The sequence below is a fragment of the Sarcophilus harrisii genome, chromosome 1, assembly GCF_902635505.1.
Source record: "Sarcophilus harrisii chromosome 1, mSarHar1.11, whole genome shotgun sequence".
Lineage (NCBI taxonomy): Eukaryota > Metazoa > Chordata > Mammalia > Dasyuromorphia > Dasyuridae > Sarcophilus > Sarcophilus harrisii.
In genome coordinates, this window is record NC_045426.1 from 342514289 (window position 1) to 342586377 (window position 72089).

The 72089-nt window shown below is 35.9% G+C and overlaps 1 non-coding gene and 1 pseudogene across 1 annotated transcript; one reads left to right on the plus strand and one right to left on the minus strand.

Moving 5' to 3' along the window:
* Positions 1 to 17469: 17469 nt before the first annotated feature.
* Positions 17470 to 17576, minus strand: LOC111719380. Its single transcript, XR_002769540.1, has one exon. It is a non-coding gene; the product is annotated as a U6 spliceosomal RNA (small nuclear RNA).
* Positions 17577 to 48264: 30688 nt separating this feature from the next.
* LOC100934069 lies at positions 48265 to 49799 on the plus strand (annotated as a pseudogene).
* Positions 49800 to 72089: the final 22290 nt, after the last annotated feature.

Sequence of the window (72089 nt, forward strand, 5' to 3'; positions counted from 1 at the left end):
ACTCTCTTTTGTGAACTTTTTGTTATAACTAAGTTGGCCTCTTTGTTGTTTTCTTTATGTGACATTCTATTTATCATCTCTGAACTGTGCAATGATTGTTACCTGGAATGAACTATCTTCTTACCTTTATTTCTTAAAAACTTTAGTTTCTTTCAAAGTTTAGCTCAAGGGCCTTCATGTTCAAGAAAACTTTCCTGATCTTTATCCACAGCACCACTCCCTTCCAATCCACAGAACCCTCCTCCATATTGCTTTCTATGTATATTTGCATATTCATAACTATGTATAACTGCTTACTCCCAGTAGAATGTAAACGTTCTCAAAGGAGGGATTGTTTTTCTATTTGTTTTTGTTTCCCCAGGCCAAGATTAGTGCCTGCAATATATTGGGATCTTTTCTCCCCTTTAAGTCTTGGTCCCCCTTAACTTGCTCAAGTTGGAATTTTGGTGGCTTCTCACAGACCCCATCTTATTGTTAATTAGGATGGAAGTTTTGACCTACTTCTTTTTCAACTTGAGCCAATTTTGTGTTCCTTAGCCAGCCTTTTGGTTTCCTCCTGACCAGGAGCTCAGATCATATTAGACATTTTGTAAATACCCAATCAATGTTAGTCCTACTTACTCCATCTCAGAACTTTATATCTCAAGAGAAGGAATCCACAGGTCTCAACCTTGACATTAGCAGAAATTGTAAGCATGTCTTACCATGCCTAGCTATAATAGGATCTTAATAAATGCTTGTTATATGACTGTTATATGACATGTTATATAACATATGTTAAATGACTTGTTATATGGTTAGCTGAATGAATAAACTGGTTTTTGCCCCATTATTTCTAGAATCTCAGAATCTCAGCATCTGAAAACTGAAAGGATCCTTCAACTCATCTAATACAGGAGTTCTTGACCTTTTTATATCCATCACCCCATTGAATTCTAGTCAAGTTCCTAGACCTCTTCATAGAATAATATTTTTAAATGCATAAAATAAAATACGCAGGATTCCAAAGGAAAGCAAGTATATTAAAAACAAGTTTTCAGGCCCCAGGTTATGACTAGTTAAGCATCTTCATCTCATGCACGACTCCTCTTTATGACATCTAGAATAAGCAGACATCCAGTTTTTCTTAGTCTTCCATTATTTTGGGGGACCTGCAGCTTTTATAACCTAAGACATGATAACTTCTTGTGATGGGGAACACATATTTTGCTAGAAAAGTATTTTTTATTGCAAAATCATTATTTGTGTCCTGTGGTAATCTATCTCCCCTAACAACAATAATAATTCTCTTTCTCCTACTCTGCACTGGTACTTGCCCCTAACCAAGGGGAAGGATCGATCAGAGTCCATCCTTGGGAAGATATTTAGATTTAGCTTCTGTTATCTTGGTTTACATCCCTTTCTACTTAGCCCACCTTTATCAGTCCCTTCTGGAAGAGTCCAATGCTGTAACTGGCTCAGTTCCCTCTTTTCTTTTTTCTTTTCTCACTCTCATCCAAACCATGTTCTTTCAGTCTCCTTGGAGTTCTATTCTTGACAAAATAACTCAAAATGAGATGTTAATTATAAATAATCAGTACTTCTGGCCTCTTTGTTCCTTGTACAATATACTCCATATCCTGATTCCATTCATTTTTCAATAACTGTCCCCTATGCCAGTCCCTTCTCAACTTCATAATCTTCCCCAACTCATGTTTTCCCTGGATTCCTTTGAATCCCAGTTCAAATCCCACCTTCTATAAGAATTCTTTTCAGATTCTCCTTAACATCAGTGCCTTCCCTCTATTGTTTATCTCCAATTTATCCTGTATTATAGCCTATTCATATCTAGTTGTCCGCAGGTTTTTGCTATAATTTAGATTGTGAACTCCTTAAAATCAGAAATTATCTTGCATATTTTTTATATCTCTAACACATCCCAGTGCCTGGAACATAGTAGGTATTTAATAAATGCTTATAGAATAAGATAAAAAATTAATGTTTTTCTCTTTCAAAAAGAATTGCAATTGGGGGTCTTAGAGACTATCTAGACCAACTTCTTTTAGTATACAGATAAAGAATGAACTCCATAGGGACAAAATATGATCATATAAGTTTATGAATGGCAAATTTGGGACTAGAATTCAGGTCTACTAAGTACAAATTTTCTTAATACTACCTTGGACACTTAAAAAAATCCAAATATAGTCCTGAACTGAAAAGGAAAAATTGAAACTATTAAATATACTTTTAAGTATCTTGAGTGGGCTGCACAAGGCCTAGGGTTGGGCAGGAGAGACAGAACTTAGCCTTAAGCCCTAGTCAAACACTACATGGGGCAGGAGTGGCACTCATCAATCCTAAAGACAAGGCCAGGCCTATATTTGGGAAATAGCTCCCTTTGAAAGGGACACTTTCTTGTGATTCCCAGGGATGCCTAGAATCCCCACAAATTGATGCCTGGGCACTAGCTGGGACTGGGGCAGCAGCAGGGGTGATTTTTGTGCTTCATTGCTATATGGATTGCTCTTTTAAAGTCCCAGTTATTTGAGAGGCTGAATATTAAAAGCATCATTTGCCTCCTTATTTCCATGGCTGATTTCCAAGTGGAATGCTCCCAGGAGTCTGCAAACGTTTTATGAACCTACCTCTTTCCTGAGTGCTATTGACTGACTTTATTGGCAGCTGCATATTAATGATTCAAATAAAGACTTCTATCCCAAACTCATTCTTTGGAAAGTGATGAGGAAGGGGGGCACACACATACTGTGAAAGGTTGGGCTGTACTAATACAAGTAATTCCTATGAGTAGTTCTGGAACAAGGAATTGGGACAAATAGGTTTTCTATAGTTCTAGAAATGGTAGAGCAGAAGGACAGGAAGAAATTTTAAAATCATTTAGTCCAGCAGTCCTTTTTGCATTTTATTTTTAATCTGTGGAATAAAACAATCATTTCTATAATATAGTACAATAAAACGATGTTTATTATGTATAACTTGTTATTCTTTTCAAATATACAATAATATTATCATGTAAACTTCTTTGTCACTTTTTTCTCTTCTACTTCCCCTCAGAGAATTAGGCATCAATTAGATACAAATAGATACACACATATACATATATGTATATCTATATGTAAAGTTATTCTGTATTATTTTCATTTATTAATTCCTTCTCTGAATGTAGATAACATCATTCTTCATATGTCTTTTATGATTAATTTGTGTATCTATAATAGACAAAATGACATTCACTCAAAGTCATTCTCAAAACAATCTTGTTGTTACTGTATACAATGTTCTCTTAGTTTGGCTTGTTTTTTTCTTCATTATTTCATTCAAGTCTATCCTTGTTTTTCTAAAATTATTGAGTTCATCATTTCTTATAGCATAATAGTATTTCATCACAATCATATACTAGAACTTGTTCTACCATTCCCTATTACTTGCCACCACAAAGACAGCTTCAATAAATATTTTAGAACATAAAGGTTTTTTTTTCCTTTTCCCCTTATCATCTATGGAAATACACCAAGTAGTCAAAGGTTATGGTAGTTTAATAACTCTTATTTTTGCTCTCCAAAATGGTTGGATTAGTTTACAATTCTACTAACAATGAATTGGTATTTCAATTTTTCCCCATCTTTTCCAACACTCCCAACATCTACTTTCCCCTTCAATCATTTTAGCTAAAATTAACCTGAGATCTAGTCCTTGAATATATTTGAAAGGGTCTGTAACCTTGGATTAAAAAAATACAGTTTTCTTCTCACTAATCCCTAATAGAAACCTTAAATAAATATTTAAATATTTCAATCTTACAATATTCTGGTTAATGAATCAGTGATAGCTCAGTGAGTAGGGTACAATTTACATGTGGCTAGTATAAGACAAGTGTGTTTTGAGGAGGAAGTAGTGCTCCCTGTTTTTTTGGGAATTCTATGTAGTAGTTCATAATCATCTCCCAGAGTTCTTTCCCTGGGTGTAATTGGTTCAATTCATTACTGCTCTTTTGGAACTGATTTGATTCATCACATCGCCAAAGAGGGCTATCTTCATCAGAATTGATCATCATATAGTACTGTTTTTGAAGTATACAATGATCTCCTGGTCCTGCTCATTTCACTCAGCATCAATTCATGTAAGTCTCTCCAGGCCTTTCTGGAATCATCCTGCTGGTCATTTCTTACAGAACAATAATATTCCATAATATTCATATACCACAATTTATTCAGCCATTCTCCAATTGATGGTCATCCAGTCTGTCTCCAGTTTCTGGCCACTACAAAGAGGGCTGCCACAAACATTCTTGGATGTACAGGTCCCTTTATTACCTATCCAAGGGATCCATAACACAGAAAAGTTAAGCACCTTAACAGTCTAAACTTAGAATATATGGGGTGAAGGTACCAAGTACTTATAGGCAATGAATGGTCTTAGGGAGAAACCTGACATTTTCTGTTAGACAGTGGGGAATGTAAAAGAATCTTAGAAAAGACTCTCTTTTCAGACCCTAGGAAAAAAATTTAACTATGAAATGAGTCAGTTTGAGCAAGGGAAGTTTGGGAGGTAGTGTGGTAGAAAGGAAAGACCAGTCAGAATCAAAGTGGGGAGGGCTAGATTCTACACATGGTTCTGCTACAAACTTGTTCTATGACATTAACTATAACGTGTTCTCAATATACATGTTTCTGTGTACTAGTGCATCGTTGCCTACTATGATCAGGATTGTCCTGAGCAGAGCCCTCCAACCTTATGCTTTGAAGCCATCAGTCAGAGGAGACATGCCAGGAAATGCTCAGAAGAGATTTGGATGCTCATCCAAACACATAATCCCCTCTATTGACTAATGGACCCATGACAGCTCAGGGGACAGAAGAGATTAATGTGTAGCCAGAAGAGACAAGTGTCTATACAATGTGCTTTGAGAAGCAGGTGCTGGGCTCCCTGCCCAGAGACATCCTCTTAACCTCTTGTGCTTGTTATCCGGGTGTGAGCTTTGTAGAAATAGTCAGTCACCACAAGTCACAACAGAAAGAGTATTAGAACAAGATTCCAAAACCCTAGGATTTACTCCTTATAATGTAAATGTATTGGTTCAAAAGTCAGAAAATATGAGTGTAAGCCTGTCTTTACTGCTTATTACCCATGTGAAATTAGTCAAGTCATTTATTCTTGGGATAAATTTTTTGGTCAAATCAAAGAATTAGACTGAATGATCATGCTATGTTCCTATAACTAGCTGTTATTAGGTGTGTAGTCTCTGGAAAATCATATCATTTCTGAGAATCTCAGTATCCTTAGCTGAAGAACAGTTATTATATATATATATATATATATATATATATATATATATATATATATATATACTATCCACTTTACAGGGATATTGAGGCAATAACTTTATAAACTGTAAAGCTTTGTGGAAATGGAAGCTGTTTTTGTTAATGTTGGCAGCTGGTGGCACAGAGTATATATAGAAGCTGAGACCTAGAATTAGGGAGACGAGTTCAAATTCAATATCAGATAATTAATAGCTATGTGATCCTGGGTAAGTCCCTTTAGCTCTATCTGCCTCAGTTTCCTCTTTTATAAAACAGACAATAATAGTATTTACAATAATAGTATTTACCTCCAGAGCTTCTCTGTTGTGAGGATCAAATAAGATAATATCTGTAAAGAGCTTTATAAACATTTAAGTGCTTGATAAATGCTAGCTATTATGATCATATCTGTCTTTCAGAGACTGCTATGATAATGGAGATGCTCCTTAGAGAGGGAAGTATTTTTCAAGTCTGTTACTGCTTATTAAGCAAATGAGGCAGCATAAGGTAATGGATGGAGAGCTGGCTTCAGAGCCAGGAAGTCCTAGATTCATCTCCTTCCTTTAACAGATACTAGTTATACCATACTAGGCAGGTCATTTAATCTGTCATTGCATTAAGCAATTCTGCAGAATAAGCACAATCTAAACTTAGAGGGGATATTTCCTCATTGGGGGCATCTACGTGGTACAATGGATAGAGCACTCAGCCTGTAATCACAGATATCTGAGTTCAAATCTGAACTCAAGACATTTACTATTTGTGGCCAGACAAGTCATTTAATCCTGATTATCTCAGTTTTCTAATCTGTAAAATGGTCTGGGGAAGCTGAAAAATAGGAAATCACTTAAAGGTCTGTAATCTCTGTCTTAGGAAGATTCTGGTAACTATGTGAGGGATATTCCGAGGAAAAGAGAAAGTAGAAAATGGAAAAAAATTGGAGGCTATTACAATAATCTTAGAGTTGATAAGGACTTGATAAAGAACAGTGATCAAATGAGTGGACAGAAGGAAATTGATGTGAGAGATATTGTAGAGGTAGAAATGATAAGACTTGGCATCTGACATTGTATATGGATAAAATACTGGAAGAGTTAAGAATAATTCCATGGTTTTAAAACAGATAACTGGGAAGATACTGATGCCTCCAACAGGTATAAGAAAATTTGGAGGGGGATCCAATTTCTCGTTTGGACTTGTATTTGAAATCACCACAAAACATTCAGGACATGGTCAATGAGCAATTGATGATATGGGAGTGTAGGTCAGATGAAGGGTTAGGCCTGGACATCTAACTATTAAAGCTTAAAGGTACACTAAGACTTTTGGGATACCTTATATAGATTTGGTAGTCTGCATAGAGATGAAAATTAGACCTTTGTATATTGATGAGATCATCAAAGGAGAGTGTGTGGCAAAACAATAGGTATCCAAGTAGAAGCTGAGTAATCACTTTATGAGGTTTGGAGGAGTGAGTGTTCTTAATCAATTATAACTTAGATTACATGACTTTTAAGTCTCTTTAAAATCAAAGATTTCATAGAATCCTAAACATTTAAAGGAGGAAGGATCAGTCGAGCCTATTGTCTTTGTTTTTCCTTCTTCAAGCTGACCTTTATTACCTTGGTGTCTTTTGGTTACATCTTTGCCATGAGGTTGGCCAGACCTATCTGGAGAGGACACTGGAGCTGTCAGTGCCAAGGTATTTTACAGTACATGACAGGAATAGGGAATGAAAGGCCTATCAGTGAGCATAAGCAATACCCTCATTTCCAACTACTGGCTCTAAAAATATCCTGCACGCAATAGTCTAAGGAAGCCTCACCGGGCTTCCTATTAATTGCAATGTAAGTAATTACAGTGTCACTGAGATAAAGGTCTCTGACAGAGGAATAAGCAGTGAAAGCTGATGAATTCTTAGGAATCAAAGCACCTATTTATTATTCTTCACTTTTTCTTTCTTGTACCAATCATCTTATTAATGTAATGTATTGCTGGAGTCACTAGGATGCAAAAAACAATAACCTGGTGTATATTCCATAATAATAACTACATTAAATCAAAGTGACCTAATGAAAAGTAAGAGATGCTGTAGGAAGCTCTGGGACCATTACAGTCTATGGAGATTAGTGTGGTCCTGGAGGAAACATGTATTTAGTTATCATGTATTAATTAGTCAACAAATGATTAAGTATTTATTAAATGCCTATTATTTGCCAGGTGCTGTACTAGGCACTGGCGATTCAAAGACAAAGAATGAAATAATCTCTACTCAATGTGGGTTGGGTAGAAGGTAACAAAGACAAATATATGTACATACATCATAAATGTAAAGTGAGTAAATACAAAATGTATTATAGACAAAATCAATATCCATCCCAGCCATGGTGAATCTTTTACTAGGGTAATAATAACTGTGACCCTTCCATGTCCTGGAGCAGACTCCTAAGGCTCTACCAATAGAATGCTGTGCTTTAAATAGTGGAAATGGTTTGAATGAGACTAGCCATGCTTTCTCTCTTTCTTGTTATGTTTCATTGGGTATAGCAAAGATGATCAAACCAGAGAGACAATATTCTTTCCATAACTACATTTAATTCACCATGCAAAATAAAACAAGATAAAACAAAAAATATAATCTTTATAGCACATCTTAAGCAAATAGGACTTGGCAGCTCCCAAAGACCATGAAAAGAAAGTTTTCACTATCTTCAAGTGATTTATTGGATAATTATTCATCAGTGGATATGACACTAAAGAAAATGCATTGATTTCTTTTTGCCACCCTAAGGACTTAGGACTTTTCCATCTGACTTGCAGCTGAACCTTCCTGTATAAGGTATCTTCTCCTATCAGACTGTGAACTCCTTGAAAGCAGGGACTTTTCTTACTTTTCTACTTGTTCCTCCACAGTGCTTTACACATCGCAAGCACTGAAGCTATTTTCCTTTCCTTCTTCATTTATTCATTCCTTAGTCACACAGGGAAATTTTAATCTGTTTTAGAAACTTGGTTTCTGAAAGAGCCTCCAGTTGCCTTTAAAAAACAGATATTCTTCATTAAGTATAACGTTCAGCTCTTGAGTTCTTCAAGATTCAGTCTTCTAATGCAGAAGAGTCCAGGACCTTCCCACTATCTCCACTGTTAATTATCATCTTGACAGGATGTATGAGTTGAGCTAAGAGAATTCAGGTACTCCTTTCTTGCCTCCCCACAACCAACAATGGGCAGTTCTAGCTCCCAAAGATAAATGACACATTTTCTTCAAAGTATAAGCATGATCCAAACAGAAGGAACAGGTTAACTTACAGGATGTGTTTGGGGAAGGGTCAAATATTCTATTGGAACTTAGAAATGCTAAACACAAGAAACAGATCTGAAAGGAATTCCCTCCTCGTTACCTTTGAGCTGCCTTACTCTAGCTTGACAGGATTATATTTAGATGTTGGCAGGTTATTTCTGGGATATAGCTATGAACACATTTTAGTATCTTTCAAATCTCTCCACATATGCCCTGGAAACAGTCCATGAATGCTGATGGATAGCTACTACCTGTATATGAATCCTTAAAACATGTTAGTCTTAATTGGAGTTAGATGGCAAAGATGTTATGAAAAAAAATGTGAGCACTCCTGTGACTTCTCTGTCAAATCCTTCCTCTTACACCTGTGACTTTTGGATATTTGTGACAAAATCTTTATAATGTCTATGGGAGGCAAACCCTAATTAATCTATAGACTACAGCATCCTTAATGTAGAGCTGGAAGAGATCTTAGAGACTTTTTAGTACAGTCTTTTCTTTTTACAAAGAAGTCAATTGAAGCTGAGAGATTACCTTAGGTCATTTGGGTGGTGTGCCAGAAGTGGGATTATAATAAAGGTCCTCTAACTTCAGAGCCAGTTTCTATTCATCATACCAATGGTTTATCAATCAGGAAAACTGGGAAGCCAATTGAGTGGTATTGCATCAACAGATTTTATTATTAATGATGATGATGATGATAGTACTCATATGAACTTTTAAAGTTTACAAAGCATTTCCCATGTATTACCTCATTTGATTTTCACAACAGTTTTGGGAGAGAGTAGCTATTGTTTTCTTCATCTTATACTTGAAGATATTGAGTTTGAGAGAGGGGAAGTGACTTGTTGAAGTACATGTACAGGTAGAAAGTATTTGAAGCTGGTGGGTCTCTTTTTATTCTAATTCATTCTCTATACAATCATCAAAGTGATTTTCCTAAAGTGTGGGTCCGATCATGTCATTTTCCCCTACTCAATAAATTCCATTACTTCCTTTCTTTTCCTGAAACAAATGCAAAACTCTTTGCTTGGCATTCAAAGTCCTTTATAACATAGTATCCCCACCACCACCTTTTATCTTACTTCTAACTCTCTAAGATGTGCTCTTTGAGCCAGCAACACTAGCCTCATGACTGTTCTATGAACAAGACACCCCATTTCTCAACTCTGGGTATTTTCTGGTATGTCCCCAAACCTGGAATTCTCTCATTCCTCTGTTTTGACTACTGACATTCCTGGCTTCCTAATCTTTTATAATTCCATGCTTTCTTTCTTCAATTAATTACTTTAATCAATTAATTAATATGCAAACTATATATTTTGCATGTTGTCTCCCCATTAGATTGTAAGCTCCTTGAGGACAGGGACTGTCTTTGTCTTCTTTTTGTATTCCCAGTACTTAGCAGAGTGTTTAGGTACATAGTAGGAACTTAATAAATGTTTAATGAATGATTTGAAGTTTAACTGTCTAGTCTAATGATTTGAATAATTGTCCTACTCTATTCTCTATGTAACTGACTATGTAGTACTTCACTGTGGTATAGAGGTAGTATTGTTTCCTTTCCTTTTTTTCTTTTTTCTCAATCACATGTAAAAACAAGTTTTACCATTTATTGTTTTCATTTGTTTTAAATTCCAAATTCTATCCATTTCTTCCTCTCATGCCACATCCCTGAGATGATAAGCAATCTGATATGGATTATATTTGTGCAATCATGTAAAACATTTCCACATTAGTCATTTTGTGGAAAAACAATCAATAAAAGAAGAGAAAGAGACAGAGACACAGAGAGAAAGTGAGAGAGAGACAAAGAAAAAGACAGAGAGAGAGGGAGAGAAAAAGAGGGAGGAGGGAGAAAGACATAGAGACAGAGGGAGAGACAGAGAGACAAATAGACAAAGACAGAGACGGAGACAAAAACAGACAGGGAGAGAAAGATAAAGAGAGATAGAGAGACAAAGAGATATAGAAACAAAGAAGAAGCACAGAGAGAAAGACAGAGATAGAGAGACAAAGAGAGACAGAGAGATACCAGAGACACAGAAGAAAACAGAGAGAGACACAGAGGGAAAGAGAGAGAGACACACACAGAGAGACAGAGAGATAGAGAGAATTTCTTTGGTCTGTATTCAGACCAAAGTTCTTTCTCTGGAGACAGATGATAATTTTCATTATAAGTCGTTGGAACTGCCGGATGACTTGGAACTATTGATGAGAATAGCTAAGTTATTCACATTTCTTCATTATATCATATCATATCATATACCCCTGGTTCTTCTTACCTTACTCTGTCTTGGTTCATGTAAATTTTTCCAGTTTTTCCTTAAAGCATTCTGCTTATTAATTTTTATAGCACAATAATATTCTATTATCATATACAACAACTTGTTCAGCTATTACCCAATTTATCTCTCTTCAGTTTCTAATTCTTAGCCACCACAAAAAGAATAATTCTGCTTTCTTGAGGGTTGTGTCATCAGAAGAAGAACTATCAGGTTCTATCAAAGGGACATGGTTTTGAGTACCAGCCTATCAGTGGATTGTCATTTAGTCATCCAAGGCATAAACTAAGGTTGATCACCAAGTGATGGAATAGAAAACATGAAGGTTATACATGAAGATATAAGAAGATTAAAACCTCTATCAATGGGGGAACACCCACATCAATGCTTTTCTACCAAGTGCTCTTATTTCTACCAAGCAAGACAAGTTTAATTTCTCTTCAACACATAACCAATCAAATATTTTAACATAGCACTGATATCCCTTCTATGTCTTATTCTCTTAGTTCCTTATTATCTTATATGGAGCAGGATGGAATAGAAATAAATCTTATTAGATATATACTATGTGTCAAACATTATTCTCAGTATACAAATAGAAACTGAGACAATCTCTGTTGTCAAAAAATTCACATTTCAATTGAAAAAGATCATACATATAGAAAACTACAAATGCACAGTGGATGGAAAAGCACAGTAGTCGTTAAAATGAATGGGCAGGGCCGAAGACAACCCTCCTGGGGTGTGTTGGATGCACTATTGTCAAAGAGAGATCAAGGTGGGATGTGGGTCTGTGGGATGTGGGATGTGGAATATAGCAGTTGTGGGATTAAGAGAATATTGCCATTCTGATCCAGAAACCCTGCCTGACAGACTCCAGCCTGGCTATGTTCTCAGTTAAGTGTGGTGTCCAGAATTGAATGTCCAGAATGTACATTAGACATGATCTGACAAAGGAAGAGTTTAAACTCTTTCTGACCTCTCTTGTTCTGAACATTTAATTCCTAAACGTGACCTAAAATGTCATTAGATTTTTGGTTTCTATGTCATACTGTCATCTTATGTTGATCTTGCAGTTTATAAAAACAACAACAACAACAACAACAATTTTTTTTCACAGTACCTATTGTTTGACCACAACTCCTCCTATATTTATGGAGCTGATTTTTGTAACTCCACAAGTAGAATTTTAGAGTTATTCCTATTAAATGTTACTTTATTTGATTAAGCCCATTTTTCTTGACTATTGATATTTATTTGGATTTGATTTCTGCATAGATCTAAGTAAGCATTCCACTAATGTTTTTATTTGAATGCTGACAAGAATCAAGCCAAGGACAGGTTCCTTGAGCACTTCACTAGAAACTTCCTTCCAGACTGACATTAATCCATTAGTGATTTTCTTTAATATGATCAACCATTTTTGAATACACTTAGCTGTATTACATCTCCAGGGGTATACTGGAGACAGTTTAAACTGACCCCCTCCCAGAGGTAATTGTTGAATTTTCAATTTTAACATTAATACTTTGGAAATTTGCAAATTTTACAAATCAGGGACTGACATTATTTTGTTTATTTCTACATTGAAGAAAGTGATAGGAAAATGTGAATAAAGCAATTTAATTTGCAAGTATATCAGGTTTTTAATGTGTGTGAAAACTGGATATTAAACATTTACCAGCACATTTTTGATCATCTCTATACATCTTGGATCTTTATACTGCCAAGAATAGCTAAGTCATTCACAGTTGATTACTGTACAATATTGTTATTATTATGTACAATTGTCCCCATGTTTTGCTCACTGCACTTTGCATCAATTCATGTTTTCTGAAAGCATCTTTCTCATCTCTGCCAATTATTTTAATAGCAATAGGTGTTAAAATATTCTTTTCTCTTTTAAAAACTGTGCCTGTTTCTTCTTTCCTGCTGAAGCACACATTATCCCCAATATTTTGAGACCTAATAATTGTTTTAAACTTATCTAAAATTAATCTAACCCCTTGTTAGACCCTTATTACTAGAAGGATGACTCTGCCATTTTGGGAAGAGAATAATTTCTTCTATTTTTAAAGATTCCTTGAAAACTGGAAGTTTCATGACTTGCCTTAGTGATTCTTAGATTGAGATTTTTTTCCTAAATTACTGTGGGTACAGCGTTGAACAAATTTTTCTCTTGGCTTAGACTTAGGAAAGAACAGATGGTTATCATTTCCCACAGAAGTCATTAAATACTTAATAAATCTTTTCTCCAATTTTTTTTCATTTTGGGGATTAATGCCTAAGTCTTTGCTTTAACTTGTTTCCTTGTTTCTAGTGAAAAAGCTTATTTCTTGCTCATTTTAAATTCCTTTTATACTGCTGGTCTCTTCACCATCTCAAGAATTCATGCTTTTGACTTAAGAATTAAGAACTGCAGCAGGATTCAACAAATGGAATGCTTGTACTTCAAGGATTTACTGTTATAGGAGAGATGTGTCTGTTGTTTACATTTCTTTTAAGAGAAGTGGAGGGGAGGGTCAGAAAGAATGAAGAACACTGAAGTTCAAAAAGGTATGGACTATCTCCAGTTCATGTACAGGAATGAGGAAGTCAGTGCTGGTATCATCTAGATTTAAAAGATGTCCTTTTCCAAAGGACTAATAATGAAGTATACTATCTGCCTCCAAAAAAGAAGTGATGTTGTTTGAATACAAACTGAAGCATACTATTTTTCACTCTGTTTCTTCCCTTTTTTCTTTTAGTCTTCTTGTACAAAATGACTAATATGGAAATATTTTACATGATTGCATATGTATAACCTATATCTGTTTAACTTCTCAGAGAGGGAGTAGGGCTGGAAGGGACAGTGGGAAAAATAGAATTTAGAACTTAAAACTTAAAAGAAACCACATGTTAAAAATTATTTTCAATATGGAACTTGGGGGGAGGGAAATGAAATATATTTTTAGAAGTGGCATTACTGAAAATCCAAGAATAGTTTTCTGGTTCACCACTGGTACTGAGAACAGCTCCAGGCCTACTGCAAATGAGTATCTTTACACTAGGTCATTTATAGTGAGAGTTAGTTTCCATCTAGCATATAGAAGAGTAGAAGATCTGATTCCTGAATTGCTAGGGCTAGTTGAGGAGAAGGAAATGCTATTCTTTAGCTTGGTATCTAGTAAAGCAACATATTTGTGTACTTTTGTTTGGTCTACATTTCTCATAAATTGAAATTTTTAAACATAAAAACCTCTGAGACAAGGGAAGAACATTGCTTCATTGTCTAGGTTTTTCAAGGAGATGGTTTCTGAACATGGGCTTAGCTTTGTATCTCTTCTCTTATGAACAAACCCAAAAGGATAGATTCTGAGGGTAATGTGTGCTCCTTCCCAAGTGTCCAATGTGTTGTAGCAAAACACTTACTGCTGTTCTTATATGGTACAATGGACTGTGTATTCTTGATTGCACCTTAGATTTCAACAATGCCTTTGTTATGGGTCTACTACTTCCTCAGATACCCACACGCTCTTGTGAGCATGCAACTCCCCTTATTTTCAATTTTGTGTTTTCTATTCTGATAACTGATCCTCATGAACTGAGATTACATTATGGACTTTTCTGTCCTATCTGACTTTCTATACTCCAAATTTCTATTATAAAAAGCTTGATTGGTGCTATTGAGAATTCTCTGCAGCTCTTTACCATTTCATCTCTGGACCAAACCCAGGACAGAACTAGGGATAATAATATAAAATGCCTTGTTATAATGCACACTTAATTTGTAAATGTATACCAAGGCAAACTAAGAAACAGAACAGGGAGTTTAATTGGATTTAAAGTCTGTAAATCTGGGCTTGAATCCTGACTCTTACACTTATTGGCTATGAGATTTTGTCTCTGGAGTCCAGTATCTTCACCTACAAAATGAGGGCGTTAGTACTTGACACACCTTCCTTGTAGTATTATTATAAGCACTTTGTAAGCCTTAAAATATTAGAAAAACAAGTTGTTGGGAGCTTGAGGTGAGAAAATGTGAACAGGAAGCTTAAATTTCTTAAAAAGGAGACATAATATAGTGAAATAATATCAAATTTGAAGTTAAGTGACCTGTGGATTTGAATTCAAATTCTACTCGTTGGTTGTCACAGGATCATGGACACTTTTCTAATGAGCCTGTTTCTTTTTTTTTTTTTTTTAATGAATAGGGTTATCCAAAAACTTGCACTACTTGCCTCATAGAAAGTTGTAAAGAAAATGTAAATGTACTTTGCATATTGTAAAGTATTACAAAAATGTAAGGTAGTATTTGTATTCTTTGTATATAATCTCTTTCTGAAGTATCTTTCAGGGTTTCTGTCAACTTTTTTCATAATAAATCAATCAGCAAGTATTTGTAATTTATTTAATTATTTATCTATTATTATATATTATGTGTCAAATGCTTGCTAAGGGCTGGGCTTAAAAAGATGAAAGATGAAACAATTCTTACTCTCAAGGAACTTACATGCTATTGAGAGAGACATGTAAATATATAAGCATATAGACATATAATACACACCAAATCAATAAAAGCTAATTTGGGGAAAAGCAATATTACCTGGGGGATCAGGAAAAGTCTAATGTAGAAGATAGTGCTTGAGTTGGGTTTTAAAGGAAATAAGAGACTCTAAGAGATAGAAATGATGGTTAGAGTACATTCCAGACATGGAGACATCCAATCAATGCAAAAGCATCAGAATGGGAAACAGAGAGTGTCATATGTGATGAATAACCTATTTGGCAGGACCATAGAATGCAAGAAGTGGTGTAATGAATAAAGTCCCTAGAAAAGTAGATTGGGACAAAGTTGTAAATAGCTCTAAATTCCCAATGGAGAAGTTAACATTTAATCCTGGAGGCAATGTGGAGCCACTGAAGTTTGACATGATCAGGTTTTCAATATAAGAAAATTACTTTGACAGTTGTTTGGAGAATGGATTGGAGAGAGAAAGATATAAGACTGGAATATGGAAGCTACTATAATAATCTAGATGAGAGATGATGAAGATCTGAACTAAAGTGGTGACTGTATGAAGAGAGAGAAGGGGACTTTGTCTTTTCATTCCCAGTGATTAACAGTGTTTGATGTGTAGCAAGCACTTAATAAATGCTTATTGGTTGATTGATTGAGACAGATGAAAGTGTTGTTATGGAGGGTGAAATGACAAGATGAAAGGATGAAGAGTAAACAGTTAAGGTGAGTTCAGTGCTGAAGATATGAACCTAGATGACTAGAAATTGGTTATAACCTCCACAGAGAAAAAAAAAAAACATTTGTTAGAGGAGTGAGTTCTGTTTTGGACAGGTTAAGTTTGAGATGGAAATGGAACACTAAGTTCAAATTATATTTTGGCAGGAATGAATTCTGTGAGCTAGCTCCTTGATGTGTAAAGTGTGATTTGCCCTGAAATTACCTTGTTGAAAGCTTCCAGAGAGAGCCCTCTCCTTTAAGCATCCCAGCATTTGGTAAACAAGTTCATGAATTTATGGACTTGGATCATATCTCCTTACATCTATCACACTGAAGACCTGCAAAGAAAAAAAGTAAGAACTATGACTTAGGTATGATACAAGGTGAAGATTATAGTCCTGGGAAACAAAAGACCCAAGACAGTGCCATTTCTGACACTCTGTGGTGGACTCTGGCAAGGTCTTTTTATTTCTAAGGTTTACTTTTTCCATCTGTAAAATAGAGAATTAACAGAAGGAAGTTATGATGTAGGATGGACTATACTCGCTAGTTCCTAGCATTTTAGATTTGGCTATGGATTGGAAATCAAAAAACCTGGATTGAAATCTTGGCTTTGAGTCTTACTAATTGATCTTGATAATTTACCTCTCTAGGCTTCAGTTTCCTTGCTTGCAAAATGAAGATAATACTTTTTTGCATTTAAAAATAGTATTTTATTTTTCCAAATATGTGCAGAGAGTTTGTAACATTGACCTTTTCAATATCTTGTGTTCTAAATTTTTCTCCCTCTTTCCCTACTTCTCCCTCCCCAAGACAGCAAGAAATTCAATATAAGTTAAACACATGCAATTATTCTAATCATATTTCCATATTTGTCATCCTGAGCAAGAAAAATCATATCAAAAAGGAAAAAAACACTAGAATGAAAAAAGGAAACAAACAACAACAAAAAGTGAAAAATTACTATTATATTGTAATCCACATTCAGTCTCCATAGTTCTCTGGATCTTGATGGCACTTTCTATTACTAATTTAGATAATACTCTTTGTACTAGAAAGATGATGTGAGCATAGTGGGGGTAGTTCTGTTCTTGAAGTCAAGAAGACTTGGACCTCCTTTAACACATACATGTCTTTGGGCAAATCACTTAATTGCTCAGCACCCTAAATACTCCTTAAGCTTATACATTGAAAGGAAATTGTATATTTGCATTGATAGAGAAAGTTTCTACCTGGAGAAGTCCCTCCATGAAACTACAGGCTTTTATTTAAAAAGCAAGAAAAATAAGTTTGTACAAATTACTTCACAAGGTTGTCATGGGAAAAGCACGTTATAGACCTTTAAATGCTATGGAAATGTGAACTACCCTTTATTCCTTCACAGATTTGCATGCCATCCTTGTGAAAGGACCATGCTAATCTTTTCTGTATCATTCCAATTTTAGTATATGTGTTGCCAAAGCGAGCCCCTACCCTTTACTCCCTAAGACTATTCTAGTGATAGTTGAGGCTTTCTAGGTTCTTACCTGGGAACCTAAGAGTATACTTCATTGGTGGAAGGAGGGGGAAACTTGAATAGATTTGTGGAAGTTTGAACTAGTGAGATTATTGTTCCCTAGGATGCTTGCAGCTTCAGTAGGAGCTGGCTAGTTTACTGGGCAAATTATCTCTGGAACTTACTTGGCTGCTCTGAGTAGATAAATGTCAGCTTGGGCGTGATTTGCATTAAAATCTGCTACCAATCTGCCATCTTCCCAAAGGGACAATGACAGCCTGAATCCAGGCCCAATTTCTGTTAGCCCTACTAATAAATGACTGCTTCCTTTTGTACTCCAAACCTCCTATTTCAGCTCCAGTGCACAGACAGCCCTGTGATCTAGAAGTAATTGCTAACTCCACCAATCACCAGAAACTGAGCAGTGTGGAAATCTCAGTGTCCTGGGGTAAGTATGGGAGAGCCACTTTTGTTCTGGATCCAGAACTATTAGGATTTTTTTGCACAGCCCTTGATTATCTTTTCTTCTAACATTATGTATCTCCTACCTGTCACCTCCTTCTGTAAATCCAGTGATAAGGGAAAAGTAAATGGTCCAGGGAAGATGTCTGCAAGAAATTCCCACACCCCTCCAAATCTTAATTCCTAATAGTTATGATGTTCACTTTTAATTTCTTTCTTTCTTTTTTTTTTTGATTTGCATATTAAATGTTTTTATTTCACAAAATAAGTTGCTTATTCAGTCTTTTCTTCATTTCACATACTTTCTTGAATGTTGTAACCTGGAGTGCATATAGTACTGTGTGCTATATGCAACTGAATAAATTATTGGTATTTATATAACTTTTTTGTATATTTTTTTCTTTATTAAAGCTTTTTATTTTTCAAAATATATGTGTGGACAATTCTTCAACATTAGCCCTTGCAAAACCTTGTATTCCAATTTTTCCCTCCTTTCCCCAATCCCTCCCCTAGATGGCAAGTAGTTCAATATATGTTAAACATGGTAGAAATATATGTTAAATTCAATATATGCTTATATATTTATACAATTATCTTACTGCACAAGAATAATCAAATCAACCAGAAAAAAAAGAAAAGCAAAATAAAATGCAAGCAAAAAACAACAAAAAGAATAAAAAAGCTACATTGTGAACCACAGTCTTCCTTTGTGTATAAATGGTTCTCTTCATCACTAAACAATTGGAACTGGTTTGAAACATCTCATTGTTTTTTTTAGTTTTTTATTTACATGATATATATGCATGGATAATTTTTCAGCATTGACAATTGCAAAACCTTTTGTTCCAACTTTTTCCCTTCTTTTCCCTACCCATTCTCCCAGATGGCAGGTTGACCAACACATGTTAAATAGGTTAAAATATAGTTAAATACAATATATGTGTACATGTCCAAACAGTTATTTTGCTGTACAAAAAGAATCGGACTTTGAAATAGTGTACAATTAGCCTGTGAAGGAAATCAAAAATGCAGGCAGATAAAAATAGAGGGACTGGGAATTCTACGTAGTGGTTCATAGTCATCTCCTAGAGTTCTTTCACTGAGTGTAGCTGGTTCAGTTCATTTATTGGAACTTTTATTTATTTATTTATTTTATTTTATTTATTTATTTATTTATTTATTGGAACATTTATTTATTTCAGTTCTTTATTGGAACTGATTTGGTTCATCTCATTGTTGAAGAGTACCACGTCTATTAGAATTGATCATCATATAGTATTGTTATTGACATATATAATGATTTTCTGGTCCTGCTCATTTCACTCAGCATCAGTTCATGTAAGTCTCTCCAGGACTTTCTGAAATCATCCTGTTAGTCATTTCCTACAGAACAATAATATTCCATAATATTAATATATCACAATTTATTCAGCCATTCTCCAATTGATGGGCATCCACTTAATTTCCAGTTTCTGGCCACTACAAACAGGGCTGCCACAAACATTCTTGCACATACAGGTCCCTTTCCCTTCTTTAAAATCTCTTTGGGATATAAGCCCAGTAGTAGCACTGCTGGATCAAAGGGTATGCACAGTTTGATAGCCTTTTGAGCATAGCTCCAAATTGCTCTCCAGAATGGCTGGATGTATTCACAGTTCCACCAACAATGTATCAGTGTCCCAGTTTTCCCACATCCCCTCCAACATTTCACATTATATTTCCCTGTCATTCTAGCCAATCTGACAGGTGTGTAGTGGTACCTCAGAGTTGCCTTAATTTGCATTTCTATGATTAATAATGACTTGGAGCATCTTTTCATATGGTTAGAAATAGTTTCAATTTCTTCATCTGAGAATTGTCTGTTCGTATCCTTTGACCATTTATCAATTGGAGAATGGCTTGATTTCTTATAAATTAGAGTCAATTCTCTATATATTTTTGAAATGAGGCCTTTATCGGCCTTTGACTGTAAAAATGTTTTCCCAGTTTATTGCTTCCCTTCTAATCTCGTCTGCATTAGTTTTGTGTGTACAAAAACTTTTCAATTTGATATAATCAAATTTTTCTATTTCCTGATCAATAATGATCTTTAGTTCTTCTTTGGTCATAAATTCCTTCTTCTTCCACAGGTCTGAGAGGTAAACTATCCTATGCTCTTCCAATTTATTTATAATCTCATTCTTTATGCCTAGGTCACGAACCCATTTTGACCTTATTTTGGTGTACAGTTTTAAGTGGGGGTCAATGCCTAGTTTTTGTCATATTAATTTCCAATTTCCCCAGCAATTTTTGTCAAACAGTGAGTTATTATCCCAAAAGCTGGAGTCTTTGGGTTTTTCAAACACTAGATTATTAAAGTTGTTGATGGTTTTGTCCTTTGAACCTAACCTATTCCACTGACCAACTAGTCTATTTCTTAGCCAATACCAAATGGTTTTGGTAACCACTGCTTTATAATATAATTTTAGATCTGGTACAGCTAGGCCACCTTCATTTAATGTTTAATTTCAAACAAGGGGGAAGAAGAATCCTCCTTTCTCTACCTCCAAAGAATCATAGACTTTGAACTAAAAGGGGAAATCTAGCTCAACTTTTTCATTTTACAGATGAAAAGCCAAGCTCTACACACCTTAGGTGACCTGTTAGAGGTCATACAGTGAGAGAGCTAAGGTGTGATGCTAGGTAACCTCTTGACACTAAATAAAGCATTTATAGTTCTTTAAAAGCATGGAATGTAGAGAAAGATAGGACTTTAGATATCATATAGTCATAGAATTTCAGGATTGAAAGGATTTTCAAGTGGTCAGCTAATTCAATCCACATCTCTAACAGAATCTCTTATATAATATAACCAAGAATAGGTCACATGTTTGGGGGCAAAGGAAGGGTTACACACTTCTAGAATTATGGAATATCAGACTTAGAAGAGGCGTTAACATTATCACCTCTTGTGACTATTGTCAGTATCTTTCCTCTGGAATTCAGAAAGATGAGGGCATTAAAAGCTTGAGAAAAAGTAGAATGAAGCAGGATACAGAGAGGGAGCTGATGGATTTTTTATGAAAAATATTAAGGAGGGGGTGACCCTGATCTTATTGCTATCTGCTCAAGAATCTTAGTATTTCATTTTATAGGTAGGAAGAAGGAATCTCCTCTCCAACACTGTGCCAACATGATGTCCACTGCTCTGGATTTATCCAGGGGCACATCACTGAGTATAAGTTCAGACTGATATTAAACTGGGACAAAGCTCATCTTTCTTTTTTTTTTTTTCAGCAATCTGGGTTTAAGTGCTGTCTTCTAGAGATAATGACCTAGTCTTGTTGTCTAAACCCTTGATGACACTGATATTGGTTATTTCAGAGTTGGGGAATTTATTGAGTGGTGTGTGGGAGGAAGAAGTCAAACCTATAATAAATCACTGGGTGTAATACTTAGAGAGAGAATCAAAACATTGTCTTGAACTAAACATTGTCTTGACTATGACAAGTACCTGTTCTGTGTATGTCTATGCAAATACAGATATATGATCTCAGATAAAATAATAATCTTTTATTTTTTCAAGTCATTTTATATCCATTACCATATATAAGTGTTATAGGGGAAGAAACTATTTCCCAGAAGCTAATCCAAGGTTTTACAGTAACTGAGGAGTATAGCCAGGTTGAAGCCATGTCTCCCAATTCCTAGTATGGTACTTGCCAATTATCTGTGTTTGTAAGACAAAATTTCCTCTGTCCTGGTCAGAGCAGGGCTCAGGGGATAGAAGAAGAGTAGTTTTCAAAGGCACCACAATGTAGTGAGTATAATAAGGTGCACAATTACATCTTTTACTTTCCCACAATGCCTTTGTTTGAGGTGCCTCCCTGTGCCAGGCATGACCTCCCTATCCTACTTTGCAGGTTGGGCTCTTAATAATAGACTTTTAGAGTGAGAAAGTATTTAGAGATCATCAAGTTCAGGCACCTCATTTTACAGAGGAAGAAACAGAGATCCAGAAGTGAAGTGACATACCCAGAGCAAGTAAAGATATAGAATCTGCTCAGTCTGGGATAAGAACTCAAGTTTCCTGAATCATAGTAGTCATTCCATTTCACCTTTTTGTTTCTATTTTCAAGGCATAGGGATAGGGAATTCTGGGAATGGGAGGAAAATTCTAACAACAGAGGTAAGCGACTTGTCTATAACCTAGAATCTTAAAGAGTTTTCTAGCACAGGTTATCAAATTTACAGTCTAAAAATGTTCTAATGGCAGGACCAGATTAAAAAGTAATTGAGAAATGTTTAATAAAATAAATAAATATAATACAACATAAATAATATTAATTTATGATTTTCTAAGTCATCATGTAGAAGGAGGGAATCTCTTTTTTCTTTTCTTTTTTGAATATTATTATATTTTTCCAATTACATGTAAAAACAATTTTTAGCTTTCATTTAAAAATGAATTCCTAATTTTTCTTTTCCCTAAAAAGGTAAGAATTTTGAGAGAAAAATGCTTTTAAGAGCATCTGTAAGTAAAGATATGATATCCTATGTGGATAGAGGGAAAAACGAAAGGGGATCTTCTAACTGACTAATTCTAGACCAGTTTTACTCAGAGAGGTTGCTTGTTCTTCATTCTTGAAGAGGACCATAACATCAGGGAGATGATGCCATGATATGCATGTAAAAGTCTTTGGGTTTTCTGGCTAGATTTCTTTCTTAAGGATCAGGCCTTAACACAAAACCAATCTGATTCTAATTGGCCACCAATAGGTCCTAGACCAAGCCCCATTTGGATATTGTTTGGATCCTTATTGACTTGGAATGAATGTAAATAGCAATCATATCTGCTTTGGCATTCATTCATTCATTCATTTAGATGTTTTGGATTAGGTGAAAGAGGAGATTCTTTGCCTCAATTGCTACCTTGCTTTAATCATTGAATGGATGTGACCTCAGTAAGATTGAAACCTGTCTCCCATTGTATCCAGGACCCTCTCCAGTTGTCATGAAGTATATCTGGCCACTGAACCCAGATGGCTCTGGAAGGGAAAGTGAGGCAAGTGACCTTGCATAGTCCTCCCTCACTGAAATCCAATTCAATTGCATGTCATAGCATCACATCCCTGATGTCATGGTCTTCTTCAAAAATGAAGGAGAAACAACAACAAGACTTTTAAATAGGTTATATATGTATAGTCATGTAAAACATTTTTCCACATTAGTGATGTTGTGAAAGAGGGATACCCTTTTTAAAAAAAAAATTAATATTTTCCCCAGTTACATCTATTTTCTTTTTTGTCTATCTTTGCTTTATTAATATTTAATATTTCCCCCAGTTACATTCAAATCAATTTTTTACATTTGTTTTTAAATTTTTGAATTCTACTTTCTCTCCCTTATCTCCACCCACAATTAAGAAATTACCTGTGAAGTTATGCAAAACATTTCCATAAAATCAAGTGTGGGAAAAAAAAACATAATTTCCCATCTTAATGAAAATAAAAGCCCTCAAGAAAAATTAAGTTAAGGGTATGAAGAGTGGGGGAGGGATAGAAGGAAAGGGAGAGAGAGAGAGAGAGAGGGAGAGAGAGAGAGAGAGAGAAAGAGAGAGAATGCTTCAGTATGTATTCAGATACAGTCAGTTCCTTCTCTGGGTATGGATACATCATAAGTCCTTCAGAGTAGTCCTGGATGATTGTACTGCTGAGAATAGCAAAGTCATTCACATCTGATCATCCCAAAACATTGCTATTACTTTGTATACAGTACATTTCATTTTGAGTTCATGGAGAACTTTCTAGGTTTTCTGAGAGCATCCTGCTCATTATTTCCCATAGAACAATAATATTTTTTCATAATCACATACCACAATCTATTCACCGATCTCGCAATTGATGGACATCCCCTCAATTTTAAAGTAAGAGGGATCCCTTTATAGTTGAGTTTGAAGGCTAATTTTAGCTTTCTATCAATTATACTGTACTATTCTCTTTTAAAGCTTGACTCAACTGCTCTCCCTTCCCTTGACCCCTCCTTCAGGATAATAGCTGTAAGTGGTGAGTAACGGAGAGATGTGGAGAAATAATTTTTATCACTTGGTAATTCACTAGATATCAGGGTGAGGGATAAGTAAGAACAAAAAGTCAAGTGTGATGCTAAGTTTGTGAAAATGGGTAATTAGAGAAAAGGTGGTATATTCACAGAAATGGGAAAACCAAAAGAAAAGATGAGTTAAGGGGGAAAGATGATGGGATCTGTTAAATTTGATGTATTATAGAGCACCTAGAATGAGATAGTTAGAAATATAGATGGTGCTCAGAAGAGAAATGAGGGCTGAATTTATGGATTTGGCAGCCATCTTTACAGAGATGATTATTATACCCATGGGAGTTTGTGAAATCTTTAAAAGCTAGTGTAAAGAGAGAAGAGGGCCAACTCTTATCTATGGTTTCATCAAGAGGTAGTAAGCTACAGTTAAAAAGAGGGCTAGATTTGTAATTCTGAAAATACATAGACAAAAATATAACATTCTTTTTAAAGAGCTTACATTCTACTAGAGGAATTGTACCATGTACATGTGTAAATATATAGTATAAATACAGAATAAACCCAAGATAGTTTTTGATGAGAGGGAACAAGTAGCTAAAATGAACAGTAAAAGTTTGCTCAAACTGGGTGTTAGTATGCTTGGGTGGGGAGAGAGACAGAAGTGGGGGAAGAGGGAGGGAAAAAAGGACAGGGAGGGAAGAAGGCAGAAAGGGAGAGAAAGGGAGGAAGGAAGGAGGAGGGAGAGGAGCGAGGGAAAGAGGGAGAAGAGATAGAGTCAGAAATACAGAAACAGAGAAACAGAGAGATAGGATAGAAAGACAGAGAGACAGAAATGGAGATGGACAGACAGAGAGAGATAGAAAGACAGAGATGGAGATAGAAAGATAGGAGACAGAGAGAAATAGAAAGAGACAGAGAGACATAGAGACAGAGACAGAGATGGTGACCAAGATAGAGACACAGAGACAGAGAGAAAGAGAGAGAGACAGACCAAGACAGAGAGACAGAGGGAAAAGGATGGAAGGATTTGGAGGGGAGAAAAGAGGAGGGGATAGAGGAAAGAAGAAAAGAGAAGATAGGAAAAGAGGGAAAGGGAGGAAATACATCACATGGGTCATTGCTGGTGTCAATTATCTTTTCTGCTGCAGCATTTCTTTCCCTGCTTGAGGGCCCTCCTTTTGTTAATAGTTCATGACCATAGGCAAGAGACTTCATTTCTTTGAACCTCAGTTTCCTTTTCTGACAAATGACATTCAGTCAACAAGAATTTATTAAGAGTTCACTTTGTGGTGTGCGCCGTGGTGATCTCAGTTTATTTATCTTTCACATAATCATTCAATCAACAAAGCATTTATTAAGCTCTTTCAGGTCTTGTACTAACCTCAGTATCTGAACCTGTCAAAATGGGGATAAAAAATTACTAAACAAGAATTTGCTAAATATTTACTCGGTTCCAGGAACTGTGCTGAGCATATAAAGAAAGGCAAAAATACCTTCTTTTCTCTTGAAGAGCTCACATTTGAGTGGAGAGATAGTATTCACCAAAATTGTGTATACAAAATATATACAAGATAAAAGGAAAGTAATTACAGAATCAAAGCCTAGTCATGGGCATGAATGAGAAATAACACCTATATCTCCCATATCTCTCCCCACCAAAAAAAAAAAAAAAATCAAAGGAAGACCTCTAGTGGCTTAGACTGATTTCCCATGGATAATTTGTGAGAAAACATAGATGGAAATTGCACAATGTAAGGTAATAACTGCCTTACCTCCCTCACAGAGTTGATGCCACAAAAGTCCTTGGTGGAATTGTAAAATGCTTCAGATGTATGAGTTGTTAACATTTCTGTAATTATGCTAATACCTTGTCACCAGCCTGCTTGCAAGTCAGAGCATCCAGCAGAGTGGTTTTCAGACTTGTGCGGGGGTATAAGTCAAAGACATTTTTTAAAGGTGAGGAGGTCCCAGAGGATTGCATCCTTCTTACAGGGGAATGATTTGCACCTCTAGATGTTAGAGCAGGATCTCAGACCCATTATTGTGCTAAGAATGAAACTGTAATATGCTGGTAAGAGCCCTGAATTTGTAGTCAGCGTACTTGGGACTAAGTTCTGTGACTCTGGATAAGTGACTTCTTTGTGTGATTACATTTTCAACAATGATAGAGTAGCTAGGTGGTACAGTAAATAGAGTCAGGAAAACCTGACTTCAAATTTGGCCTCAGGAACTAGCTATGTGATCATGAGCAAGTCACTTACTCCTGTTTACCTCAGTTTCCTCATCTGTAAAATGAGCTGAAAATAAAATGGCAAACCACTCCAGTATCTTTGTCAAGAAAACCCCAAATGGAATCATGAAGAGTTGGATACAACTGAAAAATAATGGAAAAACAACATTTCTTCAATGGAGACAGAAGAGGATTGGATTATATCATCTTCAAGATCCCTTCTTGATTCAAGGTTTAATATGTAATCTCTTCATCTGAAGGTCCTTATAATGGAATCAACTCTTATCAAAGTGACACTTCTTTTCTTCCATTTCCACAACTAGGTCTGTCCTTTGGAGATGGAGAGATTAATAGAGAATTATTACCTCTTGGCTACCTTTTCATTAATCTGTACACTGGTGAAAGACACAGAGAAACAAACACATTTGTGTTAAGGAAAATTCCCCAAAAGACTGGGTGATGTAGCTGCTAAACATCATTCTGTGAATAACCACATCTATCTAAGATCAGAGGAGCATAGTTTGAGAGCCAGAAAGTTTCTTCAGTTTGCCCAATCTCCTCATTTTGAAAATAAATAAACCAAGGCTCAAAGAGTCATGATTTGACCTAGATTATTCATGTAATGAGGGGTAAATCTAAATTTTCAATCTAGATTTAGGACTACATTGCTACAGAAGTCCTTTCCAGCTTTCAAAATCTGTGATTTGGTGATTCCTCCAATTAAAAACCCAATAGTCTTTTCACTCTCCAACAGCAACAAACTTAAAAATAAATTCATTATCCTCAGGTTAATTTTCAATAGATAATAGTCTCCTTTTTGTTCTTTAGTACTCCAGTTAATGTCACTTCCACAAAGATATTAATTTAAAATTGCTTAGAATGAATTTTATCAGGTTCTTGGGTTAGCATGAAGAAATTATCAAGGAGAAAAAGGACAGCTTGATCCTTATATATCGGGTTCTCAATTAAAACACTTCTACTTTTTAATTATAAATGATCGTGGACCTATTGTCAGTATCTTAACTAAATGTCCATATTTTTCTTCAGGGAGCTGTCTGTGCCCTCCAAGAACTGTGATCATCTCTTCCCTCTGAATTCCCTAGCAATTTGTATTCTGAATGTTCACTTATTTTTTCTCCATTTCTTTCTTATCTTCTCTCTTATGCTATGAGCTCTCTGAGAGCAGAGTCCTGACCTTATTCAATTTGTATCCCTGGCACCCAAAACAGAGCCATATATATCATGGGTTTCAACAAATGTTTGTAAAATTGAATGAAATCCAAGTTTAAAAAATAATATGGATCCTGGAAGGTGCTGGAGTTAGGGGAATTTGGCAGAGTGGAAGGGAAGTGGTTATTTTAAAATTCATTTTCACCCCCTTGACTTTTCCTGTTGGTGCCACATTGCATTTTTCAGTGATCATAAGTTCTTTTAATTAAATTCTGCCTGGCAGCTCCCAGGAGAGGAACTTGACAAGTCTGAAGAGTTCTGTTTGTTGGGCTAGTAAGATTGCATGCTAAGGAAGGCCCTACTTAACCCCAGGGTTTTTGTCCTGCATATGAGACTGAGCAGTAATCCAGAGAGGAAAATGAACTGTGCATAGAAACATGGCCTTCTCCTCTACCCAAAGGTTTTCATGATCTCTGCTTCTCATCCTTAACTGCCAATGCTTTCCCTCCTTCCCTAATTACTTTGGTATTTATCTACCTTGTTTTTATTTTTAATTTATATTCTTCATATTTTTCTATATATATATGTATATATGCATATTTAATAAATAACAAATATGTGTTTTTCCTTTACCCTGTTAGAATATAAACTATCTGAGATCAGAAATTATTCCATTCTTAGTATTTGAATTCCCAATGCCTAACATGGGGAATATATATGGTATATAGTGGACACTTAATAAATTCTTGATAACCTAGAGCTCCCAGTGGAAGCCAAAGATTTTCATAGTCATAACAATATCTATTTCAACAGCCCTTGGGGTATTTAAATTTGATCCTCACAACATCCCTTTGAAGTAGGTAGCACAAATGTCATTCCCATTTTGCAGATAAGGAAGGTGGAGTTCAGAGACATTAGGCAATATATCTTAGGCTCCCTAGGCTAGTAATTAACTGGTAAAAATAGGATTTGAACCTTTGATCTCCTGTTCAAAATCCAATTAACATGCTTTCCACAATGGCCTCTCTATAATCTGTCTACTAGTTCTTTCTCTTTCTCTCATGATCTACTAGTTCCTTTGATACTGCCTAAAATTGATCTAGCTCTTCCTGATTTTACTGTTGAGAGAGCATTAGGCCTTGGTGTCAGGAAGATCTGAATTTTAATTCCCTCTTTGACACTTATTAGCTGTGTGATCTTGAGTAAGCCATTTAACCCTTATCTGTAAAATGGTAATAATAATAGCAACACAAGGTTGTTGTGAGGATACAATGATGTAACTTTTGTAATGAATCAATCAATCATGTCTGGCTCATAGTAGGTACTATATAAATGTTAGCCATTATTATTAAAAGCATAACAAAACCTTTAGTATATCCTACCAACTGAGCTACTGTCCTATATCTTTCTGACCTTTCTCAGAAAAATTCATTTAAAAATCATCTTTGTTTAGTGCCTTTACTTCCTTTCGGGAACATTCACTTCTTAACCCCCTCTGACCTCATCACTGAACTACCCTCTCCAAAATTTATTGTTGTTATTCAGTAATATCTGAGTCCTCATGAATCTTTTTGAGGGTCTACCTTAAGACTTTGCCCCAACTCTGCCATGAAGTGCATCCATGGTCAAGCCATCTAACATAGATTAGCCTTGGATTCCTCATATTTAAAAGAGGGATAATTTTTATTACTTTCTCCTCAGGAATATTTTGAGGTTCAAATGAACAAAGTCTCTGGATTCTTTCTCTGGATCCTTGGACCCTGTTCTCTTTGATGACTCCCTCTATTTTGGGAGAGACTTCCACTATGTTTCATTTCACTCTTGCCTTTCTCCATCACTTCCATTAATCCTTCCATTTGAATGTAGGCTTCTGTGGAAGCATATTTCTTTTTTTTCAAATTTTATTTTTTTTATTTTAGCTTTTTATTTACAAGATATATGCATGGGTAATTTTTCAGCATTGACAATTGCAAGACCTTTTGCTCCAACTTTTACCCTCCTTTTCCCTACCCCTTCCCCCAGATGGTAGGTTGACCAATACATGTTAAATATGTTGAAGGATAAGTTAAATACAGTATATGTATATATGTCCAAACAGTTATTTTGCTGTACAAAAAGAATCAGACTTTGAAATAGTGTGCAATTAGCCTGTGAAGGAAATAAAAAATGCAGGTGGACAAAAATAGAGGGACTGAGAATTCTATGTAGTGGTTCATAGTCATCTCCCAGAGTTTTTTGCTGGGTGTAGCTGGTTCAGTTCATTACTGCTCTATTGGAACTGATTTGGTTCATCTCATTGTTGAAGAGGGCCACGTCCATCAGAATTGATCATCTTATACTATTGTTGTTGAAGTATATAATGATCTCTTGGTCCTGCTCATTTCACTCAGCATCAGTTCATGTAAGTCTCTCCAGACTTCTCTGAAATCATCCTGCTGGTCATTTCTTACACTACAATAATATTCCATAATATTCATATATGTGGAAGCATATTTCAATCTCTATCTGTGATTGTAAAAACTAAAACTGTTGAGAAAGACTATTTCTATTGTCTAAAACCTTTTAAAGATTTTTCCCCTGGGAAAATAGGAGGAACAAAGGCTAGGGCTTTCCTTTGAAATAGATTAATGTTTATAACAACTTTAACTCTTCTGTAGATATTATCATTGCCTTCCCATCCAATTGCTGTGACTAGTATCATGAGTCAGTTAGGGACAATGTATCCTCTTTAAAAATCAAAGTTAAGATATTGGCCTCAGATCAATAGTCACATGAAAAAATATTCTAAATTGTTATTGATTAGGGAAATGCAAATTAAAACAATTCTGAGATATCATTTCATACTATCATATTTGCTAATATGACAGAAAAGGAAAGTGACAAATGCTAGAGGGGATGTGGAAAAATAGAAACACTAATGCACTGTTGATGGAGTTGTAAATTGGTATAATCATTTAGGAGAATAATTTGTAACTATGCCTAAAGGGCTATAAAATTGTGCAAACCTTTTGACCCAACAATACCACTACCAACAATACCACTACTAGCTCAAAGAGATCAAAGAATAGAGAAAATAACCTATTTGTACAAAAATATTCACCACAGTTCTTTTTTGTGTGTTAACAAAGAATTGAAAATCAGGAGAATATCCATTAACAATAGAATGAAGGAACAAGTTGTAATACATGATTGTGATGGAACACTGAGGAATAGGATGATTTCAGAAAAACTTGGAAAGATTTACATGAGCTTTTGATAAGTGAAATGAGTAGAATGAGAGCATTGTTCATAGTAAAAGCAATATTATATGGTGACAAATTATGAAAGACTTAGCTTCTCTGGTCAAGATAATGCTAAGACAATTCCAAAGAACCCATGATGAAAAATGCTATATGTAAAAGGCTGAAACTCTTGAGTTGATGCACTGAGGATGGACAACTGAGCTCTTAAGGCTAACTACCAATTAGACAATACTCTATGGGCATATGCTTGGAAAATTGCCCTTCCCACTATTCTGTGCTGGCTCTATAATTGGTGTATACAGAGAATTGTAGGAGGAACTAGAGGGCGGAGTAAGAGTAACCAGAGTCACTTTTGGGCGGGAGACGAAGAGGAGAGATTGTGGAGATTCTACGTCCATCCAATTCGCTTCTACCCCTAAAGACCAAGAATAAAGACCAAGGACTTTTGCTTATCCTGACTCTGACTGTTTCTAAGGTATCCAGGGTGCTAACTCGGTCTTTACACTATCTACTTCCAGAGAGAGAACTGATGAACACTGAGTGCTAAATGAAGCATACACTTTCACCTTATTTTTCTTATTTGTGAGGATTTTTTTATAATATTTTTAATATGTAAATATATTTTGTATGACTTCATATGTATAATTAGTATCATATTGTTTGCCTTCTCCAGGAGTGTAGGAAAAGTTAAGGGAGCTCAGAATTTAAAAAAAAATTTAAAAATATCCTTGGTAAATATTTAATGAAGTAAATAAAAATATATTTAAAAATATGATTCTCAGGAAAGAACTGAGGAGGTGAGACTATACATAATAGTTCTCTTCTGGGTTAAATACCCAGACTTTGGGTTCAAAACCATCCATGATTATGGTCCATTCACTGAATCTACATTTGTCTGACTTGTTATAATTTCTCTTTTTATACTCAACCAACATTTATCCCATGATTCTGTATCCTAGAGAGAATGAGCACAATTTACTTAAAATAGCAGGTATTTCAGTATTAAGAAAGCATCAAATCATAAATAACACACAGTATATCATTGTTTAGTTGTGTCTGACTTCTTTGACCCCATTTGAGACTTTCTTGGCAAAGATACTGAAGTAGCTTGCCGTTCCCTTCTCATTTGCAAAGGAGGAAACTGATGCAATTAGGGTGAAATAACTTGTTCAGTATCACACATTAATAAGTGCCTGGGGCTAGATTTGAACTCAGAAGTTTCTGAGTCTTTAGGCCCAGTGCTCTGTGCACTATGGTGCCACTTAGAGGCCCATAGATATCATGAGCAATCACTGTGCTGGGTCCTATAGGTCTGTATTTCATCTCTTTTTTTCCAATTTTATTGGCCTATTACACAGTCCTTTGAATGAATGATTAGACAAGTATAAGTTTTTCTATAGGGGACTACTTATATTACAAAAGGAGACAGAGCTAATTCTTAGGGAAAGAGAGAGAGAAAAACAGAGAGAGAAAGAGGGAATGGAGAGAGAGACAGAGACAGAGAGAAAAGGAGACAGAGACAGAGAGAGACAGAGACAGAGAGAGAAAGAAGGGAAGGAGAGAGGAAAAGAGACAGAGAGGCACAGAGACAAAGAGATGGAAAGACAGAGACCCAGAGAGAGAAACAGAGAGAGACAGAGAGAGATAAGATGGTTGGATAGATGGATGGGAAGAACATTTATTAAGGGAGTACTTTGCTAAGTATTGTGAATAGAAATGCAAACAAATAAGACAGTTCCTATCCTAAACCAGTGTTGAAGAAAAAAATAATACTGATAATGTTTATTATTCTTTAGGAATTTTTCAGTTGAATTGTGTCTACTTCTTTGTGATCTTATTTAGAGTGTTTTTGGCAAAGATCTTGGGATGGTTAGTCATTTTTTTCTACACATGAGGAAACTGAGGCAAATAAAGTTAAGTGTAAATCTCTCTACAGATGATTACTTATATCATAAAAGGAGATTGTTTTTCTATACAAGAGAATTAGATTTGGATTCAGAAGATTTCATTTCCTGGCTTTGTCGTTCACTACTTTTGTGTTTTTGGACAAGCTGCTTAATCTTTTAGGGCAAACAGAAATTTGTCCAAGACAATTACTCAATAATATGCATTGTGGGAAACTGAGCCATGCTAGGAGTCTCCTTGGCGGGGGGCAGCCACTGGACATGTTGCTCAGACAAGTTTTTCAAATAGAGTTATAGTCCAGCCTTGTTCCCCCTGAAAATGGTGGATGTGGTACGAATTAATTAATAAAATCATTAAATTAAGTGCTTATTATCTATGCTAAGTTCTTTAAAATAGAAAAAAATAGAAAAATCTAAACACTTCTTACTCTCAAGGGACTCACTCTGATTGAAGAAGTAAAACATGTTAGCTACAGGATGAAAAGACTCCAAAGTCCTAGAGATTAAATTATGCGATAGATGGCAAAGCCCAGAGGTCCTTAGGCACATCTAACAGTATGGTATGTGGTGGGAGAGAAGGGTCTGGAAGGCATAGAAAAGCAAAGTAGTTGGTCAGACCTCGAAGACTTTTATGATCAATGGAAGGGTAGTTGATAAGACTGGTGCTCCTCCATTTCATTGGGAGGAATTGAATTAACTCTCATTTCCCAAAGCGTTGGGGTCAATATAGCAACAAGGATGAGTTCTAGATGATTTGGGAGATGTGGAATTAAAAATCATCCTGCCTATAATAAGAAAGACTGGGGCAGAGATCTGAACCAATAGCCCTTTATTAAAGAGTCCATGATTTCTTCTAATGAATTGGACTCTCCCCATCTGAGATGCCTCCTCCTTCTGGCATCCTATTTTTATAGGGCTAAATATCTTGTCATTCCAGAATAGCTATACCAAATATAGAACAATTTCACTGAGTAAGCAACATGTCAGCAGGGTCACAAATTGGGAGAAGCAAGGAATATTTCCACATAAGATGGGCAGGCTTCTCCTTAATTTGGGCAGGAGGAAATTGTATCATTATAGTCGTGACCTAAGTGGTCATAAGATAATCATCTGCTCCTATTGGACAAATAATTGGTCCAGAGATACAAAATTATTTTGGATAACTTTCCATATAATTGTCACCTCTGCCAAGCTGGGTTTGGTCATCATCACAAGGCAAAACAAGAGTAGAGGGCCTTTAGTTAACTTCCTATAATTAGTCAAATGAACTTAGAATCTGCAGCTTACAGCTCTGGGGTCTTATATACAGAACTCTGATATGATAAAAATTGATTAGAATAGAGTCAGGGTCCAAAATGAATTATTTCTTTCAGAGAAGGAGTAAAAGGGAGAAGGCAAGGTGGGGAAGTCCACCTCCCAAGGATGATTGCTATATGTCCAATAAGATATTAGAACCATAGGATTTAGATTTGGAATGTACTCTTCTAACTCATTTCAAAAATAGAAGCTATGCATTGTGGGAATGCATGGACCAAAATCACATAGCAAAACCTACACTGCAGTAGAAAGTATGAATTTATGGTCAGAGGATTTGAATTTGAATCCCAGTATGACTTCTAAATGACCATGCGATCATAGACAAATCCCTTAGTCTCTCTGGATCTCAGTTTCCTTATCTGTAAAAGAGAACAGATTGCACACTTTGGCTTCTAATTTCCCATACTACTCTAAATCTATGGTCATCAATCCTAGGACACTCCCACATTTACCTTTTCAAAAGAAGGGAATCAGCAAGAGAAGTATGGTGGTCTGACTTTCTGGTGGATTTTCCAGTTTGGGTTCTGCAAAGAACATCCTAGCTCTCATGATGTAGGTTGAATACCTAAAACTATAGGAACTAGTTTTTAAAAAATTGTTCACTGTTTATAAAATGATTACAATCCCTCTTCCACATTCCCTTCCTTAAAGAAGATTTCTTGTCATGAAGAAGCACTGTGGAGTCTGCCTGTGGTTGGGAACACAGGGTTCTTATATGAGCCTCCTAACACAGTTTACCAAAGGCCCTTTCAGCTCTAAATTTGTTATTCTGTGACCCTCTCACAGAAAATGCATCCCAGTTTTGGAGATTCTGTGATTTGAGGAGGGTCTTACTTCCCAATAACTCTCTCCCCAAAATGGCCCCTCCTCTACAGAAGTCCACAACAATGAAATCTCTTGGGAATAAATGATTATACATCCAGAGCTGTAAGCATACCCATGAATTTTATAGATGAAGAAACCTAAAGAAGTTGAATGACTTGGCCAAAGTCACATAATTTATGGTTCCATCAGAGGCAGAATTTGAATCCATGTCCTTTGACTTCTGAACTAGTACCAAGATGTTTTCAGATTAATATTCTACTGAATGGATACAGCAGAAACAGAGAAAAAAATTTTAAAAATCTTAAGAGGAAGAAAGCATCAGTGTGTGTGTGTGTGTGTGTGTGTGTGTGTGTGTGTGTATGTGTGTGTGTGTGTTAGAAAAGGGAGACTAAAATAGTTTTATTGTAGGAATTAGCTCATCACTGAAGGAAGGTCTAAGGTAGCTGAAGGAAAAAGTAGTGATTGTATTCTATGCAAGGTTATAAATAACTAAGTACTCTTTTACTTACAGAAAAAAATTTTTTTTTGGTTTGTTGGCTGAAGTGGGGTGGGATGGATACGGACAAACTAATTCAAGGGGAAAAAAGGGGAGTTGACATCTTAGAGGATAGTATAACCATGGGGACAGTCATGTTAGGATGAGGGACAATCAATCCACTATAAAGTTTTTTAAATGTATTTTTATTATTTTAAAAAATATATTTCGATTTTTCCCTAGTTACATTTCCCTTACCCCTACCCTCAGCCCATGAAATTTTACCACCAGCTTTAGACAGGGAGCATTGGGGCCAGGAGAGTGGTATCATAGCAATGGGATATAGGGTTAGGAGAGTGTTACCCTAAAACTGGGTGAGTGAGTAAGGTCATGCTTTTGTAGAACAATAGCAGAGAGTAGTGAGATGAAAGGTGTGAAAACATGCCCCACTCCTATGTCTACATATCAGTGCCTGGAACCAAAGCCCTAGTGATTCCAACTTAGTCACATCTCTGATCCCTGTCACAGGGGACCTGAAAACATGCTATAGCATATAGGATAGTGATGGGACACTGTTTGGAGAACAGCTGATGGACCAGTTTTCTTTTCACATTACACTGTTTCCAAAGTGGTGAGCAAACTTCTCATTTGTTATTCCTGGATTTCCAGACAGCTTCCATTTCTCCTAATTCCTCTTTTTGATGAAATCTTTTACTCTGAATTTTTTTTTTGCATGAAACAGTTTGCAATATGCTGCTGACTATTTACACCCACAATGCACTTCTTAATCTCTCTTTATGTAACTCACTATTTTCATGACTTGCAAAAATTTTTAGCCCATGATTTACAGTCATTCAGCATCACTATAAAAATATTAACGTACAAAAGATGGATTGTTGTTTAAGGGAGAATCTTGGAGTTTGTAAAAGTACTGCAATTCCTTTGGCCAAACTTGAGATGCAAGAAATTCAGGCAGTAGGTTTTAGTATTATTATTTCACTCAGGTTTTGTAATCATTTGCTAACAGTGAACACAGGGCTTTTATGCTATCTCTCTTCCCCAAGCAGCAGCAAAACAGCCTGATGCTCTATGAACCCTCTAGAGCTGGAAAGAATTTAATTACTGTTTGCATATTCTCTGCTACTTGTATTTGGCAATGATGCCAAGCCCACGTCTGTCTGATCATTCTGTCTTCATTTCATTTGCTTTTATCATTTCAAGTTGGTTAATGCATTCAGCTTTGAGAAACACTCTTCTTAGATTTTCCAGATGGGTTCCCACATCTAATGCTGGCTCTTTTTATCCCTGTCAGTTCCAAGTGGAGCCCTATCCCTCTCAACACATCTTCTTTTCTCCTCCAGAGATGAATATTTATTTGGAGAACAGCTCCTACCTTGAGACCTGAACTGAGCTAATGAACTCCCAAAAACCAATCATCTAAACTGAAGAAAAAAGTGTGAATTCAAATATTGGCTGGCCCCCATCCCTTATTCTAAGGGACCTCCTTTATGGTGGCTTAATTCATACAGTAGATTGAGTGCTAGGTCTGGGGTCAGGAAAACATAAGTTAAGATCCAGATTCAGATACTTACTGGCTATGTGACTATGGGCAAATCACTTAACCTCAGTTTCCTAAACTGTAAAATGAGAATAATAATATTAAGTACTTATCTCCTAGGATTTTTGTGAGGACTAAAAGTAAAATCTATAAAGTAGATAGCATAGCCCTTGGCACATTATAAGTGCTAGATAAATGCTGTTCATCATTATTATTCATGCTTATTCTTCAGGAGTCTTAGTACTATACTGCTTTCTGGATTTTTTTGCCTTTTCAATTATAAGATGTTTCAACTAAAATGGACCTCAGAACATAGACTATCAGATCTTGGAGAGATCTCAGGTATAGTGTGGTGCAATAATGAAAGTAATATTGGATTAGGAATTAAAGGATATCAATCCTGGCCCTGTCACTTACTGCTTATGTGACTTTCAGCAAATCAATTAACCTTAGTGGGCCTCAGTTTCCCCTAAAGCAAAATAAAGGGGTTAGACTACATGGCCTCTGAACTCCTTTCTTCTTGGAGGATGTGAATTCTTAAAGTCAGGGATTGTTTTGCTGTTTTGGTATCCTGATATTTAGCACATATTTAGCTCATCACAAGCACTTGCTAAATGTTTGTTGACTAATGGCTTGTTGATGAAATCTATGATCTTTACGGATGGTCAGAGCTGGAAGGGACCTCAAAAATAAGATGCCCTTAGAATGTATCTAGAACCAATCCCTGGTTTTACTGATGAAAGAACTGAAACCGAGCAAGGAGGAGTCTTGCTTAGTTACATAGTCAGAGAACCAAGGTCTCCCACCTTTCAGAGCAATTCTCTTTGCATTATGACAGGCAGTGTGAATTAGCTGCTCTGCTCAGCCTCTCCAAGTTGCCATGGTTAAGCAGTCTTCCAGGTGGCTAGTTAGAAGAGTCGTTGTTTTTTCCAGATGCTTGGGTTGTTCATTATCCCCTGTGACTGTCCTTCCTTCTTCCACCTTGTAATTCTCCTGCTGACTCGTTCTGTAGATGTTCTATGGATGGAACACTGAGGCCCCAGTTGAGTCTTGATAACCCAGAGTCATGTTTATGATAAGTACCTGAAAAGACTGGGAGACAGGTGTACCTGAAGGGAGAATGAATAGTTTCATGTCTCCAGACAGATGAGAAAGGGATGCTGTTGCTAGAGGTCATGGGAGGAAACTAATTCCTCTTTTCTATTTGGTTCCAACCCATCCCCCATTCACTGAACTTGTTGATCTTTCTGATATGTTGGTTGTAAGCCCCTAGGGGAGGTTGGGAACTCTGGTTCCCTATAGTCCTTTTATAACTGAGACTAAGAATCACTAATTAGCTGTTATTTTTCTTTAACTCATTCACCAATAAAACAAGAATTGATCTCGAAAGAATAGCTGTAGTACATTGTTCAATATTGTCTCAAGTATCTGCAACTCACTCTGTGACCTTTAGTGAATCATTTCATTCAGTAAAATGAAAGTATTGGACTAGAGTCGCTTAACTCTAAGATTACTGCTATTTTCTCCTGACCTAGATTTTCCCTTGGGAACATCAGAATTTGGCTTACTTTATTTTAAGGCAGAGTTTCTGAAGCATGGAGCCTACAAACTTGTTTTTTTTTTTTTTTTTTAGTATTTTAACAACCATATTTCAACAAAATCTGTTTCCTTTGTAATTCTATATATCTTCTTATTTTATAGAATTGAAAATATTATTTTGAGGAGGGGACTTTGACAATCCTCAGATTGCCAAAAGAATCCATGAAATAAGAAAAGTTAAGAACCCCTGATTTAGAGGAAATTTATTCCTGTGGAAACACACAGGCTGAAAAAAAAAACCATAAAATATAAGATACATTTTATTGAACTCAAAAGAAAATGCAACTGATTCTGACCTGAACTTTATAAATAGTCAAGACAACTGTTCTTCCCTCTCTGAGGAATGTCTGTCTTCCTTGAGGCTTTTTAATTCTCCCAGACTTATAGTTCCACTCTGGATATGACCCCCACAAGAGGAAAGACCATGGAGGTGCTATAGGAGCTGCATGATCTTTTACTGTATTTCACCAAAATAAGAAGGAGTTACTCAACAATTCCTTCCCCTTAAAAAGATGCTATCTTCCCTCAGGATTTATATTGCCTATATGATATAGTACCAGCAAAGGTGAGTTTTCTATGCATTCTGATTGTATTTTTCATCATCTTTCCATTTAGCCGGAGTGTGTCTAATTCATTCCCCCAGAGCCAAGTCATAATATCTGACCCTCAGGTTATAGGGTATCTTAAGGATCTCTCTACTCTGCTTCTGACTTGAGATCCCCACCAGCTATATTCCTCTTCCCTTCTCTTGTAATTATTGGCCACCTCTCAGCATCTATGTTTCATTTAACTGCTTAACACTAACTAGCTTTTACAAAGCAATATTTACTTGGAAGATATACAAGAATAAAATAAACATTTCTCCCTAATACCATGGGGCATATTCTCCTCTATAGAATCCCAGTTTCTGGGAGAAATAGGATCAAAATTAGCTCAGTTTCTTTTTATCATTGGTCCCACAAAGTTAACATTCAAAAACAGATTTGCTCCAGAAGAGATATCAACTAAATGTAACATTTTGTTCTTCAGAACATCAATGCTACAGACCTGAACTCTGGAAATGCCAGAATGCTGGACTGGAGGCTTTCTTAATATAATATATAGAAAATGAATGCAGAGTAACCAGAAGACTCAGTCCTCCTCTCTATTTCGCTCCAGGACCTTTATCCACTCTTGTGCAATGGTTACATACTCCTGGAGTTGCTTATGCTGCTGGCCATAGTGCTGACTGCTGAGGTTACTTTGAGAGCACTGATGAGCAGGTAACTTCAGATAACAAAATGGTGCTCATCTTTGAGGGGGACTGAGGGTGGCTTTTAGATTATAGGACCTGATTATAAGGGAATTTATAAAGGATAAAAAGAGTCTCCTGAGAAATATACTCTTGCAGTTCACATGAATGTAACTTACAAGTCCTGTTTCAGTAACAGTCCACCATGATTCCCATGATGGTCTTCATGTTCACTATTGATATAGAAGCTCCAAAGGGCCAAAACATAGAAATAGAAGCTAGATACTGTTTCAGCAGGTGGCAGTTAACTAGTCTTTTTTAGCTGGCATGTCCAGTTCTCTCCCTCACCTCTGTGTTGGCACTAAAAAATGGATTCATGATGAATGTGAAGGTTTTCTGGAGGCAGCCTTAGTCTCAGTTGAAATAAATAATTACTCCAAAATCGCAGCCAGCTGATGAAAGATCTGAACTTTTATTGTGTCCTACAATATAACCTGGTTAGCCCAGAGGCCTATCTCTGCTTGGTTCCAAGAGATCTTGCTGGGAAAATTGGAAACTAATATGGCAGAAACTAGGCATTGATCCATACTTAACACCGTACACCAAGATAAGGTCAAAATGGGTTCATGACCTAGGCATAAAGAATGAAATTATTAATAAATTAGAGGAACATAGGATAGTTTACCTCTCAGACCTGTGGAAGGGGAAGGTCTTTATGACCAAAGCAGAACTAGAGATCATTACTGATCACAAAATAGAAAATTTTGATTATACCAAACTGAAAAGTTTTTGTACAAACAAAACTAATGCAGACAAGATTAGAAGGGAAGCAATAAACTGGGAAAATATTTTTACAGTCAAAGGTTCTGATAAAGGCCTCATTTCCAAAATATATAGAGAATTAACTCTAATTTATAAAAAATCAAGCCATTCTCCAATTGAAAAATGGTCAAAGGATATGAACAGACAATTCTCAGATGAAGAAATTGAAACTATTTCTAGTCATATGAAAAGATGCTCCAAGTCATTATTAATCAGAGAAATGCAAATTAAGACAACTCTAAGATACCACTACACACCTGTCAGATTGGCTAAGATGACAGGAAAAAATAATGATGATTGTTGGAGGGGATGCGGGAAAACTGGGACATTGATGCATTGTTGGTGGAGTTGTGAACGAATCCAACCATTTTGGAGAGTAGTTTGGAACTATGCTCAAAAAGTTATCAAACTGTGCATACCCTTTGATCCAGCAGTGTTACTACTGGGATTATATCCCAAAGAGATTATAAAGAAGGGAAAGGGACCTGTATGTGCACGAATGTTTGTGGCAGCCCTTTTTGTAGTGGCTAAAAACTGGAAACTGAATGGATGTCCATCAGTTGGAGAATGGCTGAATAAATTGTGGTATATGAATATTATGGAATATTACTGTTCTGTAAGAAATGACCAACAGGATGATTTCAGAAAGGCCTGGAGGGACTTACACGAACTGATGCTGAATGAAATGAGCAGGACCAGGAGATCATTATATACTTCAACAACAATACTATATGATGACCAGTTCTGATGGACCAGGCCATCCTCAGCAACGAGATCAACCAAATCATTTCCAATGGAACAGTAATGAAGTGAACCAGCTATGCCCAGAAAAAGAACTCTGGGAGATGACTAAAAACCATTACATTGAATTCCCAATCCCTATATTTATGCCCACCTGCATTTTTGATTTCGTTCACAAGCTAATTGTACAATATTTCAGAGTCTGATTCTTTTTGTACAGCAAAATAATGTTTTGGTCATGTGTACTTATTGTGTATCTAATTTGTATTTTAATGTACTTAACATCTACTGGTCATCCTGCCATCTGGGAGAGGGGGTGAGGGGTAAGATGTGAAAAAATGGAACAAGAGGTTTGGCAATTGTTAATGCTGTTAAGTTACCCATGCATATATCCTGTAAATAAAAGGCTATTACATTTAAAAAAAAAAAAAAAAAAAAGAGATCTTGCAGCTTTGTCCTTGGCTCCTGCCTCTGCTTTCTTCAGCCTCCAGCTCAACTCCAACTCGTGGCTTCTCAATCTCCAACTGAGGCAAGTAGGCTTCTGTATCTCCCAATCTGGTTGCGCCTCCGAGAGTGCGCTTCTGCTGAACTGACCGACGTTCCCTTCTTCAATCTAGTTCAGCTGAACTCTTCCCTCAGTGTTTTCAGCTCAACTCCCCAAGAGAGCCTCTGTCTGTTTCTTATATAGGATCTCTTCTGAGAGAGAGGGATTATGGGTTATCTCCCAGAGTGCTCTCTGGCCCTAAGGGAGGTGTGAATTCGGATCTCATACTAAGCCCTGAACTCTCCCAAACATGTGAACTCCATTGAGCTCTCTAAAGGTATGAACACAAGCATTGTTTCCATAAGTACTAGCAACTTATCACCTTGTAAGGATTTGCTCTAAGGTGTGAACCAATAAGCATTGTATCAATTCTATTGAGTTAACACCAGGATTCTGACATCACCCTTGAGTTTTCAACTTTTTTCAAGTTGAGTTGACACTAGGATTCCAACAGATGAAGATTTAGTTTGCTCTTGGATGTTATTGCAATGTTTATACAGCCAACATTTTTTTTTATCATAAACAGTAGCATTTGTGGCCATTGTCTGGATAAAGAGGACTGAGAATAATTCTCATTACCTGGATTTCCTCCTCTTCCTCTCTTTCATTTTAGGTGCTTGTGAATTTTGTTTTGTATGAAAAATGACATTTTTATTGGTCTCTGATGATGAGTTGAAAATTGAAGCATTTATTTATGGTGTAAGGCTGATCAAGAATTATGTTGTGACATACATATTAGGTACTTGTACTTTTTAATCTTTGCAACTACAAGTAATGAATTTTCTACTATTAATTAAATTTTTTTTAATGTTCAGAGAAAAATGATTTTTTACTTTGGGCAAAATACTTGCAGCAATTCATTAATAAGGTGAAAGTTGTTTCACCTTTGTGTAACTATTGAATGCCACTTTTATTGCATATAAAAATACTTCAAAATTAAATTCAATAATGTAAATTAAAAATTGGATGTGTACCTAATGTAATAAAGATTCAGCAAATAAACAGTTCTTAAGAAAGAAAAGGCAGATGAAATGTTAATTAATGAAACCTATTTCTTGGGGTCTCAGGTCTCATTGGGTGCCATTGGTGAAGGAATCATCCTACAAGGAACTGAACAGTCAAAAGGCCTGAGGCAAGAAAGCTCTTGTAGAAGACCAGGAAGGGATTTATGAGTGCCTCCAGAGTCAATCAAAGAGCCTCCCATGCTGAAGTTACAAAATGTCTATAATGCTCCACAGTCTTTGCAAGGCCCTTCCTTATACATTCATCACTTTCCTAGAAACAGTCTTCCTATTTTCTCCAGAGGAAGAAATTACATCAACCCAGCAAACTGATGAGGTTCTGTGCATGCATCTGTATACATGGCAATAGATCTTTTACCATGAGTCTAGACGTGTCTTCCATTTTAAATTTATCTGTGTCTTCATCTGGTGCAGGCAGGTTTCTTCCTTTTAGGTTGGGTGAAGGTGATATTAGATAAGGACATACAGATCTCTTTCCTTGAAACCCATTCAGTTTCTGTATAACCACTCTTAATTTCTATTTTCAACTTCTCTCTTTAGCTTTGTGTGTGGTATCACTCTTCATTTGAGGCCCAGAGAGTTGAATTCACCAAGTATCTCAACTCACACAATCCCTTATTATTTCTCAAATTATGTAGGGCATCAACTCCCTATTAGTCATTTTGATACTATTCTCAGTCCAAAAAACATTCTCTTTGGCAGAAAAAGTAGGAAACAAATTATAACTTAGGAGATCCACTTTTTCTCTGTCATTGGTTATCAACCCATCTGCTGTGAACAAAATGCATTTCTTCTTTTTTTCCCTTACTAGAATTTCCAAAATCTTTTCCTTAGTTTTCCTAGATATTATCAAAACAAGCATCCAAACCATTGCAGAATTGTATTTCTATTTCATTATCCTTAGTTTCCATCTTTTATGTATGTCTTTTAAAAATCTAGAGTGGTTGGTGCATTATATAAATGCATTATATAAAAATTGTATATCTTTTCCACATCATCAGTGGAATTGTTATTTTGTGTTTTTGTGTTTTAGGAATTACATTCTTGAGAGCTTTCCATCTTCTTTGGGTAACATTCTTTGTAGAATTTAATCCTTGATTTCCTGCTGATTCTTTCTCAAAACACTTGAAAGATCTCCCATAATCCAAAGTACATGTCAGACAATGCTTAGTTTTTCTATTTGCATAATAATTTATTAGTTGAACCCAGGATATGCTGGCGAATGTTGAAGTGGCTTTCTGGAAAAGAAAAAAAAAGAAGTAAGCCTGACACACTTTTATATTTAATCTAAATTATTAATAATTTCTTAATTCCATATAATCAACAAAACAAGAGTGACTTGCAAAGAGGCAAATGTAATCTTGATATAAATAGCAAAAATGATAATGATAACAATATTAATTGATAGTTATATAGCATTTTAAGGTTTGCAAAGGACTTTTCAAATATTATCTCATTTGATCTTTCTAGCCCTGGGAAGTAGTTATTATTATTTCTATTTTACAAATGAGTAAATGGAGGCAAAGACTGTGATTATCTACACATCTGAGGGCTTCCTGAGCACTTCCTGACTCTAAACCTAGTGGTCTAGATATTATACCATTTCACCATCCCTAGGAAAAAAAATCCCTAAAAGTCAGAGCTATCTAAAAATAGAATTACATCTCCAGAAGTAGTTGGTTCTTATTCCCTAGAAATATTCAAGAAAAGGCTCCATACCAGGTATGGAGGCTGGGAGAAGTATTCTTGTTCAGGTTTGAGTTGGATTAGATGGCCTTTAAGGTTCCCTTTATTCTCTCTTATTTTTTTTTTTGATTCTCTGAGTTGTGTTTCAGAAGAGAGATGTATTCCTCCTTGACCATGTCTATTACTCATGTTTCTTTTGTTTTTAAAATGAAATTATCATTATCTAGTTTTCTTTGGATTGCCTGTTCACCATTTTGTTTCTTCTTAGTTATCATCCTCAACTTCTTCCTACAAGATCCTTAAACTCCCACTCTGATAGGTGAACTTTTAATTTGGGACTCAGGTCTCTATACTACTTCTAGTTTCTTCATGCCCTACCCCTTCTAGTGTTATTTAGGATTTATCATCCATTCAAATGTAAGCTTCTTGAAGACAAGGACTGTCTTGTTTATTTAGATTTTTATTCCCTTATATATCCCATGTATATATGTACGGACTTATTGTCCAGTTTCTTTTGGTTGTTTAGTCTTGTGCCAGATGGGAGCTAGTCATGAATACATGGCCAATATGTTGTATATCATTCTTGCCCTCTGAAAGTCTAAAACTTAATGCAATTACTGGATTTCTTCATCTTCAACTATACCCTGAAGTAGCTGTAGTAACTGACCCAGACCATGAGAGATCAATGTGATTATCATTTGGGAGTATCAGGAGCTCAAGAAGAATTTAATTAAATTTGGACTTCTTTTTTTTAATTCTGAGCTTTAAGATATTGGAAGTATCTTTTACCACTTTGTGTTCTCAACAGTTGTGTTTCTATTTGCCTTTTCATTGTTTATAGACTAATCATGCAGTAAACTGGGTTTTTTTGGTCCACTCATCTAAGAGTAGCTCATAATCATCTCCATCATCTACATTTACCGACTTTTGCTGCTTATCTCAGACCTTTCCTGGTCCTTCCACTACAGTGTTACTCCAAGTCTTGGTATGGATATAATCCTGGAATCTTGAAGACTATATTAGTGATTTATAACCTTCTTTATACACTCCATTATGTTATGGGACATTTCATCTTATCTCCATTTTTTTGCACAGTGGTACCCCCATTTGGAATTTGCTACCTCATAATTTCTGATTTGTAGAATTCCTAGCATCCTCAACTCAGGAGTTACCCCGTAAAAGACTTTTCCTGACTTGATTTGTTATTACCATATTCTCCCACTTAAAATAACTTTACATTATAATCATAGATTTAGAAAGTTAAAGGGCTTCTTATGACATTTACAATCCTATCATTTTACCAAGGAAGAAACCAGGCCCGAAAGAGTTGTGACTTGTCCAAGCTGAATCTGAACCCAGATCTTCTGTCTACCATGTTGCCTCTCTGTACTTATTGATTTGCATATATATATTGAATCTCCTCAAGTTTCAATATGTATTGGTATAGTCTGTTTCAATTTTGCCTTTCCTTTTTCCAGTACCTAGCTCACTATCTGGAATATAATAGGTGATTAATAATGTTTGGTGAATTGTACTGAAATACATTGAATTGAGTAAGATCCAGTCCATGTTTTCAAAGTACTCAGAATTCCTCTCAAACTTAGAAATTATATTAATTATAGTCCACATTTCTGTAGTCCTTTTAGCTTTGCAACATATTTCAATTCCCCTGACAATTTTGAAAAGTTGTTTTAATATTGTTATTCTCATTTTACAGAGAAGGAAACGGAGGCTCAGATATGTGACTATGACTACACAGCTATAATAAAATTGAGTCTGAAACTCAGGACTCCTAATTAGATACTAGGGTACTTCTGCTGTATGAAACTACTCTAGTCATGAAATGCCTTCAAAAGTAAGCAATTAACAATTTTAGGTTCCTAAATACTTTGTGGTTATTTCTGAGACCAGAATTCTGCACATCAAAGCTATAATTATAGGAAGCCAAAGTGAACATGTGCAATCCCATCCAGATAGCCATTATCTATTGGGCCCATGGAATCCAATAAACAAATTGTATTTTTCCTTCTTCCTTTGGTATGTTAAATCTTTTATTAAAAGCCAAAAATGATTGCCTGATTTCATCCTCCTTATTGCATTCTGGTGCCACTAATAGATGTATTCTTAGCAATTTTCTTGGAAAAATTTTACTCAATTACATGAGATACTGTAAGAATTGTTTATTCTCTTGTATCTATAATATATTAAACTTTAATTTCTCTTTACAGCTCTAGGCTTCTATCATCAATGGCTTACTTCATCTAGAGGTCTCATTCACATTTTAAACTCAATGGGTCTATAATAGAGTACATTTTCTTATTCCTAACCCTATTCTAGAACCTAATTTCCCTGACTTTCTGAGGACATTCTTGTAGAAAATCAGGTTTACAATCTAGGTCATTGTCAACAGTTTTCTCTCCCTAACTCCCTAAATCACTTGCCAAATCTTGTCCATGCTATATCTTGCATCAAACTTCTTCTTTTCACTTACCTGGGCATGGCCCTGATTCAGATCCTAATTCAGATTTTATTTAACAATAAAAAAATGTTAGTATTTATTTATATAATCATTTTGGGGTTTGCAAAGTACTTTACAAATATTTCATTTCATCCTCATAACAATTCTTGGAAGTAAATGCTATTGTAATCCCAATTTTACAGATGAAAAGATGAAGGTAATCAGCAGTGAAGTGACTTGGCTAGTCATACAGTTAATAAGTGTCTAAGGCAGGATTTGAACTCAGGCTTTCTGGACTCCAGTTTCTGGATATTATATACTGTACCATCTGTCTACCTTTCATCTGAACTATGTTAAGAGATTCTTATTTGGAATCTTTGCTTACAATGTTTACCTTCTTCAAGAAAGCCTTTAATTAGCTGTCAAAATATTCTTTCTAAGGCACAACTCTGATCACATCACTCTTCTGATTTACAAAAATATCAGTGCCTTACCATTGTCTCTGGAACAAAATGCAAATTTTTCAGCTTGGATTTAAGAGTTAATCTGTCCTCGACTATCATTTTGTCAATTTCATATCAACTTCTTTCACATGTGTTGTTCTGGCCAAATTAGGCTAATAGCTGTTCTTTGATTTTTCTTTTGTACTCTTCTGTATCCACAGATTTGCAGAGACTGTCCCCTATGTCTACAACTCATTCCTGTCTTTCAGAATTCTTCTCTTTCTTCAAAGTATGGCTCAGGCAACATTTCTCCCATACAACTCTCTCCTGAGTTCCTATCTCCAGTTGAAAGTGCTGTTTGTCCTCTTTAAAAATATTAGTACACTTTATCTGGCTCTCTCCTTTTCCCCATCATACTCTTGAGTTATAGTTATTTGTGTAATCATATACATACTAGTAATTTATAGGTTTCTTTGGAATTCAGGAACCTTGCCAATTTTTTTTTATCCTTAGAGACTAGCATAAAATTTGGAATATAGGAATTCAAATGAATGGGGAATATAGACAGTCTTGATTTCTCCATTGGAAGGACCCATTCATCCATGCATGTCATTCATCAAACATGAATTACATATCTATATTTGTAAAACCTGTGCTAGGGCTGGGAAAAAGAGTGAATGGTAACAAAGAAGAATATAATACTGATCTTATGCTTATGTAACTCACAAAAAAGATAAAACCTATATATATAGATAAATATAATAAAATTAAAATATGCTATATATCATAAAAAGGTCAGAGAACTCTATTCTCTCCATTCCCCCACAAGACAGGTTCCCTCCACTATTCCTTCCCTGCTTTTCCCTCTTCCTATTACCCTAACACAGGAGCAGGTTCATGTTCATCAGTATTGGATTTAGTGGATTCTATGAGACATCTTTGTCAAAGGGCCTTTTACTAGTATCCAACACCCTTTTAATTTTGTTGGCACTTCTCTTTCAGCATTATTAGAATATCTTTGTGTATCATCTACAAGCTATAAAGATTGACTTGCAGAAGATGATTTCAGAAAGCCTAAAGAGACTCACATGAAGTGAAGTTAAGTGAAGTGAGTATTACCAAGAGACAAGAAGATTATACAATGGTCAATTCTGAAGGACGTGGCTCTTCTCAACAATGAGGTGATTCAGGCCAATTCCAATAGACTTGTGATGGAGAGAGCCATTTGCATACAGAGAGAGGACTATAGGGACTGAATGTAGATCACAACAAAGTATTTTGACCTTTTTATTGTTGTTTTCTTGCTTTTATTCTCATTTTTTCCTTTTTGATTTGATTTTTCTTGTACATAGAAATATGTATAGAAGAATTGCACATGTTTAACACATATTGAATTACTTGCTATCTAGGGGAGGGGGATGAGGGAAGGAAGGGAGAAAAATTTGTGTGGTGAATATTGAAAATTATCTTTGCTTATATTTTGAAAATAAAAAGCTATTATTTAAATTTTTTTAAAATAAATAAGTGAACTGGGGAAAGAAGAATAACTTGCAGATCTGGATATTGATAGATGAAAGAATAATTTGCCTCAGTTTGAAAGATACATTTTTAGGAGGCTGCTCATACATAACTTTGGGATGTTTGAAAAAAAATGTGGCAGCAGAAAATTTGAATCCTTTTTGCTGAATTCCTGAATTTTTTCAGCTTTGTTTGACTTGACCCTTGTGGAAGTTATGCAGCATTCATTTCACAGCCAGTGTCTTGATTTCCGGTTTTCTCAAGTCTGTATTTGCTCTGTTTGTATCATTTTACTGTTCCATTCCAAGAGTTTAAGTGACACAAGTTCTGGGCCAGTTTTCTATCACAAATAAGACATTGATTTATACATTGGAGCTACAGCTTTTAACCTCTGGAACTTAGATTTGTGTGTAACCACAAGAGGTCTGATTGCTAGTATATGTTATATCAATAATATCAATAATGTATTAAAAGTTCATCAGGTTCTTTGCATACCCTCCTATTTGGCAAAGTTGTTTTCTCAGACACTTGAATCCATCTTCTCTTCTTTCAAACTGATTAATGAAGATAGAATTTGGAACGGGAACAACAGTAGACATTCATAGATAGCAAACAATGGCCTTTCTTGATCATCAGCTTATGTTTTGCACACATGAGGCAGCAATGAGAGCAGAAGGGTGGGAGGATTAATTGGAATCAGTTTTCCTTTATGTACATCAGAGATAGAATACAAATGCTTGAGATGTTCGACAGTCTGAACAAATAGTGGAAGTACTTGAGTCTTGAGTCTTTGAGATTTCTGAGGAGTAGTTGTCCAAATGAAGAAGGGATTTTCTACAGTGGATGCTTTGAAGGCCCTGAGAGCTTCAAATAATGACCTTAATGTAGCTACTAACTTCCTACTACAGCACTGATGAGTCTGAGGAATTCAGCTGATATACTTGCTTGCCATCTGAGGCAGAGGCAGCATCTGCCTCCTTCATGACATTAAAACGTCTTTATCAGACGAATGCAAGGCAATAAAGTCATGTCTACATAAACTAAGTTATTATGTTGGATAGTTGCTCCCATGCCCTTAAATCTCAAGATTGTTATGATTATAATATTTGAAAATAACTTTGCCATTCAAATAGTTAGCATAGTTTTTTTCTATATTCATTTTGAACAATTGGGTCTTTTCTTAGTTTTAAGAAACAACAGTAAAGAATTGTTACAGTTTATGTATGAAATATTGAGAATGTAAACATATGCAGCAGTTCAGTGCCATTTCAGAGGGTAAATGGAAGCTGTTATAAGTTGTACTATTTTTATTATAGTGCATTATCCTACATAATCTTTTGATTGCAATAATAATCTTAAAGGGGAAAATGTTATTTCAATAAGAACATATCAGATTTTTTAAAAAGTTTTTTTCATTGTATTTTTTCTCAAATTTGCTTTTAAACTTAAAGGGCTATTCATGCTACCACCTGGATACCAGAAGTATGATTTATATATTTATAATGAACTGTATTAACTAGGGACTAACTAGGGAAGAATAGAAGGACTGAGTCATATACTCTTCATTATTACCAATCCAGGGCAAATTATCTAGGCTTTTCTCCCCATGTCTTCCAGAAAAAGCTACTAATCAAAAGAGTCTAGAAGAGTCTCTGAAACAATATAAAAGCTCTGGAAAAAAAGATCTAGTGATAACTCTCCTTTGAAAATCCAAAGTAAATCCATAATGGGGAAGTGGTTCAGATAGCAAATGAACAAAAATAGAGCTATTTCAACAGTCTAATGGCATTCAGCCAGGTTCAGCAGGATCACAATGACTTGTTGGATCACCATGATGACCTAAATAGAATACTTTGTAGTTGACATGTGATGGATTTGTGAATAGGCTAACCATTATTTTCAGAAAGTAGATATGAGAAACTCTTGTCCAATTTGTTTTTTTCTTCAAATAGCTCTTTATTTTTCCAAATACATGCAAAGATAGTTTTCAACATTCACCTTGCAAAACCTTGTGTTCCAAATTTTTCTCCTTCCCTCTTCCTCTCCCCCTCATTCCCCTCCCCTAGATAGCAACATAGGTTAAATGTGCAATTCTTCTAAATATATTTCCACATTTGTCATGCTGCTCAAGAAAAATCATATCAAAAGGAAAAAAAAACACAAGAAAGAAAAAAAACTAAGCAAACAAACGACAACAACCAAAAAGTGAAAATACTATGTTTTGATCCACATTCAGTTTTCATAGTTCTCTTTTTGGATGCAGATGGTTCTTTCCATCACAAGTCATGGAATTGCCATGAATCGCCTCATTGTTGAAATATATTGTTGTCATATATGATCTTCTTGTTGCTGTGTATAATGATCTCCTGGTTCTGTTCACTCAGCATCAGTTCATGCAAGCCTTTCTAGACTTTTCTGAAGTCATCCTGCTCATCATTTTTTATAGAACAATAATATTCCATTACTTTCATATATCATAACTTATTCAGCCATTCCCCAACTGATGGACAACTTCCAGTTCTTGTCATTACAAAATTTCCCACTTTTTTTTTAGTATAATTCTTGGGCTAAGTATTGAAAACCTAGATTGATTGTCCCCTGCTGTATCAATAAATTATCTATTAATTACTCAGAAATTCTCACAGGATTTTCATTCTTCTCAGGAAAAAAAAAGGACCAATTAGTAAACTATCATTTATAATTCACATTGTACAAACCAACATCATTCTTGTCCACTGAGATTTTTGGGGATGTAGTGGTAAATGCTTGGGAAATCTTCCAATAAATCACTCACATTCTCAATTACTACCACTACACCCATCACCACCATCATCAATCATCCTCATTATCCCTAACATTAACATAAGGCCTACTATATGCCAGACATTGTCCTGAGTGCTTTACAATTATTATCTCACAACAAAACTGGGAAATAGATGCTATTATTATCTCCAAGTTGCAGATGAAAAAATTGTGACAAGCAGTTTCCCCTGACTTGCCTCTAGTCAAATAGCTAAGCTAGTTTCTGAGAAGGAATTGAATTTAAGGATTTCTGACTCCAGACTCAGTGTTTGATACACTACACTACCATCAATCACTAATTTTTTAGGTCTTGTAATTCAGTCCATTCTAAAGGCATTCTAAATGGAGAGTACTAAGAGATTAGGTGACTTGCCCAGGATAACACAATAATTAGTATTTGAATTCAGGTCTTCCTAAATTTGAGGGCAGCTATCCATCCTCTATCTCATACTGCCTTCTACAAATGCATATGAAGTATATAAAGTTCTATGAGAGAAGATGGGTAAGAGAGCATAATTTTTTTCAGATCAAATGAAGTTATTTATGTAGTTTACATATTTTATATTACAAGGACTTGTGCTAGACTCTTTGGGAGAGACAAAGAAAAATGAGACATTCAAGGAGTTTACAGTTAAATGATGGAGACAGTGCTCCAAACTAGGAATTGTTTTATATGGATTCCAAAATAAAAGGACCTGGAAAAATAGAACAAATGAACATGATACATGACAGTAAAGAGAGTGTTCTCAGTTATATTTTGGGGAAATCTATAATTTTTCTTTATTTAAAATAATTTTCCAAGAAATATCTATTTAATTTATCCTCCTCCAATACTTGTATTGATACTCTAGAGCAGAAGTGGGGGAATGTAAAGCAGTCTATATAGGGTCCACAAAATCATTTCCCAATGAAACCACAGGTGATGATAAACTGAAAGTTAGGTGCAACAACCTCCCTTGGCTTGAGTTCTATAGGTTGATAATTTTGTATGGTCTGCAAATAATGTTATAAATGTCCAAATGGACTTTGGAAGAAAAAAAAGGTTCCCTATCCCTGCTCTAGAGTTTGATCTTTTTTCAAAAATACTGATTTGAAATGCTTTTAAATTATTTTCTCTTTGATGTTCTCATATAAGGTATACCTTGTGGAAGATAAAAGACTTATCTTCTCTCCATCCTATCTATCTAAGAGGGTTATTATGGACATCTCCATCCTCATTTCTTCATCTTTTTTGTTGAAATATACTGTGTGAATCCTTGTTGAAAGAAATACTATATACATATGGGATGTATTTGCACTATGAATATATACATCATTCACATATAATACAATAAGATCTACATATATATACATGTGTATATATACATACATATACATGTGTGTATAATTATATGTATGTGTATATATAACATTATATGAACATATGGGTGTTTGCATTGCATTTGTGTGTATAAAGTACATGTATATAGTATATATATATGTATGTCATATAAAATAATGCCTGTTTGATGGTAATGATGGGGGTAGAACAGATTTCATCACAAAAGGCATAAACTTCGTGGGTTTTAAAGTCTTTATTAAGCTACTGGAGAGCTCCCCTAGTTGGGAACCATTTCTCTTTTAAAATCGGCTCAAACTATCTGTGAAATTCTTATGCCTTTGACTCTGCTTTTAAATCACTTATGTTTTGACTTTTTTTGGTCATTTCCCAGATTCAACACTTGGTAGGTAATTAACAGACATTATTTTTCCCCCTCTCTCTTTTAAAACTCAGATGAAAGAGAACACTTAATGCTATGGAGAAAAGAGAGGAGAGGGGAATTTAACAGATCAATTATCTCCACTCCTGAATCATTTAGCTAATGTTTCACCTCTCAGAAGAAAATGCCTCCTCACAAAGGAGTCATCACTAAATGATGCACACACACAATTTCAGGCTTTATGGGGGTGGTGGTGTTGGTGATGTGGGCTATTTTTGGGAATACTAGGCCCTGAATCATATTCTTAAAGGCCAGACCTGAGAACATTATCCAGACCTCTCCATGCCCTTCTACTCACAAGGAGAGACTTCTTCAAGGAAATAAGAATTGAAATTTAGATAAGGAGTGAGAAAAGGCAGAAAGGAAGAAAAGGGAAGGGAAGCCCTAGTCCTTCCTAGATCTGTTGAGAGTTAAGGAAGTTCAGAGAAAGGAATGTTTGGGCAGAGGGAATATTATGACTTAATATCAGATCACCAGGCTGGACACAGAAAGCCCAGGTTGGTAATTGGGGAAGAGAAGGAGAACTAGAATAAGCAGGCAGGTATCAAGGGCAGCAGCCCAGTAGAGCCATGTTCTGTAGCCAAGTAAAGGTCAGACACTGAAGGAGTAAAGGAACCTCCAGCTCAAATTCAGACTGATAGGACAGGATTGAGGCAGATTTCCAGCAAGGAAGAAAAGGATGGTAGACATTCTTACACCACTTCATTGCTCCTGAGGATGACTCTTCTTTCTGGGTAAGTAATAGGACCCATCTTTCTCTGTTAGAAAGCAGAGTGTTCTTTCTCATGGGAGACAGAATTTCAATCCAGTCAAGATCTAGGTGCTAGAATCTTCAATTAGGCCTCATTCAACTTACATGGCCTACTTCCATGGCAAAGAGAATTTGCATTGATCATAGAATCATAGAATTTAGAGTACATTTGGAAAAGGCATTTGGGGTGGGAGGGAGGCAGAGCCAAGATGGCAGAGGGGACACATGCTTAATTCTAAGCTCCTTTTCTACCCTTACTACTGATTACCAAATTCAACTTCTGAAATAGTACTTGACTGGTACAATCCATGAATATTGAGAATACAACAAATTACCAGCCAAAGATAATCTGTAAGATTGTCAGAAAAGGTTTGTCTTGATTGGGCGGGAGCAGGCAGGGAAGCAGAAAATGGGGGCTAGCATGCTGAGCTTACCGAGGGTGGGGGTGGTCTCTGTGGTGGAGAATTTGGAGGGAGGACTCTACCACAGGTTGACTGCTCTGCTTTTGTTGTAAAGCAGTAAATCAGCAGAGAAGTTACACAAATGCCAAAGGTTTTCCCAAAATACCAGAATTTAACAGGACCTGGCCACACCCACCCAGCACTGGGAGTGATTCAGCATGAACCACAGTGCAGCTGCACAGCGGCAGTGCACAGCACAGAGCTCTGACTGGGTGCAGTCACACTTCTGGGGGGGGGAGAGGGGCTCTGCCAGAGCAGAGGCATCTGCACAGAGCTCTTCCCAAGGCAGTCGCATTCTACTGCAGGGCTCTGCCCAGAGTAGTGGTACTTCCACAGCTCAGCTGCTCTTTACAGCCTGTTTATAAGACAGCTACTGTACATCTGTCTCTGTTCTGTAGTAGGAAGCTGGTAATCTCTTTGCCCTGAAGGCAGACCCTAAGGGCTTTTTAAAAAATGACCAAAAAAGCCAAGCAAACTCTAATTATAAATAGCTTCTATACAGAAAGAGAGCAGGTTTTCCAATCCTGAAAAGACTGATGGCAGACAGTCTCTAGACAAAACCCCAAAGGGGGGTATAGCTTGGTCCCCTTCACACAAGGCTCTCCTAAAAGAAATTATAAAAGATCTCAAAAGAGAGCTACAAGAAAAATGGGGAAAGGAAAGAGAAGCTCTGCAAGAATGTTTGGAAAAGAAATATAACTCATTAAAAGAAAAATTTGTTTGTGAATACATCCAGCCATTCTGGAGAGCGATTTGAAACTATGCTCAAAGAGTTATCAAACTGTGCATATTCTTTGATCCAGCAGTGTCACTACTGGGCTTATACCCCCAAAGAGATTTTTAAAAAGGGAAAGGGACCTGTATGTGCAAGAATGTTTGTGGCAACCCTCTTTGTAGTGGCCAGAAATTGGAAACAGAGTGGATGCCCATCAATTGGAGAACGGCTGAATAAATTGTGGTATATGAATATTATGGAATATTATTGTTCTGTAAGAAATGACCAACAGGATGATTTCAGAAAGGCCTGGAGAGACTTACATGAATTGATGCTGAGTGAAATGAGCAGGACCAGGAGATCATTGTATATTTCAAAAACAATACTATATGACGGTCAATTCTGTTGGAGAAAGCCCTCTTTGGCGATGAGATGAACCAAATCAGTTCCAATAGAGCAGTAATGAATTGAAACAGTTACACCCAGCAAAAGAACTCTGGGAGATGACTATGAACCACTACATAGAATTCCCAATCCCTCTATTTTTGTCCACCTACATTTTGATTTCCTTCACAGATTAATTGTATAATATTTCAAAGTCCAATTCTTTTTGTACAGCAAAATAACTGTATGGATATGTATACATATATTGTATTTAACTTATGCTTTAGCATGTATTGGTTAACCTGCCATCTGGGGGAGGGGTTGGGGGGAAGGAAAGGAAAAAGTGGGGCAAAAGGTTTTGTAATTGTCAATGCTGAAAAATTACCCATGCATATATCTTGTAAATGAAAAGCTATAATATATATATATATATATATATATATATGTATGTATAAAAGAAAAATTTGATAAGATGGAAAAAGAAAACAACTTCCTGAAATGTGAATTGGAAAAGGTAAAGAACTCCCAGGGAAACAGAATTTGTGAACTGGAAAAGATAAAGAACTCCCAGGAAAGTAGATTTGTGAACTGGAAAAAGAAAATAACTCAATAAAAAAATTAGTGAAATGGAACAAAATTGCATAGAGCAAAACAACTCATTTAAAAACTAAATTGGACATATGCAAAAAGAAGTAAGAAAAGCTAATGAAGAAAATAACTCATTAAAAATTAGAACTAAACAAATAGAAATGAATGATTCGTTGAGACATCAAAAATCAGTCAAGCAAAATCAAAAATATGAAAAAATAGAAAAAATGTTTAATATCTACTGGAAAAATAACAGACCTGGAAAATAGATCTAGGAGAGATAATATAAGGATTATTGGACTTGATGAAAATTATGATGAAAAAAAGAGCCTACACACTATTTTACAGGAAATCATCAAAAAGAACTGCCCAGATGTAATAGAATCAGAAGGTAAAATAGGCATTGAAATAATTCATCGAGAACCAAATCAGTTCCAATAGAGCAGTAATGAATTGAACCAACTACACCCAGTGAAAGAACCCTAGGAGATGACTATGAACCATTACATAGAATTCCCAATCCCTATATTTTTGTCTGCCTGCATTTTTGATTTCCTTCACAGGCTAATAGTACACTATTTCAAAGTCCAATTCTTTTTGTACAGCAAAAATAACTGTTAGGACATGTATGCTTATATTTTATTTAATTTATACTTTAACATATTTAACATGTATTGGTCAACCTGCCATCAGGAAGAGGGGATGGGGGGAAGAAGGGGAAAAACTGGAACAAAAGGTTTGGCAATTGTCAATGCTGTAAAATTACCCATGCATATATAACTTGTAAATAAAAAACTATAATTTAAAAAAAAGAAAGAATTCATCAAACACCTTCTGAAAGAACCCCCCCCCCAAAAAAAAAAAAAAAAAAAAAAACTCCAAGGAATGTTGTGGCTTAATTTCAGAACTATCAGATTAAGGAAAAAATATTACAAGCAGCCAGAAAAAAACAATTCAAATACTGAGGAGCGACCATAAGGATCACTCAGGATCTAGCTGCTTCCATATTAAATGATTAAAGGGCCTGGAATCTGAAAATCCAAAAGGCAAAAAAAAACTCAGAATGCAGCCAAGAACAAACTACCCAGCTAAGCTGAGCATTTTCTTTCAGGGAAAAAGATGGACATTAATGAAACAGGTGAATTACATTTATTCCTAATGAAAAAAACAAAGCTTAACAAAAAATTTGATCTCCAAATATAAGACTCAAGAGAAGCATAAAAGATAAAAAGAACTCTTGAGAACTGTATTTCTGTTATGGGCATCTGTAAAGAGCATGTGTATAATTTGATTTTAATGTTATAATACAAAAAAAGGGAAGTAAAAGTAGAAAAGGGATAGTATGAGAAAAAGGGAAAAGGAGAGATAAAAAGAGGGAAATTACATCCCATGAAGAGGCAAAGGAAACCTATCATATCTGAGGGAATTTAGGGAGTAGGAAGAACATTGTGTAAATCTTATTATCATCAGATTTGGCTTAAAGAGAAAATGTTAGACATATTTGGTTTAAAGAGAAACTTTTCTCACCTCATTAAAAAGTGGGAGAGGAAAAGGGAAAAGAAAAGAGTAATAAGGGAAAGGTAAAAAAAAGGAAAGGGACTCAAAGGGGTGGGAGAGATTCTAAAGAGGAAGAGTTGTGTGAGGCAAGTTGTGCAAGTTTAATACTGGGGAAGAGGATAAGGGGGAAATAAAAAGAAAAGCATAATCTGGGGATAATAAGATGGCAGGAAATACAGAATTAGTAGTTTTAACCATAGATGTGAATGGGATGAACTCTCCCATAAAGCAAAGGCATATAGCAGACTGGATCAAAAGCCAGCATTCTACAATATGTTGTTTATAGGAAACATATTTAAAGCAGAGTGATACATACAGAGTAAAGGTAAAAGGCTGGAGCACAATCTATTATGCTTCAGGTGAAGTCAAAAAAGCAGGGTAGCCATCCTTATCTCAGATCAAGCAAAAGCAAAAATTGATCTAATTAAAAGATATAAGGAAGGAAACTATATCTTGCTAAAGGATACTATTGACAATGAAGCAATATCAACACTAAACATACATGCACCAAGTGGTGTAGCATCTAACTTCCTAAAGGAGAAGTTAAGAGAGTTGCAAGAAGGAATAGACAGCAAAACTATAACAGTGGGAGATCTCAACCTTGCACTCTCAGAATTAGATAAATCAAACCACAAAACAAATAAAGAAAAAGTTAAAGAGGTAAATATACTATTAGAAAAGTTAGGTATGATAGATCTTTGGAGAAAACTGAATGGAGACAGAAAGGAGTATACTTTCTTTTCAGTAGTTCATGGAACCTATACAAAAATTGATATATATATATATATATATATATATATATATAAAGTTTAAAAGCTTTTGTACATACAAAACTAATGTAGACAAGATTAGAAGGGAAACAATAAACTGGGAAAATATTTTTACAGTCAAAGGTTCTAATAAAAGCCTCATTTCCAAAATATATAGAGAATTGACTCTAATTTATAAGAAATCAAGACATTTTCCAATTGATAAATGGTCGAAGGATACAAACAGACAATATTCAGATGAAGAAATTGAAACTATTTCTAGCCATATGAAAAGATGCTCCAAGTCATTATTAATCATAGAAATGCAAATTAAGACAACTCTGAGATACCACCACACACCTCTCAGGTTGGCTAGGATGACAGGAAAAGAAAATGCTGAATGCTGGAGAGGATGTGGAAAAACAGGAACACAGATACATTGGTGGTGAAATTGTGAATACATCCAGCCATTCTGGAGAGTGATTTGGAACTATGCTCAAAAAGTTATTAAAATATGCATAACCTTTGATTCAGCAGTGTTACTACTGTGCTTATATCCCGAAGAGATCTTAAAGAAGAGAAAGAGACCTGTATGTGCAAAAATGTTTGTGGCAGCCCTTTGGGTAATAGATAGAAACTAGAAATTGAATCAGTTGGAGAATGGCTAAATAAATGTGGCATATGAATGTTATGGAATATTATTGTTCGGTAAGAAATGACCAGCAGGATGATTTCAGAAAGGCCTGAAGAGACTTACATGAACTGATTCTGAGTGAAATGAGTAGGACCAGGAAATCATTATATACTTCAATAATAATACTATATGATGATCAGATGTAGCTCTCTTCAACAATGAGATGAACCAAATCAGTTCCATTTGTTCAATAATGAAGAGAACCAGCTACACTCAGCAAAAGAACTCTGGGAAATGACTGTGAACCACAATACAGCATTTCCAATCCCTTTGTTTTTGTCCTCTTGCATTTTTGATTTCCTTCTCAGGTTAATTTTATCTTATTTCTAAATCTGATTTTTCTTGTGCAGCAAAATAACCATATGTATATGTGTATATATAGATATAGATATAGTATTTAATATATAATTCAACATATTTAACATGTATTGGTTTACCTGCCATCTGGGAGAAGAGGTGGGGGGAAGAAGGGGAGAAGTTGGAACAGAAGGTTTTGCAAGTGTCAATGCTGAAAAATTACAAATGCATATATCTTGAAAATAAAAAGCTATAATAAAAAAAAGAAGAAAAGACATTGAGGAGAGAAATAAAAGGGCCTTAGAGATTCTATTTCCTCTTCTCAATACCTTTGTTCAATATGCCTTTGTGTGTATGTGTGCAGGAGCATGCATGTGTGTGTGTGTGTGTGTGTGTGTGTGTGTCTGTGTCTGTGTCTGTGTGTGTTTGTGTGTGTGAAATCATTTTTTTAAGTGACCCCATTCTTGGCAGAGATACTGGAGTAGTTTGCCATTTTCTTCCCCAACTCATTTTATAGGTTTTTCTGTCTTTTGTTTGTTCTGTTGTTCTATTTTCTGTTTTTGTTTTGTTTTGTTTTGTTTTTTTTAGCAGAAACATGGCTAAATGACTTGCCCAGGATGAGTTAGTAAATGTCTGAGGCCAGATTTGAACTCTGGAAATTGCGTCTTCCTGACTCTTTACTACATCAAGGCACCTTCTTTATTTTTGCTTCAAAGAATATAGCTTTTTTCAGAGAATAACCTTGGTGTCATTGGCCACACAGTCTCTCCTAATCCTCTGTTTGGAAATTCTCTCCCTCCTGAAATTATGATGCATTTGCATTTCTTTATCTACCTATATGTTACATTTCCCCATATGATCTGAGCTTCCTGAAGGCAGGGACCATGCTATTTTGAATCTGTATTCCCAGCACATGGCCCAATACTTTCCTTATAGTAAGTTCTTAGTATCTGTAGAATAGATGGTCCAATTCCCTCATTTTTCAGATAAGGAAATTGAGATATAGAAAGGCAAATTATTTTTCCCAAAGTCAATTGGGTATATATAGCAAAACTAGGATTTGAACATGATTTTCAGACTAAATTCGTTGCCATGTCCTCTACAATATGACTACCCTAAACCAGAGTCAAAATTAGACTGATGTACTCAAGAGAATGTGATATCCGGGGGGGATAGTTCTTCCTGTCAGGCCCTTCTCTCTGCTATCTCCATTTCCTTACCATCTTTTGCCAGCCATATGCTGTATGACACTACAACTACAGGTTCCATTCTTCTCCCAGAACCCACTATCTCTATAGCCATGACCTAAATCTGCTGTCTCCCCTATCTTTTCCTCTTCCCACTATTTAGGGGGATGCTTCATTAGCCATGCTATGCATTCTGAGACTGCATTCCCTGAGAGATGATCCATCCCCCTCCCTGGTGAGGTTGGATCTACTTTGATTAAGCTATCCTTTATGTTCTTTCACTTAAAATAAGTTGCCTTGGACCATAATTCCTAATTATGACTGATGAAATCTCTTTAGTCACTGAAGAAGGAGGTTGGATATAAAATACTTCAGATAACTTTTGTGATATTCATTTCTATTTTTTAGAGTTTATAACTTCTCTTTTTCAAAAAGAGATCTCAGGAACTTTGAAAACTCAAAGGATCTGTAATGCGAGAGGTTTTGCAGCCTAGTAGACAGAGCATCAGTCGCATAATTAGAAGATTTGGCTTTGAATCTAGTCTCTAATACTGGACAAGTGACTTGAAACATGAGACCTCCAGGTTTCTCATCTGTAAGACAGAAATAATAATACTTGCACTACATATCTCATATGATAGTTTACATTATAGTTCATAATCTTTCATATCTCATATGATAGATTATCTTATCTCATTACCTGGTAGCTTTCTATTTTAACTATTCTTGAAAATTAGGTTCTAAATTCTTTGTTTCTTTACTAGAAAGTATTATATGGGCTATCAGGGGCCTCAAATTCAAGGCTGTCTAAATTTGCCCCCCACAAGGCAAAACCTTCATTGCCTTTCCTAGACATGCCTACGTCTAAGTCTTTTTCAATTTTGACATTCTATGAACTGTGTTCTAAGATCTATTCTAACTCTGACATGTTTCTGTGGGACAATGGGTAAGGTACTTTATAGGATACTTTATACTCTTTATAGGAGACCAGATTTGGGTCAGCAGTGTATTTGAACTTGTGACAGGAAGGCTTGGGTTGTTTTGTTTTGTTTTGTTTTTCTTTTAGGAGAAAAAAATTACTTATTGTATTAGCTGCTAGTCTTTTATGAATGGAGTTTATCTTGGTCATAAGTCACAAAAGGCCTATTAGCAGTCTGAGTCAGCTTGCTATAGACTCAGGGATCTTTTTACATGTGCTCCCTTAGGGAAAATCATTTTCATGTGAGCCAAAGAAATGCAATTTCCATAGAAAATATAGAAAATGATGTCGCCAGGCTTAATGTCCAGCAGAATTAGTCTCTTTTAGCAGACTGTTTGCTTATTAACTAGTCTTTATGATGGCACTGCCAGGAACCTAGAGACACTGATAATAAAATATATAGCAGTCACAAGGAAAAGGAAATTCAGTGTTTGGAGTTCTGGCTCCAAAGATACAGGAGGTTAGGTTGGAAAATCAAATGGAAAAAATCATTCCTTCCCCTTATATCATTTATTGGAATCCTCTAAATAGGTATGAGAATTGAGAGAAAATTAATCATATAGAATTATAGAGAATATCAGACTAGAAGGACCTCAAAACAAGGAACATATAATGTCAGAACCAGCAGGAATCTTAGAACATAAAAATAATAATTGTCATTTTGGGGAAATGGTTTACAAAGCACATTCCTCATAACAACTCAAATGTTTGTTGAATTATGGAAATTCAAGTATCCTCATTTTATTGGTGAAGAATTTCCTCAGATTCAGAGATGAAATGTTGAAATTTATATTTAGGTTCTCAGATTATGAGCGCATATTTTGCTATTGTACCAAATATCAAAGGTTTAAGATACCTTAAAGATCATCACCTCTTCTTTTTACAGAAGAGGCAGAAACTGAAAGGTAGAGAAAGAATGAGTCGTTAACCTGGGCAAAGGGTAAGAATAAAATCACCTGAGCCTAAGGCAAGGAAATATTTCCCTGGATTTGTGGTTTCCCTGAATTGGTTGTTTACTCTGATGATATATATCACAGATCAGCAATGTCTGTCCTGGGTGATCCTCTTGTATCTTTCCTATAAATTTGATATGTGAGGACTCACCCAATATGTTGGAAGCCTTTCCTGCTTTCTCTTGATGTACAGAGAATACAATGATATGCTCAGGATGTCTACTCTTACCCTTACCTCATGACCAACTCATCTTCCCCCCACCCATAACCTTGATGCCATATTTTAGTCCTGTTCCTCTTTGAAGGTCCTCATTGGATTCATATTATAACTTGTTCACACCTACCATATGCCTTTCCATTGCTCTGTATTTGATATTTCACATTCAATTTAATTTCAAAATTGAGACAGCTAGATAGCTCAGTGAATAGAATGTCAGGACTGGAGTAAGAAAGACCTGAGTCCAAATGGGACCCCAGGTACTTACTATTTGTGGGATCTTGGGTAAGTCACCCTATTTATTTCAATTGCCTCATCTGTAAAATGAGCTGAAGAAGGAAATGGCAAATCATTCCAGTATCTGTTTCAGTTTTCTCAACTGTTAAATAAGGATAATAATCAGAATACCTCCCAGGTTATTGTGAGGATAAAATGAGATGTTTGTGAAGTGCTTAGAACAGTGTCTAATACATGGTAGGCAGTCAATCTGTGCACTTTTCCTTCCTTTCAATTCTTTGGAGACTATTATGATTGAAATTTTGTGGCAAAAAGAAAACACTAGTACATCATGCTTGCAACAGATTTGCTACATCATGAGTAATCCACTTTTTTTAAAGTTGTGTAGGTCAGCTGGGGTGGACCATATGGTAAGTGTAGAGTAGTGTAGAGCAAGCCTTGTCTGTCCCCAAATACCTTTCATATGTTTTCTGATGCCTGGAATTCCACCTTTAATAAATGAATAAACATTTATTAAACGCCTAATATAAGCTAGTCTCTGTGCTAAGAATTATAGTGCATTATTCCTTCAGCCAAAGTCCTCTTCTTAACTATTCAAATGAAGATGTTTCTGTGAATGACAATACTTTTGAACCATGCCAGTCAATTAGATTGTAAGCTTCTTGAGGGCAAGAACTAATTATATTTCTTCTTATTGCCACAGCACCTGACACAGGATTCTGTACACAAGATACATGATCTTAGAACATTTTTAACTGCATGCAGAGTACTATGTATTTTTTAGATCAGGAAATGCATGTTTAGATCAGGGATTCTTAAACTTTTCCCACTCACAATCCCTTTTCACCTGAGAAATTTTTATGTGACCCTGGATATATAACTTTATAGAATAAGTATGTAGAGGCAGCTAGGTGGAGCAGTGGTAGATTACCAGCCTTGAATTCAGGAGAACCTGAGTTCAAATCTGGTCTCAGACACTTAATACTTCCTAGCTGTGTGACCCTGAGCAAGTCACTTAACCCCATTGCCTCAGAAAAAAAAAAAAGGAAAAAAAAGAAAGAAATCCCCTCCCCATGCTTGCTATTTCTTGTCTTCATTACATCCTTTATCTAATAGTAGAAATCTTACTCAGTCTTCAAGGTGCAACTCAAATCCCCTCCTCCAACACAAGGAGCCTTTGCCAGTATAATGGGATCTGTTTTGGGTCCTCCCTTCTTCCTTAGGAAGAGGGGGGAAGTGTCTACTGAAATGTTCCCAAGAGGATCAGGATTGGCTTTCCTACCCAATCGCCCATACTCTATTCCTACTCCTCACCTAAACTGGCTGATAAGCATATTTTTGAAATGGAGGAATGAACATACAAATATGGCATGCTTTCCCTTAGAAAAATGGACCTCTTCTCTTATGATAATGAGATAAACCTGTCTTATACAAAGACAGAAGTTCTTTTTAGGGTTATTCTCTCTTTCATTCTAAGCATCTACAGCAGCAAAAGTAAGTGACATTTTAACTAATTTTATTCACTTTAAAATCCACGTGTTCCCCATGGACTGAATAATTTCTTTTTGAAGTGCTTATTATTTATATGAGGTTGGGAGCAGAAGGGGGGATTGAGGGGAAGGGAAAACACATAAAAACAGCTTCTAAGATTATTTCAAGGTCTTTTATGTGATTTCTTGCCATAATAACAGCAGCAGCAACAATAATAACTACTTGAATTTGTATAGTTTTTAGAGCACTTTGTCATACATTGTTTCCTTTGACCCTCAAAATAATCCTTTGAAGAAGGAGGATAGATATTATTATCCCATTTGACAGAAAAGAAAACTTGTTTTCAAGAGTTGCCCAAGATCACATTACAAGGGGGAAGAAGTAGATTAAAGTCCCAGATGTTCTAATTCTCACTAGACCAAATGGGCTTTCAACTGAATGCATAGACTTCTACTGTGAAATTTTCAGAATTTACATTGTAGCTTCCATCATAATTCCATGAAAATAGTCCCAAGAAAGTTCTGGCTACACTGATGGTAGATTTGGGCTCATGATGAGCGAATTTTTAGAATATCCATAGTGTTATTGTGTAAACAGGCATAATCTGTTCAAAAGTGTTGAGAAGATTCAAAATGGTATAGTATTAAGGTATCTGGAGCAAATATCAGAATTTGGTCTAAATCCTAGTTCAATCTTTTGTGACTGGTCAAATCACATCTCTTGGGGTGTCATTTGTATAAGTTTTAATTGTCTTTCAGCTCTGATGTTTTAATATTTTCAGACATATTTCTGGTTGAAAGGGAAACAATTATGATAATAATTTAAAGAGCTAAATTATGCTTAGGTTATGTTCTTACTTTCACCAGTCTAATTTCTCAGCCTTGATTCATATATGTCCCAACCTCAGTTTCATCATCTGTAAAATGGAAATAAAAACACTATTTAACTCAGAGTTATTGTGAAGTAAATAACTTTGTAAATCTTAAAGCATTTTATAAATATTAATGATTACAAGTAGTAGTGACAGCTGTAAAATGATCTTAACATGGGATAATAGAAAGAGCACTGGATTTTGAGGGCATTTAAATTTCTGTCTTGACTCTGACACTTACTAATTGTTTATCTGTGGGTAAGTCATTTCTCATAGCCTCAACATTTGTAAAAGGGGCTTGAACTATCTACCTAATGGGGCTGTTGTGAGGTGATGCTCTTTGAGTCAAATGTGTGAGGGGTGAAAGCCGTTGCTTTTCTTCCTTGGTAGGCTTCCTGGAGGGGTTCAGATATTAAAGGTGGAACAGGTAAAAGGTTTTGCAGATGATATCCTGCCTTTTAGGCTAGGGCTCAACTAAATGCTTCTTCACCCAAGTCTCCATTTTCATTTTGGGTAGATATATTTTATTATTATTATTTTCAAAATCTTTCTCTTTTGTGTCCACAGACTGGTGCCTATTCTTCCTGCAATCATTAAGATCCTTTCAAGTCACCCAAACATAATACAATGGTTTTATTGGTAGCTATGCTTCCTTAACCAGGTAGATCTTATCTGGGTATTTCTGTCATAAAACCCAGAAAGGATAAAGTCCAAGTGGCTAAGGTCATTGATTGTGACAGATGGGGATAAGGAGTAGAGTGGGAGGAATAGGACACCAACTGTAGTCAGTAGCAGGAAACTGGGTAGTCAAAAAAAAATAGAGGACAGAAGGGCTTAAATCTCACCTCTCCTATTTACCACCTGTATGATGTTGGTCAAGAGTCTTAAATTCTCTGGGCTACAATTTCTCATCCAAATTCACCATTCTTTGCATTATAATATGTCCCTCCTTTTAAAATTATTAGAAATCATCTATATAATGTTTTCATTTTAAAGGTAAGCAAACAGGCCTTTTAGATATGAGTAAACTTAAGATCATAACATTTGGAACAGGAAGGGATCTTTGGTATCATTTACTCTAGCTCCTTTTTTGCTTATGAGACTACAGAAAAGAAAGAAGTTACCCAATATCATATAAGTAATAAAAAGCAGAACCAGTAATCACATCCAAGTCTCCCATCTTAAAACAGTGCTCTTTCAATTGTGTCAAGAAGGGGCCAAGAGATAACCTGGGGCTCAACTCAATATCTCCAGAGATCCTAGATCTAGGAGGAATCTCAAGAGGTCTCCTTGCTATGCTCCTGGTTTGTGGTCTCTTTAAGACAGATTAAATTGACCATAGTATTACTAATTATGTGGATTCTTTAGTCTTCCATGGAAAAAAGGGTCATGTCCCCTCTATCTCCAATCTTCCTGTCTTTTAACCTACACTTGTAGTATTATCTTCCATACTCTCTCTCTCTTTATTGGTCTCACCATTTCATGAGTGTACCTTCTATTTTTTTTGATGTTAGGCTTCCTATTTTAGGTTGAATGTTTTACTCTTCATTTTAGAATTCAAGGCCTTTCACTTTCAGGCACTTTCCTTATTTTTCTAATGTGTTCCTCCTTTGCTCTATCAGAAGCCCAGTATTCTCCTTCATGCAAACTCCTCTGTAATTGTTTCCAGTATATCCAATCTCTTTCTTGTGTGGATGAAGTTGTTTTCATGTTTTGTTCCCCTTAAGAATATGAATTACTTAAAGTCAAAGACTGTTTTTGCCCTTCTTTTGTATTGTTAGTACTTAGGACAATGGACAGCACAGGAAAGCCTTTAAACATGCTTGTTGATTGATTGCTATACGCAGTCTAGCATCTCTTTTGATGTACAATTTTATCACATTTTCTGGATTAAGAAACAGTAAATTTTCAAAATAAAGGTTATGCTTTTTAAAGCCATAAGAAGTGAATGACTCAAAACATATTTGACCCTCTTCAGAGATGAGAAAAGGGAGTAGTAAAGAAATCCACTGATCTCTCTCCACCCTGAACTGAACCAGCAGCACAAAATCCTCCTCAAAAACTATTTCAAGCTTCAGACATCCTCATCACCTTGGGTCAGTACTCCTCATCACTGCTCTGGTTTTCCTAAATGTTCTCTATGATATATTCCTCACACTTTCTTGTTTGTCTTTTACCTCCTCTTCATTTCTTGTTTGGTTGGCTTGGCTTTTGTATCTTTAATCACAAGCCCCCTTTTCAAATACAAAGTCAGAAATACTGTGGGTATTTTGCCCAGAGGTCAAGTATGAAAGCTTCTCAAAGTTTTGTGAAATGATGTTAAGACTGTATGTTAGCAGCCATCAGGCAATACCACTTATTTCCCTGTATTTCATATTCAGGTCTTTTGGTAGAGATTTAAAATGTTGATTGTTTGTATACCTGTCTTCTCTCTTCTAGACCCTAATTACAATTCAGATTCTCATCTGTAAAACAAGGGAATTGGACTATATAATTGGTAAGGATTGTTTAATTTTTGTTATTATATTCCAAGTAGTTAGTATAATGTGTGGCTCATTGAGTTCAGTTATTTTGCAGTTGTGTCCAATTCTTCATGATCCCATTGGGATTTTCTTGGCAAAGATATTGAAGTGATTTTCCATTTCCTTCTACAGCTTATTTTAGAGATGAGAAAATTGAGACAAATAAGGTTAGTTAACTTGCCTTGGGTCACATATTTAGTAAACATCTGAAGCCAGATTTGAACTCAAGGAGATGAATCTTCCTGCTTCCAAGCCAGTACTCTACCCATTATGCCCCATAGTTACTCATGTATAGATTTAGATCTAAAAGGAAATTTAAAAGCTATCCCACTGCAAAATTTTCCAGATAAGGAAACTAAGGCACAAATAAACTGAGGCACAAATAAAATTAATGAAATGCTTGTTGTTAGATTTAAGGTTTGTCCCATTTTTAAAAAATGATGTAAGAGCATTGCTGAAGACTTGTATTTCCCAGGCTTCACATAGGTCCTGGCACCCACAGTAGACATTTAATCAATGTTTGTTAAATTATTCTCAGCTTTTCCTTCCCCTGGCATATATGATCCTCTTCCCTCTCTGGGCAATCCTGTTTGGCTGGCTTTGTGACTGTTTCTTAGATTAATTTTTGCTTCAAATGATTGGTTTTGGCCTCTCCTTTTTGATGATGTACATCTTGGACTCTCCATTAATTATTCTGGAAAGGCAAAATGCTTATGTTCATCTTCACTCAATTAATGTATTGATCTGGCAGCATGATGAGGTTTTTTTTTTTTCATATGATGATGAGGGTGAGAGGGAGAGTCTGTGGATGATTTCATTTAAATCAATTTGGAGGGAAGAAAACCAAGTTCAAACACATGTTCTCCAGAGAATGGGATCATACTCTTCATAGTCTGTCTCCACCCTATCTTTTCTGCTTACTTGTATGTTTCTCATTAAGGTTAGATAGCATATCATCGTCTTTATGTTTTTCTACAAATAGTCCCCCATATATTGGATACTCTCTGTCTTTATCCCTGCCTCATACAGGCATATAGTTGGCACAGTAGGCACTTTAAATAGTATTTTGCACATAGTAGGCATGGTGGGTCAGCTAAATGGCACAGTGGATAGATTGTCAAGCCTGGAGTAAGGAAACACATCTTCCTGAGTTCAAATCTAGTCTCAAATACTTCCTAACTGTGTGACTCTAGATAAATCACTTAATTTCATTTGTTTCCATTTTTTTCACCTATAAAATAAGCTGGAGTAGGAAATGGCAAACATTCCAGTATTTTTGCCAAGAAAATCCCAAATGGGATCACAGAGTCAGACATATTGAAATTACTCAACAACAACTCCTTTTTGACTCAACATCTTCTTGGTTCTAATTCCATGTAAGCTGGTTCACAATGAGGCTACCTATCACTGCTAGCTGTTGGTACATATTCAAGGAATATAAGATAATTTTAGCATAATTATGTTTTTAAAAAGAATCTGTTATTTTCAGAAACAAACCCTAAACTACTTCTATCACCCAGAACCCCACACCAATTTTAGTCATATAATTCATTCCCAAAGCAAATTTTGCTGTTTTCAAATATCTGGTGTTTTGGTTTACTTATGCTGCTGTTCTCCCCACGTTAATGTGCTTTGTGGAGAATCACACATATGCTAACCACCATTCTTTGGAGAAAATGTGCTAATGAGGCTCAGAGAAAATTGTGGTGTCCATAGCAGCTTAATAGCTGATGTCATGATGTCCTCCTATGACTGGTAATAGGGATCATTCATTGTGCTTTCCTCTTGAATAGTTTGTGAGTCTTTCCAGAGCCCCTTCTGTTCATTTTATCATTTTATCCCCAGAGCACCTCCCCCCTGCCTCACACCCCAAGGAAAGCAGGAATAGGCAGGTTTTTGGCCTATAACCAGTTATATATAACCAGTTCAGTTATAAGGAAACTGAAACATGGAGATTATCTGTGAACTGCTAGGGTCATCCATAATCTGTGAGTCCCAGCTGGTGAAAGCTATGACAAGGACTTCAGGGGTGGAATGGGGGGGACTTATTGGATGAAAGCCATACCAAAGAGGGTAAAAGCCATAGCAAAGGGGTAAAAGCCATTACAATGACACAGTATCCAACTTGTGTATGGGTCTGAGAACTTACTCGAATTGACTAGAACACGGGGTCTAAACATCTAACCACCTATACTGACCTTGCACCCAGGTTCTGGAACCAGATTTTGTTCCCAAGCAATAAATCAAAACATTAGCCAAACTATATTAATGTGTGCATAATGCTCTATAGCTCCTCCTTTCTTTGTCTGACTTTTAGAATTAGCATGGGACTTTTGGAAGGGTCTTTTGTGGAGATCCACTGAATGTCGGGGTGCAACTCCAGATTGCATAATTCCCATTGCATAATGGGAATTAGAGATACAGAGGTCACCTCCAGACAGTTCCTATGTCAATAACTCATATGATTATTAAGCCATTTATACAATCATAATGGATCTCCCTGCTTCTTTGTTATATTTAGTTTGCCCGTTGTTTGGGGATGCAAGGAAAGCTCAGAATTCCCTTGGTTGGGGAATTCTAGACCCAACCTACTCACTGAATGCCAGTGGTGGCTTGTTGTCTTTAGCATCAAATATAAAATGCTCTTTTGGGTATTAAAACCCTTTACAATCTGACTTCTCTCTATCTTTCCAGTCTTTCTACTTTTTATTTCACTCCCTGGACCCTATGATCTAGGAACATCTGCATGCTTGTGGTGCCTCATATGTGAAACACTATTCCATCCCCTAATTGTGTGTCTTCCTAGGGGCTATCTCTCAGACTTGAAATATTTTCTCTTACCTCTCATTTGCCTCTTGGCTTCCTTTTAGACTTACCTCAAATATTGTCTTCTTTGGAGACCTCCACTTCTATTCTATGACTGCAGAGCCTTCCTTCTGAGATTTGCCTACAGATGCTCCTAAAAGCAATTTTTCTTTCATTTGTACCCCTGATCCCTCTCAAGATGTCTTCAGGCTTACTGGCTAAATTTTTTTCTTAAGGATCAGGTCTTAAATCAAAACCAATCTGATTCTAATTGGCCACAAATATGTCCCCATTTGGCCATTGTTTGGGTCCTGATTGACTCAGATTGAGTATAAATAGTAGTCATTTTTGCTGTGGTCAGAAACCCAGAAGATCTTGCCCTCCCAATTGCATTCATTCATTCATTCATTTATGTATTTAGATTTGTTTTTTCCTGGACTAGGTAAAAGAGGAGATTCTTTGCCTCAATTGCCTCCTAGTCTCAATCACTTATGGATACAGTCTCAGACAAACTGGGACCTCTTGAAGACCTCACCCTAAAAAGGTTTAAGTCTCCCATTGTATCTAATCATCCATATCTAAATCTGGCTCTGGAGGGGAAAGTGAGGCAGGTGACATTACACAAACCTCCCTCACGTCCAATTCACTTGCATGTCATGGCAAAACCTCCCTGATGCTGAAGTCCTTTTTGAGAATGAAGGACATCTTGTAGGATACAATTAAGTAATTATTTGCACTTTTCTTCCTCATTAAAAATTGTGCTCCTCAAGGACAGGGACTTTTTTGACTTTCATTTTAAGTCCTGCATTTAGGACCCTGCCTGTAGCATACTAAATGTTGTTAACTAAGAGCTGGGATTATAATCTAGGTGGTCAGGCTTCTCACAGAATCCCAGTTGGAAAGTATCTCAGATTATCTAAAGAAATTTATGTGTGAAAATGAATCTCCTCTAAAACTTCCCCGGCAATACTTTATTTAATGACCTCAACTAATGGGGAGTTCACTACCACATGGAACAGCCTATTCTATTTTATTTTTGAGGCAATGAAAGTTGAGTGACTTGCTCAGTGTTACACAGTTAGTGAATGTCTAAGGATGGATTTGAACTCAGGTCCTTTTGACTCTAGAATCAGTACTTTATTTATTGTGTCACCTACCTATCCCTAAACTATTATACTTTTGGA